We start from the raw sequence: 71642 nt of genomic DNA on the forward strand, positions 1-71642 counted from the left end.
CCAGCGTGTGGTGTTCTGTCATGGCAGCCCCAGCAAACACATACAGGTGCCGACAGTCCAATTTAGGTCTTCTACTTCCTTAGAAGGATTTTCTTAAGACAATCAAATACTATTTCTTGCATAACAAATTGGCAAAGATTTTTGAAAAATAAACTTACTAGTAGTAAGGATGTGGAGAAACGGACTTTCTCAATCACCACAGGTGGGAGTCTAAATTGGTACAACTTTCTGGAGGGAATTTGGTAATACATATCAGAGATCTTAACAATGTACTTACCATCATGTTTTCACAATGGCACAATTTTGCAAATGACCTGTGGCAGGTTGAATTTTCTAAAGATGGCAGCACCACTACACCCCCTGGCCGTGCTCTTCTTACAATGCGATGTTGGCGCTCCTCCGGAGAGGTAGGATCTATGCCCTCCCCTCGAACCTGGGCAGACCTTTGCAGTTGCCACAACCAACAGAATGCAGTGGAAGCCAAGGTGTGTGACTTCCAGGCCAGCTTCCATCTTGGCCTCGTAGGTAACTCACACTGTGAAATCCAGCCTCCTGTCGTGAGGACACCTAGGCAGCTCTGCGGAGAGATCGCGCGGAGGGAGACTGAGGCCCCCAGCCCCCAGCCAGCACCACGTGCCAGCTCTGCGAGGGAGTAGACTTGGAGACCACCCTCCAGGCCCCGACGGCTGCAGCCCCACAGAGACCCCAAGTGGGAGCTGCCCAGCTGACTCCTTAAACTTCTGACCAACAGAAACCATAAGAAAAAATAAAATTTTATTGTTGTTTGGTCACTACATTTCGGAGGTGATTTGTTATACAGCTGCATATAATTAATATACAACCTATATGCCCATCAATAGAGAACACTTAAATATATTACAGTATCTGCATATAATGAATCACTGTGCAGCTGTTTAAAACATGAAGTTAGTTTGTTTTATTAGAATGTATCCATGCTTTCGTTGGTTGATTCTTATATGTGCCCTGACCAGGGATCAAACATGCTCATCGGAGACCACGCTCCAGCCAACTGGGCTGCCAGGCCAGGACGAAGAAGTTTTTTATGCACTGACATAGAAAGTTCTCCAACACAATTTGTTAAGTGAAAAATGAAAAGTGCAGAATGATATATAGAAGATACTAACTACCATTTATGAAAAAAAAGTATGTGTTTACATATAGACATATATATGTACATATGCATAGTTACACAGAACATACACACTATATACATACATTATATATATGCAAAATATCTCTGAGAAGAACATAAAATGCTGGTAACAGTGATTGCCTCGGGGGAGGAGATCAGAAGTGGAGAGATGAAACTTGGGAATATATTATCTACTTAGAAATGAAGTTTAAACTTTAGTGCTTCCTCTTCACTCAGATATTGAACTTGTAGGAATGCATAATTAGTGAATAAGCATGGCAAAGATTTAGCTATGAGAAGTTACGAAATGGCATGATATAATCTTACCTTTACAGTAAATTTTACCATATAAATGGAGATGGAGATGGAGATTAAGACATGGAGAAATACTGAGAGATACAGAAACCAAAATGTTAGTTAACAGTGATTATCTCTGCAAGGCCGGATTATCATTAATTGAATTTTCTTCTGTGTTTCCAACAATAGACATGCTACTTTTGTCAAAACACAAATGTTAAAAGTTTGTCTCTTACAAAAGATTCATGGATGAGCCTATAAATAGCAGCTCCCTGTAGAGGATTTGAAACTTTGTTGTTAAAGACAGCAGTTTTTCAAAGACCTTTATTGTGGGGTAGAGAGAGCTGCCTGCCCAGCATTTTGGTCACAACGCTGACGCCCTCCCGGCCTGCAGGCCAGTGGGGCCCGTCCAGAGGCTGCAAACCCAGCTGCCCTGATCACAGCTGAGAGGCAGGGCAGGTCCCGAGTTTCTAGAGGAAGGTGGCCAGCTCTAGGAGTGGTCTTGGGCCTGTCTCCAACCTGCATCTCCAAGGTAGGCACACTGTTTTCCCTTCCACTGTAGCTGAAAAATCACCAAGTGTTGCGCGGCTGGTGTGGCTCCGTGACTGAGCGTCGACCCATGCACCAGGCCGCCGGTTGGATTCCCGGTCAGGGCACATGTCGGGGTTTCAGGCGGGAGCCCCAGTGGGGAGCATGCAGGAGGCAGCCAATCGATGTTCTCTCTCGTTGATGTTTCTATCTCTCTCTCCCTCTCCCTTCCTCTCTCCCTAAAAAAAAAAAAGGAAATCAATAAAGACAAAAATAATTTTTTAAAAATCACCAAGTGTTATAGGTTGAATTGTGTCTTCCCAAAATTCCTATGTTGACATCCCCAGTACCTCAGAATGTGACTATATGTGGAGACAGGGCCTTTAAAGAGGTCATTAAGGTAAAACGAGGTAACTGAAGTGGCCCTAGCCCAGGAGGCCCTTATAAGAAGAGGAGAGTAACACAGACAGGCACCGGGAGGAGGGAGGCTCCGAAGAAGCCAATCCTGCTGTCACCTTGCTCTCAGACCTGAGGCTCCGGGGCGGCGAGAGATCCATTTCCGTGTGTGAGCGGCTCAGACAGTGGCTCGTCACTGCAGCCCCAGCAGACCAAGGCACCAGGTTTCCCAGACGCACTCTTACGTACAATTGAGCAGATGCCCGTGCCCACAGCCAAGACTGCTCCTGGGATATGGAGCTGATGATGATGTGGGGTCCTTGGGTGCCCTTACCTGCTAGGTGCCACCAACGCAGGCTGTGAGCACCAGCCCCTGGCCCCTCCCCAGAGGTGGAGAAGTAACCCCATTACCCATCCAGGACTCCGCAGGGGGTGGTCTTCAGCTCTCTGTCACTACTGCAGCCTGGCCTCGAGGCCCCTGCCGGTCTCTCCAGTCCCCTCGCCAGGGACCATCAGGGACTCTCACACTCTTCTCAGAGGGGGCTTTGCCTGCCTCCCAGACCACCCCCATCTCTACCCCAAAGATTCAGGCTGCTAAACGTTACCCCCACTCCGCCTTCAGACTCGAATATGGTTGCCGGGCTGGAGGGCATCCACCGTGTGTGTCCAGGACTGCCCTTTGTGGGGCCTAAAGGCCCGGACATTCTTACACTCAGACCACATCCTTCACATACGTTCAGATGAACACATACCACATCACATCATTTACATAAATGACAGGAGTTGAGTTGCAATTGTCCAGTCAATGTTTTATAGACACTGAATCGTTTCACCTTGACAATAGTACACTTTTCTAATTTTGGAGGTAATGGTGGACCCCACCGTGGCTCAGGTGTTTCCATGGGTGTTTGAAAACCTGGCTGGCCTGGCCGGCGTGGCTCAGTGGATTGAGCATCATCCCATGGACTGAGGTCCCAGTTCAATTCCTGGGCACATGCTCGGTTGTGGGCTCGATCCCCAGTAGGGGGCGTGCAGGAGGCAGCCGACAGATGTTTCTTACATGGCTGTTTCTCTCTCTCCCTCCTTTCCTCTCTCTCTAAAAATTAAATTCAAACATATTTTTTTTTTTAAGTCACAATTCTTATTTTTACAAAAAGAAGAAGAAAGAAAGAACAGCTGGCTGACCCCAGGTCCACAGTCATGGACCCAGCTGTGGGTCACTCCCAGGGCCCCTTCCAAGGAGGCTCAGTGCACACCCGGTGCGCCTGCCCCAGGAGCCCCCCAGCACCCAGTGCCAGTTGCAGCGCCCCAGGTCGCTCAGGTGCCAGAGGGGGGCACGGGCGGCACTTTTCCCAGCAGAGCTGCCTCCTCCTCCTCTAAATTTGCCCCTTGGCCAGTCCACACCTTCCCTTGCCTCTGTCATGGAATCCAAACCTCCTCCCCATTTCAGAGATGGGAAAACGGAGGCCCAGAGAACAGAAGGAGACCTCAAACTCTGTCTCCACCTAGGACAGAGTTCTGCGTTCAGATTCCACAAAAATGCTCAGGAGGACCCTGGAAGCAGAGTTCCCACCCTCCCCTGACCATTGACATCCCAGGCTTATTGCACCCAGACCAGTGGTCTTCTCCCCGTTACTGTCTCTGTACCCTTGCTGGGACCGTGGGGAAGGCTGGAGCTTTGCCCCGGGTGCCAAGTGTCCAGGGTGGCCAGACACAAAACAGGATGTCCAGTTAAATTTGAATGGCACATAAACAACCATATTTTTAGTATAAGGATATCCTAAATGTTGTTTATCTGCCATTCAAATCTGACTGCATGTCCAGTGTGTTTACTCACTAATCCTGGTCACACTGAGTGTCCCCTGTGCCCGGTCAGGCCCCTTTACCCGCAGCTGTGAGTCACACAGTTGTGGGCCTCTCAGCAAATTGTTTTGAACGGAACAGCATCATGGTTTAGGGAAACCCCCCTGCTGTCCCCATAACGCATGTGTTGGCAAAGCAGAAACCCTAAAACAATGCCTGAGAGAGGAAAATAGAAGCGAGGGGAGTTCCTAACATCTTGGGGTGGCTTTCGCTTGCTTGCGCTTCGCTTCCCAGAGAGGCACAGCTGCTTTGAGGTCGGGATATCGGAGGCCAGACCTTCCCAGTCACTCCTCGATAAGAGGGACAGATAGGCTGCCTTCCCTGCCTTCTGAGAACAAGCCTACCGGGAAGAAGGGGCTGGCGGGCTGTGTGAGCTGGGCAGGTGCCTGACCTGGGGACGATGCAGCTCCGCGTCCTGGCGCCCTGTGGGGCTCCCGGAGGAGGCTAATGTGCAAGGCTCGGCTGGGTGCCTGGTCAGGCCAATGCCACCGGCAGTGGTGGCCAGTTCAGTGTGAGGGCTTGTGCTTTGCCACAGGCCAGGGGGACTTTTTGAAGGCTTGTTCTCAGTTCTCTGGGCTCCCGACACCTGGCCTCAAGAAGCCTCGGGCTTCCAAAACGGGCGTCCACTGGCCAGGAATCTGCACTGAGCCAGTGTCACCTGCCAGGTCCTCGTTGGGGTCAGACTGTCAGCCCCAGCCGAGTCCAGAGGAGCCGGACTCGGAAGAGGGTCGCTCGGGCCGAGGGAGCGCGTTCCCCCGGTGTCCACGCGCCTGAGCTCCTGGGGCTGTGGGGAAGCCCCTGCAGTCACAGCTTTCCCCGGGCACCTGCCTCTGCCCAGGGCCCTGGGCCTGGACACTCCAGCTTCTTAGAAAGAAACTGAAAGCCCTTAGGAGAAACCCCACCACTTCCCCTTCCTCAGTAAGAGGAACCTGGAGTCACCCTGACAGTAAAGTCTTGGTGGGGCTTCTCGGAAGCGGCCACCGCGGCCCTTCTCAGGAAAACCGCAGGCCGGAGGCCAGGCCAGGGCCGGCGGGTGGGGACCAGCCCTGCAGCCCGGGCCTCCTGCTCGGCGCAGACCCGGCTGGAAGCGCTCCCTTCAGCGCCCTCGCCACCTGCTCCTCGGGAGGTCCGCCCTTCTCCCCCAGCGCCCCTAACCAGGATCCCCGTGTCAGTGGTCTAGACCCTACTCTATTCACCGCCCACCCACACTCCCATCTGGCTCCCACCCCTCGGAGAGGCACTGAGCCCCCAGAGGGGCCTGGGGCACCTGGTGGGCACAAGGAGCTATGTTTGGGAATAGGTCCCATCCACGGAGCTGTCTCAGATGACCTAGTGAGTTGAAAAGAGGGCATTTTCTGGGCACCCAGGGATGCTTGACTTAACGGTGACTGTTATGTGCTTTATGCCTTTCTAGACAGGACACAGGCTTCTTTCTCTCTGGACGGGTGCCTCTCCCCATCCCAGACACGTCCACGGGCAGCTGCTGCAGCAAGAGGAGCGGCTCACAGGGACAAGTCACATGCACGATTAACCCCAGAGCCCTCGCTGGTTTGCTCAGTGGTTAGAGCATCAACCTGCAGACCAGAGGGTCACCGGTTCAATTCCCAGTCAAGGGCATGTACCTGGGTTACAGGTTCGATTCCAGCCCATGGTCGGGGTCATGTGGGAGGCAACCAGTTGGTGTGTCTCTCTCACATTGACGTTTCTCTCTCTATCCCTCCCCCCCTCCCACTCTCTCTAAAAAAGTCAATGGAGCCCTGGCTGGTTTGGCTCAGCAGTTAGAGCGTCGGCCTGTAGACTGGAGAGTCTCGGGTTCAGTTCCTGCTGAGGGCACGCACCTCAGTTGCAGTTTGTCCCTGGCCCTGGTTGGGGTCGTGTGAGTGGCAGCCACTCGATGTGTGTGTCTCTCTCTCTTCCTCCCTCTCTCCCTCCTGCTCTGTCTGAAGATAAATGCAAAAATGTCCTCGGGTGAGGATTTAAAAAAAAAAGTCAATGGATTAAAAAAAAAAAAAGGCAATGGAAAAATATCCTCAGGTGAAGATTAATAACAACAAAACAAGATTAACCCTAGAAGGGGCTAAGACATTCAGGTCCTAAGCTTTACTACAGATGTGTCAGTATGGTGTGGCACGAGAATCTGGCCGAAAACCTTCCATGGCTCCCTACTGCCTTCGGGGGCTCCGAGGTCTGTGTGTAAGACCCGCTGCAGTGGGCCCCAGCCCCCTCTCCAGCTCCTCCTCTGGACTTCGCTCTGATGAGCCTCCTGCTCTCATAAGACCCGGTGGGGTGTGGATCTGCTGAGAGTCTTCCCTGCTCCCAAACCCAGTCCAGATGGGCCAGGGGCTGCCTCCATGACCTCACCAGGTACATCCCACATCACCTTGTGATTCCTAGTCTCTTGACCATCACCCGGCCTGTAGGCACCCAAGGGTCAGCAACTGTGAGCTTGGCATATCTTAATGAACATTTGATGGGGGAGTAAATGAGTGAATTTAGTTCTATCTTTCCAGCCGCGTGTCTGAGAGCCCCACGTGCCCACAGGCCCAGACATCCACGTGTGCCCATGTGCTGTGGGAGGAGGCATGTGCAAGGCTGTCATGTTCCTGAGACTGTCTGTGGGTCCCTGCATTTACCCACCAGCATTACTGACCATTTTGGACAGCAGGTGGCGCTGCACCCCTCCTGTGTTTGTCGTCAAGATGGACTGCGGTCACTACCCCAGGGGCCTCAGCAGGCGCGCAGAGCCCGCCTTCTTCCCACAGGGGAACCGGGCTGGCTGGGTCTCATGGGGAATGGGTCAGCACCCAAGGCTCTGAACCTGCAGTACCTAAATCCCAGTTCAATCTATGCCCACGCCTCTCTGTGTGCCAGCACCCAACTGATTGAGCACCCAAGGCTCTGACCCTGCAGTACCTAAATCCCAGTTCAATCTATGCCCACGCCTCTCTGTGTGCCAGCACCCAACCGCACCCACAGGAAAGCCTGAAGTCCAGGCAGCTGCAGAGCACAGAGGTTACAATAAAAGCATGTACTCAGAGTCTCTGGCTGGCTGTGTGACCTTGGGCAGGTCTCTTAACCTCTCTGGGCTTGTTTCTATATCTGTTAAATGGGAATCATGGCCATCTGTAAAAAGAAATAACCCATATAAAACATGGGTCTCAGTGGGCTGTACCATAAGGCAGTGGTTCTCAAACTATAGCCCTGGAGGGCTCATTAGAAAGCAGATTGCGCCCTGGTCGGTTTGGCTCAGCAGTTAGAGCATCGGCCTGTGGTCCAGAGAGACCTGGGTTTGGTTCCCGTTAAGGGCATGTACGTCGGTTGCAGTTTGTCCCGGCCCTGGTTGGGTTGTGCGGGTGGCAGCCACTTGATGTGTCCCTTTCACATCGATGTTTCTCTCTCTCTCTGTTCCTCTCTCTCCCTCCCACTCTATCTGAACAAATGGAAAAATGTCCTCGGGTGAGGATTAAAAAAAACAAACAAACAAACCGCAGATTGCTGGGCCTCACCTCCAGGGTTTCAGATTCAGTAGCTCTGGGGTGAGGGCCTGGGAATTTGCATTTGTAGTGAGTTCCTAGGTGGTGCTGAAGCTGCCAATCTGGGGATGGTGCTTTGTGAACTACTGATTGTAAGACACTCAGCCTATGGGGAGACACACAGGTTATACACACAGCACAAAGGCAGGAGGCTTCCCGCCCATATACTGCGAGCAGAGGTCATGGAGGGCAAACTCAGGGCTGCAGGGGCGCAAGGACGGGGACACCCTCGGAGGCCTGGGGAGAGAGAGGGGCCTCTGCTCTCTCCCGCCACAACTCTCAGCCCCGCCCCCTGGGCAGCCCTGCGGGAGGAGGTAAGCCCAGCGCTGGCTGGCGGGGCACCAGGCCTGCCTCCCTCCACGTGGCCCCTGCCTTTCCTTGGAAGGGATGGGTCACTGGTTTTCCTCTCTGGCTTGGCCTCTGCTGCGTTTCCTCAGCTTCTGGGAACTCACATTTCCTTTTTAATACTGCTTTTTAATCAAATTATCATAAGGGCGATGCATGTTCATCTGAGAGGGTAAACACAAGGCAACAAAGTATAAAGAAGAAAGTGAAAATAGCAATCCGAGAGTCAGTCACTCAGAGGTAATCGCTGCCTGTTTCTCCCCTCTGTGTGCCTCCTGAGCACCACTGCATCCACTGGACATTGTAGCATAAGGGTTGTCCTTCCACACCGAACCTCTTCGGACACAGGAATCTCAGGGCAGCAGGACTATCTAAGGGAAGGTCTTGATGTCGAAGCGCCGTCTGAACTTCAGGTGACTTCCCCGGGGAACTTCCTGGAAAGGGACTCACTGGGTCAAAGGGTATGAAAAGTAAACATTTAGGGAAAATATTAACAAAATAAGTGTAAGATCCATACACTGAGAACTTCAAAACAATGTTTTTAAAAGATCTGAATAAATGAAGACACATACCATGTCCATAGGTTGGAAAACTCAATATTCTTATGGCAATTCAATTGAAATTGATCTGTAGATTCAAATGCACTCCCTATCAAAATTCAAGCACGATTGTTTTTGTAAAAATTAGCAAGTTAATATGTATGGTGTCAGATGGGTGTTAGACATCAGAGTGATCGCTTCATATTCACTATGTTGTACACCTGAAACTAATATAATACTGTATGTCAACCACAATTGAAAAATTTTTTAAAAAGGAAGAAATTAACAAATTAATAAAAAAAAAGTACTGTATATGAAAATGCAAAAGACCTAGAATAGCCAACATAATTTGAAAACAAAAAAAAAAAAATGGAAGGATTCACATTACCTTATTTCAAAATTTACTATAAATAATAGTAATGAAAGTGTGATATTGGTATAAGGATAGACAAATTGATCAATGGAACAGAATAAAGACTACAGAAACACACATTTACACACATGGACAAACTGCTTTCCAAAGAGGTGGTTCGTGTTGAAGTTCCCCCCGGGGTGAAAGGGTCATGGCAGCTGCTGGGCCCAGCTCACATTCGAGAGGAGGAGGTCAAGCGGCCGCGGGAGCGAAGCAGGGCCCAGCACTCTGCCGGGGAAGCCATGCTCACGCCATGCTCCAGGTGCAGGATGTGAAACAGGCCAGCTGTGACCTGGGCAGAGCTGCCCTCTTGTTCTTGGAGCCAGGGTCGTCTTGACCCTTCACTTTTCTTCATACCTCATGTCCAGTCTGTCTGCAGATGCTATTGGGCTCCCTTCAAAGCACATCTCCGATGCGACCACTCCGCCACCAGCCTGGCCCATCTCTGCCTGGGTGACCCAGCAACCCCTCATTATCCCCTGCTTCCCCCCAGTCCTCACCCCACGAGAGTCTGTTCTCCACAGTAGCCAGAGAAATCCTTTTAAAACAAAAACAAAAATAAAACATAGGTCAAATCAGGTTAGTCCTCAGCTCAAAACCCTCCTGTGGCTGCCACCTCAACTGGAGTAAAAGCCAAGACCTCACTGTGACCTGTAGGCCGTTAGGATATGTGCCTCCCCATTACCTCCCTGACCTCACTTTCCACCACTCCCTCCCTTACCTCCTCAGCTCCCTGATACACCTCAAATACCCAAGCACACTTCTGCTTCAGGGCCTTTGCACTCGCTGTCCACTCTGCCTGGCATATTTCCTCAGATATCCACAGTCTCGTCTCCTCAAACGTCATCTCAAAAGCAGCCACAAGCAAATGTTACCTATTTTGGAAAGGCACTTCTGACCACTCTGTCTAAAATAGCACCCTGGCCACTCCCAACTCCCTTGCCCTGCATCATGTCCCTGCAGGAGCACTGCTCACCTCTGACTGCTGTCTACTTCCCACCGGGAGAAGCCTCCGCGAGGGCCGTGCTCCGCCTCCCCCCAGCACCCGACTCACTGCCTGGCGCACAGTAGGTGCTCAGTGAACGTGTCGAATGGATAATTGAACTAAAGGTGTCACCATCTGGGGAGGTGTGTGGTTTCTCTTCTAGACTGTACCTGTCACCAGCTCGTGGACAGCACCTAGCACGTAGCACGTACCCGTCTAGTGTAAGAATAAATGACGTAGGGGTGGGGGACTCGAGGTAGGGCATGAGAGACCCCTGAAACCACTGACCAGGAGACTGGAATGCCAGATGAGCCCCTTGGCCATGCTCAGTCACCGAGGCCTGGGCGAGTCACTCCAGCTCTTTAAACCTTGGTTTTGTCATCCACCAAATGAGTGTGATGATGCCTGTGTGCTGTGGTGAGGATTAAGTGACAAATATGAGTCAGCAGAGCACAAAGACAGCCCTGCTCAAGCTGCAGCTTCGCTCTGAGGCTCTGCCCGAAACCCACTTCACCCCACTCCACTCGCTCCTCTGAGTACCCCTAGACTGTGCGCCCTTTGGTTGGAGGCCAGGCCTCATCATCTCTGTATCCATCCACCGAGCACTGTGCCTGGCAGCTGGCAGTGCCTCGGACATCTGATGACTGATCAACAAATACATTTGTTAACAGCTGTAGCCGGTTACCATGACACAAATAAATAAGGGTGGGGGATTCAGAGCCGGGCAGAGGGCTGGGGTGAGGCAACCCAGCTAGGGCTCTGTGGCTTCTGGGGCAGAAGGACCTGCTCGGGCCCCGAGTGCACTGACCTGAGAGTCAGGGAAGGAGGTACGAGGCATCGGCCTGGCTCACTCTGGGATGGGACCTGGCCAGCTTCCTCCCAATATCTGCCACATCGGCCACATCTTCTGGGCTGCAGGGCGGAGGCCTGGCTACCCACCTGCATTCCTCGCTGTGTCTACCCATGACCTCACCCCAGCCCGGCAGCTGCCCACGGGCAGGACGCTCTGCCCCGCTCTGCAGATGAGGAAACGGAGGCTTCCGGAAATTGATTCCCTGTCCTAATGGCATTCTGGACAGTGTGGCAGGTGGAATGTGGTCATGGAGGCCTTCACACTGTGCAGTCAGGCTTTAAAAGCCCCACTGGCCCTGGCAGGTTTGGCTCAGCAGTTAGCACGTCGGCCTGCGGATCAAAGAGCCGCGGGTTCGATTCTGATCAAGGGCAAGTACCTGGGTTGCAGTTTGGTCCCTGGCCCTGGTTGGGATCATGCAGGAGACAACCAATCGATGTGTCTCTCTTGCATCAATGTTTCTCTCTCTCTCTCTCTCCCTCCCTCCCACTCTATCTGAAGATAAATGGAGAAATATCCTCGGGTGAGGATTAAAACAACAACAAACCCCATTGATCCTATCCTCACACTTAATAAATTCGGTTGACTGGCTGGCTGACTGTCCCTAGGCTGCCCAGAGGTGTCCTGGCGTTTGCAGGCTCAGCCGCCTTCCTGTGCAGGCTCAGTGACCCAGGCAGGGCGAGCTGACAAACAGGCCCTGCCCGGGAGGGGCGTGGGACTAAGCGAGCGAAACTCCTTTTAGGAAGGAACTCCTCTCAGGGCCCAGGCTGAGAAACCAGCATCTTGCCAAGACCTGGGGGTGGGGAGCCCAGGTGAGCCAACTCAGTCCTCAGGAATGGGTGGGGTCTCGAGGGGAGGCGGGCACTTCCTCCCGCCCCAGCCCAGGGTCCTGTTCAATCCTTATTGAGGAGTTTCCTGGGGACAGGCAGTGACCTGTCAGCCGCCTGTGTGGGAAGCCGCTTGGCGTGGCCCTCACCATCTTATTAGCGGTGATTCACCCAGGACTCACCTGGCTGTCAGGGACCTGTCCCACTGCCCGCCAGAACCAGCTCCTCCGGCACCTGTGGAGGGGCAGAGGCCTCTTTCTTTCAGCTCTCCATCCTCCCTGGCACTCAGGGCAGAGCCTGCCTGGCACACAGTCAGAACTCAGAGTTCACTCTTTCAACCACCAAGTATTTATTGAGCACCTACTGTATGCTGGGCACTGTGCTAGATGCTGCGGATACAGGCTGAGCCAGGCAGACCCAAATCCCTGCCCTCCTGGAACACACATTCTCATGGGGAAAGACAGACAGTAAACAAATAAGTGAATCATACAACCTCTTGAAGATGGTGAGTTTGATGGAGAAAAAGAGAGCAAGAAAGAGTGTGAGATAGGGTTGCAATTTTAAATAGGGTGTTTGGGTGATATTTGAGCAAAATCTGATGAAGATGAAGAAGGGAGCTCTGCCGAGAAGGGAGGGAAAAGGTGCCCCAGAAACAGCAAGTGCAAAGGACCTGGGGTAGGAATGCAGGGAACGGGTATTTAAGGACCAGAGGAGACCAGCAGAGCTGGCAAAGGGAGAGCAGTGTCTAGACTGTGCAGGGTCTTAAAGGCCTTTGTAAGCACTTTGGCTTTTACTCAGTTAACTTTTGTCAAAATGCTCCCAAATCCCCCTGTTGAACCCAAGACCGGTTTCCCCGGCTTCTGCCTGGCTCAGAGCTCAGAGAGCTAAATAAAGGGTCAGAAGTGTTTTCACTGGGGAGGGTTTGGAAGGATGAGTTTGCTGAGCAGGGGGCTGTGGAGGGTGTGTGCAGAGGAAGGTGCCTGTTTGGGAGACGAGCACCCACCATACAGGGCGTTTGGACAGAGGAAGGGGAGAACAGGCTGAAAAAGGGCCGGTGGGACCAGCAAGAGGGAGCCTTGCCCAGCTGTCCCCCACTCCCGAAGCCCGTCCTTCCAGACTTATCTGAGACATATCCCTTCCGACAATGTGCTCCAACCTCTCTCAACTCCGGGCCTCTGTGCACGCGGGTCCCTCTGCCTGGGAATCCCTGCTGCCCTCTGCTCGGTGACCTCCCCTCATCCTCCGTGAGGTGGTCGCTGTCTGCAGAGCAGGTGTTCCGCCAAGCCCGTCCTGGAGACCGTGGCTGTGGGCCCCGTGGGCGGCGCTCACCTCCGCATCCTCAGACACCGGCACAGGCAGGGGCTGCCCCAGGGGAGAGGGGAACAAGGCTCGCTGGGATTTGGACAGAGTCACAACATCAGATTCGCATTTTGGGAAGATGACTGTCACTGGGTGTATGTTGGGTGGGGAGATTGGAGGAGGGTAACAGCTAAGAGGCTACTGCAGTAGCCCAAGTGGGAACAAGAGAGAAGTGAGGGGGACAGAAGCAGGGTGCCAGCTGCTGGGAGCGAGAGGAGGAGCCAGAGTGAAACATCAGCACAACAGCGACACTGGGCCTGGGTGATAAGGAACAGGGAGTGACGGGTGAGGTCCCACTTTCCCTCTTTATTTTGAGTCCTTATCTGTCTTCCGCCCCTGGATAGATATCACTTACTTATAACAGATAGCGCAGTGGTTACGAGCTCAGACTTTGCAACCCAACTCTGGGCTCCAATCCCATTTCCACCATATACTTGCTCTGTGACATCGAGACACGTTTACACAGTCTCTGTTCCTCAGTTTACCCATCTGTAAGGCAAAGGCGACAAATGAAAATTCGTTACTGCATTTTATTGATTCTAAGGTTCCCATTTTGACAGTTCTGCAGTCTGAGGAGTCTTAAAATCAATGACACGTCACGCACTCTTTAGTGGTTCATAAAGGGCGGTGCGTCTGAAGACCAGTGGGGGCTTAGACCTGAGACACGAAGCTCGCGGGGAAACCTGGCACATCCTGGGGCTGAGCAAATGTTAGCTACTGTTGTTACGGTCATTATTTCCTCTCTGGGGTACACAGGTAACAAATGCCCCATCAGAATAAAGAGATGAATATACTGTGGAGCTAAAAGAGAAAAAGAGCTAATTCAAAAATAGATATAAAGGTGAAAAATGTTTAGTAATTTCTCCATCTGAAAACACCCAGAGCCTAACGTTTCCTCTAGAAGATCCCTTCGGATTCTGCCAACATTCCCAGAAAAATTTTAGAAATTCCCCCTTTCTGGTAGGGGCTAGAACTCCTGGCTCCCTGACCAGCAGGGGGAACCAGGGCATGTCCCTGGTGACTCGGGGTGTTCCCTGTGTCCTTGCGAATTTCCCTGAGTCACCATTACTCACTGCCCACAATCAGGGCTCTGCCACCTTCTGACCAGGAGACCGATGCCCTGGGACCAAGGGCCGTCCTCAAACAGAAGTGTGATTATCGCATATTCAGCACCGGCTGGGCTGGGAAGGGCTCCTCTCAGGCGAGGAGGGCGACCCTCGCCGGCGTCTTACTTTTGGCATCCTTCCTGGGTTGCGTTCCTGCCTACTGATTTGGCAAATCCTGGGCGACTCGCCTGTTTTCTCTCCTCACTTAAATACATGTCTGGAAAAAGCCGCCACCCCCACAGACCCTGCTGTGTGTGGAAATGGTGACAGGCTTGAGGAGGAGGAGAAACTGGTGGCTGGTTCGCGGACCTCCCTCGGATGAGGGAAGAAGAGTTGGCCGGGCAGGCGCTCCCAGGTGCAGCTGCCGGGACAGTGACACTCCCAGCAGCCGTCCTGCGTCCCTTTGGGCTCAGCCAGGGAGCCCACTCCAGCTCTGACTGTGTTGACAAGAGATCATCTTGCCACCCTCGCCCTGTCGGGCTCCCACAGGACTCTGGTGACAGGGGAGGGCTCCCTCCTGGGGCTGGGAGGCTGGGAGCCTGAGCACACAGGATCCGACGGCGCACAGGCAGCGGGCACACGCTGGACCCACGGTGGGTGGAAGTACCCGCACCCCAACGCGCCCGCTCCTGTGAGCTCTCGGCCAGAGAGGAGGCAGGGCAAGGGTGCCCAGGACACTCTTCCAGGGAAAACGAGGGGCCGGGGGTCAGCAGAGGGTCTCTCGGGAGGCCTTTGGGCAGGACAACTGTCTCCTGGCCCCAGACATCAGGCCAGTGGTCTTCCAGAGACACAGCCCACCCTGCGGCCCTCGGCGGATGGCACCTTCACCCCAGAAGGCTAAACCTCCAGATCTGTCCACTCACCAGCTGCCTGGAGCCTCTTCTCGGGACGGGGTAGACACCAGGATGGGTTCAAAGCCCCAGGACACCCTGTCCCACCCTTCGCATCTGCCCTGGGAGGGTGAAACTGACGGAATGCAGGCTCCTCTCAAACCCAAGAGCCACGGGAGTCCAGGAAAACAGGTGGCATCCAGGGGCGCTGTCCACCAGCTCCGCCGTGCTTGGATCCGAACCACCTTTATTTGTGTGAAGGCACTTTGCAAATGCAGCTCCAAGCCTCTAACTCCCCAACCTTCCCCCCTCACTATGGAAACGAGCTGTTTCCTTGTCCATCAAAGATGACTTCCTGAAGGCAGGGTTGGTCTAATTCAGCCCTAATCTCCTGCCCCCAGCACAGTGCAGGCCCACAGAGGCATGTCGTGAACTCTTGTTACATGAAAGCACTATGGGATCCCTCGCCAATGCCTATCCATCTGGGGAGACCGGCATTAGCATTCCCATTTATCAGCCCCATTTTAAAGACGAGCAGACTGAGGCCCAGGGAGCTGAACAGCCTCGTCTGTGGTCCCACAGTTAATGAGCAGTAGATCTCAGTTTTTAACCAAGGTCTGTCGAACCCAAGAGCCTACGCTCTTGGCCACTGTGTCACAGTGAGTGCTCACTCACAAGTGGTGCTCAGTGAACAGCAGCCGTTTGGTAAGCAATACTGATTCACAACAACTCATTGAGATGGCAGTTTTGTTCTCATTTTACAGATGGGGAAACTGAGGCTCAGAGAGCTGCCATTACTTGCCCAGGACCACACAGTGGTGAAGCCTGGTCGGGTTGGAACCTGAATCTTCTGACTCTCGAGCCACGAGCTAACCGTGGTACCCACTGTCTCTTTGTGGGAAACACTGCCAGGCTTGCTCGGCTGCACCCCGGCAGTCTACTGGTGTTCTCTTTCTGCGAGCCTTCTATCTGGAAGTTTCTCTTGCTCATCTTTCTCCTGGGCAGCACCTGAGTTTCCCATCTGGCTTCCCAAGTACAGGGACCTCCTGTAGCACCAGAGTAGGTCACCTCTTTGCTTGGCCCTCGGTCATGCCTCGAGGCCCTTCCCCCAAAGTTTATTCAACAGAGCCCACAACCTTTGCTTTAAACTTCTCAACAATTTCTTCACCAAAGGTCACCTTGGGAGACATGTCAGGAGCAAGATAACACCGGTGAGAGGCCACCCAGAAGGGTGACGGGATCTGGCCACCCTGGCGAATGCCTTGTTTCCTGGGTGGCACCTTTTCAGCCAAAGCAAACATAGTGGCAGACTTGGCCTGTCTCTGCAGCTCATGTGTGCCCTTCTCCAGCCACAGGCCATGGTGGACAGCTCTCAGCTGGTCGGAAGCACTGGCGTCCTGCCCAACTGTGCTGGGCTCTCCCAGATCAGAGAAAACACACTCCTTTGACCAAGCGCTCGGTCAATGCCGTGATCAGACTCATTAGAAGCATTGCTGGAACAGTGAGAAGAAATTTCAATCGTTTTCCAAAAAGAGACCCTGTTTACCTCACCACCATTAGGATGGCTACTCAAAAAAAAAAAAGAGGATAAGTGCTGAAATTGGAACTATTGTGCACCATTGGTGGGATTATAAAATGATGCAACTGGAAATCAGTATGGAAATTCCTCAAAAAATAAAAAATAGAACTACCACCCTGGTTGGTGTGGCTCAGTTGGTTGAGCATCGTCCACTGCACTGAAAGGTCATTGGTTCGATCCTTGGTCAGGACACATGCCCGGGTTGCGGTGTTTGATCCCCACTTGGGGTGTACACAGGAGGCAACCAATTGATGTTTCTCTCTCACATTGATGTTTCTCTCTCTCTCCCTTCCTCTCTCTCTAAAACCAATAAAAACATACTTGTAAAAAAACTAGAAATCTACTTTCAGATATATATGCAAAAGAATTAAAAGCAAGGCCTCAAAGAGGCATTTGCACTCTCGCATTCATTGCAGTGTTGTCTACAATTCCCCAAGCGGTGGAAGCAGTTTAAATGTCCACTGAAGATGAATAAATGAAATGTGGTCTACACACGCAATGGAATATTACTCAGCCTTAAAAAAGGAGAGAAGTTCTGACACATGCTGCAACATGGGCAAACCTTGAGGACATCACGCGTGAAATAAGCCAAACGCAAAGGACAAGTTCTGCACGATTCCACTGACAGGAGGTAACTAAAGTGGTCAAGTTTGTTGAAACAGAAAGTAGAATCGCAGTTACTAAGAACCTGGGGGAGGGGGAAATGAGGAATTATTATTTAATGGGTATAGACTTTCAGTTTTGCAAGATAAAAAAGTTCTAGAGATCACTCACACAACTATGTGCTATACTGAGCACTGCTAAACTCTATATACTGCAAAATGGCTAAGATGGTAACTTTTGCTTTTTGCCATAATTAAAAATAGATGTTCAAAAGAGGGGCCATGTTGATTTCCTCACTTTAGAGGCGTTTATGACTTTGTCCAAGGTGGCCACCTCGCATGCATGTTTTCTTTCTCACTACAGTGTCACGTGGGGGGCATCACCGCTTCTTTCTCCCAGCCCAGGAGGGAGGCTCAGTGAGAGAAAGTGACTTCCCCACAGTGAGAGAGGAAAGGAGAGGGAGAGAGAGAAACATCGATGAGAGAACATTGATTGGCCGCCTCCTGCACGCCCCCAACTGGGGATTGGGCCCACAACCTGGGCATGTGCCCTGACTGGGAATCGATGCTCATGGGTTGATGCTCAACCACTGAGCCACACTGGCCGGGCAAGAAAATGAACTTTTTTTTTTAATCCTCACCCGAGGACATTTTTCCATTTTTTTATTCAGATAGAGTGGGAGGGAGAGAGAGGAAGAGAGAGAGAGAGAAACATCAACGTGAAAGGGACACATCGAGTGGCTGCCACCCACACAACCAACCAGGGCCGGGGACAAACTGCAACCGAAGTACGTGCCCTTAGCGGGAACCGAAAGTGGGTCTCTCTGGACCACAGGCCGACGCTCTAACCGCTGAGCCAAACCAGCCAGGGCCAAGAAAATGAACTTTTCATGTGAGTGCTCCATTTCCCCAGTTGAGCTAAGTTCCTAGGTGATCAGCCACAGGCATCTCCTAGTTCTTGACTTGCTAGGGGAATTGAGCACGTGTAGTGAGTGGGTAACAAACACTCAAGGACTAGATGGTTTGCTTTTTTTAAATCCTCACCTGAGGACATTTTTGCATTTATCTTCAGATAGAGTGGGAGGAAGAAAGAGAGAGAAACATCGATGTGAGAGAGACACATCGACTGGTTGCCACCCACATAACCCCAACTGGGGCTGGGGACAAACTGCAACCGAGGTACGTGCCCTTAGCAGGAACCGAACCTGGGTCTCTCTGGACCGCAGGCCGACGTTCTAACCGCTGAGCAAAACCGGCCAGGGCTAGATGCTGATTTTTTTTTTGGTACGTGCCCCTTAGCGGGAACCGAACTTGGGACTCTCTGGTCTGCAGGCCGATGCTCCAACCGCTGAGCCAAACCGGCCAGGGCTAGATGGTTTTTTTAAAAGAACTTTTCAAAACGCCAGAATGGGTTTTCACAGAAAATACCATTTAAGCACTTGCAGCTCACAAAACGTGTCCGCCCACACGAACCTGTTTGCTCCTGACGGAGGCCCTGGATGAGAGACATCGTCACCATCTCCGTGTTACAGCGGAAGGGAGCGCAGCTCGGAGGAGGGCCGCGTCCAGGGTCCCGCAGCTGGGGTGACACTTACAGGAAGCGGGATTTGACAGGTGTCTCAGGACCCCAAAGTCTGTGACGCTTTGGCAGGTGGCCTCATAAAGTCAGGGCCGTCATAAAGTCTCGTCAGGGTTCTGTGACCTCCTGCTTTGCTCGCCTGCTGACTGACAGGGTGAGCCTTGATCTGTCTCCAAGGTCCAGGAACTCCTGCCGGGCCGTGCGGAGGCTGCAGGCACCTCTTCTGAGCCAGCCTGGCCATCGCAGCCTTGAGTGCACGCCTGGCGGTCCCAGCCCAGGAAAGGGCTGCTCAGAAGGGGTCAGGCTGGAGTCCAGGTGAGCAGGGAGGCCTGGCAGCTGGCAGCAGGCAGGGAGGCACAGATGGGGTCAAACTTGGGGAGACAGCTGAGACCGTGACTTCGAAATGAGCCAGCCGGGCGGGTCAGAGATTTGCCCAGAGGGGCCGGAGTGGGCAGTGGAGGACCTGGGCTGCTTGCTCTCTGCACTGTTTCCAGCCCCTGCCAGGCGTGGGCAGCTCTGAGCCCAAGGACTGTGGCCCCAGAGTGAGGGTGGTCGGTGACCTGCAGGTGGGGACAGCAGGATGACCACCCAGTGGACAACCACATGTTTAGTCCTTTCATTATAACATTTCCCCCCCTGATTACAAAGGTATCTTGTGTTCACAATAAAAAAATTGAAGACTACCAAAAACCCACATACCAGCGACACTCTCTTTAACTTTAACAAGACAAAGTTAAAAGGCAAATGCCCTCATGTGCCCCCTTCCACCTCTCCCCCTCCCCCGCACTCCCAGAGGTCCCCAATAGTGACAGTTTGATAGCGTCTGTTAAGGTCCTTTTCTCTCCTCTTCCCTTCCGATCTTTCCCTGAAGGGAAACAAAGGTCCGTCAGTGCTGTAACTGACACCATAAACGTCCATTTCACTCTAACTGCTTTGAAACATGTGGATGACAAGGTGATCTTTCTGGGAAGTGTCCTGGCTCTGTCCACTCTGGACTCTTCCACTTCACCCTCCTCCGGCCACCTTTACAACCTCCCCAGAGGAAGCCAGGGAAGGTCGCTGCTCCCTCCACACCTCCCCATTAGGTCGCTGGGACTCACATTCCACCGGCAGAACGGCAGAACGTCAGACCTTTCATGAAAAATTCCGTTTTCCCGGAAAATACAACTCTCCCTCATGGGACCTGTGAATCCTTCAAGTGTGTGGAAGAGAAATGAGTTACATGTTTCTTTCTGAGGGCAGGGTTTGGTTGTTTGTTTGTTTTTTAATGATATTTATGGGGTTTTATTCCTGATTATAAAAATAACACATTCTTTATAGAAAATGTAGGGGGGAAAAAGTCTAAATAAGAAAACAGAATTTGCTCATAAAATATCACCCAGAGATAACCTCTACTAACATTTTTTACACAAAGACCTTCTAGTCTTTTTCCTATGTAAATGATATATTTGTAGATGAGTGTACACAAACATATTCACATACACACATAAATAATGCCAAATGGGCTCTGGCTAGTTTGGCTCAGTGGTTGGAGTGTCGGCCTGCGGACCAGAGAGTCCCGGGTTCGGTACCTGCTAGGGGCACATACCAAAAAATAATAATAATAATAATAATAATGCCAAATTGCACTTTCCTTTACTGTTATATCACATCATTAGATATTCTTTGATCACATAACTCTTAATGCATACGTGCACACGTCATATAAATATACCAAGTATAGGTAACTAGTCCCCCACTGCTGGACATGTAAGCTGGTTCTAACTTTTCTCTATTCTGTCCAATGCTACAATGATCACCCTTTGGAGAAAAGCTGGGTGCAGGTTTGTTTGTTGTTGTTGTTTTTTAAAGATTTTTAAAATATTAATTTTTAGAGAGAGAGAGGAAGGAAGAGAGAGAGAGAGAGGAACATCAATGTGAGAGCAGAACATCGATCGGCTGCCTCCTGCACACTGTACCAGGAATTGAGCCTGCAATCTGGGCATGTGCCCTGACTGGGAATCCAACTGGCAACCTTCTGGTGCACGGGACCACACCCAACCAACTGAGCCACGCAGGCCAGGGTGTGCAGGTTTTAGTCACGGGATTGGGGAGCACACACAGAGACGCCAGAGCCTGGAGGCAGAGGTCATTGAGAAGAGAGTGTCATCCACCAGAGAAACCTGCAGAACACGGAGACTGGGGACAGCACAACCTTCCCAGATTGCACAACATGGCCTGCGGCTGGCCCCTACTGAGCGGCACATGAGACGTGACAGGCAGGTGTTGTTTGCTGGCCAGATGAACTGCTTTAATGATGTCTTCCCTCTGTAAAAATAGCTCTCATTCTGCAATGGACAGTGTGCACTGCTCTCTCTGAGGGCAAGCCGCACCCACAGCCCCCACGGGGCGACCTTGTGCTGCTGGGCACAGGAGCCCACACCCTGGCCGCAGCTGCCCAGGCCCAGCTTTGGCCTGCCGCTTCCAGGCTGACCCTGCAGCAGGGGCATTGAGGAGGGATAGCCCAGCATTGAAGCTCCGCCCTGTGGGGACCTTACGTATTGAACATCTCCCATCAAGCCAGTTCTCTCTCAGGGGAATGCTTGCAAACCAGAGGACCATGAGGTGCAGAAGTGAAGACTACATAAGGAGAAGGTAGCAAGCAGGAGCCAGGAGGCAGCAGAAGGCGTGAGGCAGAGAGTCCACAGCTGGGTTTGGTGTGAGCGTCCAGGGCTCCAGCAGGAGGACCCAGTTGTCCCGTGGGGCTGCTCTGTCTGATGAGACCCCTGGAGTCTTCCTCCCTTCCCTGAACAGCCTTACAATAATGCCTCATCAGCCCTGGCCCGTTTGGCTCAGCGGTTAGAGCGTCGGCCTGTGGTCCAGAGAGACCCACTTTCGGTTCCCGCTAAGGGCACGTACTTCGGTTGCAGTTTGTCCCCGGCCCTGGTTGGGCGTGCGGGTGGCGGCCACTCGATGTGTCCCTTTCGCGTCGATGTTTCTCTCTCTCTCTCTCCGTCTCTCTCCCTTATGCTCTATCTGAACAAAAATGGAAAAATGTCCTAGGGTGAGGATAAAAAAAATAAAAAATAAAAAATAACGCCTCGTCACTGGAAGTAACCAGAATGGGTCGGTATCCCCAAAACCTGCCAGAGTCTCACTGCACACATGTGGACTGCACTTTACAGTTTCCATGGTGCTTTCCCGGGCCTTCTCTCACCACTGCCCGAGAAGGAGGGAGGTTTATCCCCATTTTACAGATGAGGACACTGATGTTTAGCGAGGATATGAGTTTGCTGGCAGATCAGAGAGTAGAAACCAGAGCCAGATTTGCTGACCCCACATGCAGGCTGTGCTCACCACACCCAGGGGCCTCTCTTCCTCCCTGCGGATGTCCTCGCTGTGCTGCGGCACTGCTGTCACTAGCCCTCTCTGTTGGAAGGTGAGGTAGGCTTCACGTGTTGCAACTTGTTTATTCAACTCGATGTTGTAATGCATGAGGCCTGAGCGCACAGATTTTCTTGTCCGCAGCGCCCAGCGTGTGTGAGCACACACGGTAGATGCTCAGTAAGTGCTGTGGGTTCCAAAGGCCGGTTTTCGAAACCCAGAGGCCCATGTCCCCCCTCAGGGTACAGATTAGGACCCCAGGCAGCCTCAAAAAACTGCCCTAGGAGTCCGATCACATTCTAGTTTGTAAATCAGGGTGCCTATCCAGCTCCTTTAACTCTCAGAAATGCAGCCATGAACCAGGAAATAAGCAAAAACACGTAGAGGAGCAACCCAACTGAATCTCATAAATTCCATGTGCAAAAGCTAAAGCCTGTTTGTCCTAAAGAAGCGGGTCCTAAGAAGCTGCCTCATTCTGCACCTATAAACTTTACCTTCCATGGAATTCTGACGAGGTGGGTCACTCGGTTTCTCGGCCCACAGTGTATAGGAACAGCTACGAGAAACTGAAAGCTGATGGTTTGAGAATTAATACTTTAGAATACAATACGTCCTCAACATCAAGAGGTTCTGCAACTTTAAGTGAAACGACATGTAACGAGACCAATTTCACTATAGACTAATTGATATAAACAAGAGTTAAGTTCCTATGGCATCTTGTCATTATAACAAAACGACTTTGGATGAAATGACACTATTCAAGGCCCTGCTATGGTTACAAACATCAGTAATCATAACAGTGGCCTGAGTTATCAAGAAAAGGTTAAATTGTGTACAGCAGGAAGATGTACAATCCGTTTTAGAGAGAGCTTCTGGAGAAAATGGGTTTGGGTGTTCAGAGGAAAGAGCTCCAGTGACCCCGAAAATGCACCTGAACTGAACAGGAACCCGGTCCTCACCTCTGTTGTGCTATCGCCGTCCTGCCTGCGATGACTGGTGCTCACACTGCACTCACCGGTTCCACATCTCACCAGGTTCAAATCCTGGCTCTCTCTTCTGAGCTGTGTGACCTTGGGCAAGTTACTTAACCTCTCTGTACATGGCACTTAATCTGTCCAATGAGGATAATTGCACCCACCTCCGGATCAGATACACAGAGTGCTCTTGTACATGAGGGTGGTGACAGCAGGGATTGGGTCTGACTCATCTCTGTTCCACTTGTCCCCTAGCCCCTAACTCCTGAAAGTGGAGTCCAACAGCAACTGAGAGCTTATCAGGAATGCAGACTATCCCCCAGGAGTGTTAACTCCAAACCATCATCTTACGATTTTGTGCGCACATTGGAGCGTGAGAAGCCCTCCGTTCTGCCCAGTGAGCGAAATGCGGCGTTATGGTGCACACATGTCCCGGGTGTCAGGACACAGAGGACAAGGTGGGGAGGTAGCTGCTGAGGAAGGAGAGGAACCTGGTACAGGGGAACATGGGGAGCAGGGCACTCAGAAGAACTGGGTTTGGCCACTTTCCCAGCTATATGACCTTGGGCCTCCTTTGTGAACTGGGGTGGGAGCGCTAATGCCCACCTTCCAGGGTTGTGACTAGGATGAGCCATAGGACCTAAAGCAGGTGACATGTTATCACTGAGGTCAGACGCGTGGGTTTTCAGAGCCCTCTGTCCTCCGGGACAGTGGCGTGCCGCCCGTGCCGGCATGACAGCGCCCCCAGCACCTTCATTAAACAGCAGTTTCTGTGGTGAATGTACGAGCAGCATGAGACCTAAGAGAGACTTTAAATAACCTTACATCAGAGCAGACAAGATTTGTGGCCAAATCAGTTTATATCAAGCTTGTTTTTAAAAGTCTGGTTTTTAGTGTTTGGAGCTCAGGATTACAGACAAGGGAATGTGAACCCGGACGAGAGAGGAGCGGCAGCCCTGGCGGGCGGTGGGAGAGCCTGCCGGCCGGAGAGGGCTGCGGGAGGCCGAGAGGCAGTTTGCCTGCAGGGGCGAGCGCACAGGTGGAAGGGGAGGACAGAAAGCAAGTCACCAGAGGCCTTGAAGACAGGAGGGACCCTGACACAGACAGCAGGACGTCGCCAAGGTTAGGGCCTGAGCGGGAGTATGACCTAATCACAGACAGAGTGACAGATTGGTCAAGCTTGCAAACAAACAGGAAGAGGGCATCCTGGAGTCACCCCTTGGCCCCATTTGAATTTCCCGGCCTGGAAGGAAGAGTGGACTCATCCCCCACTCCCACACACCACACTCCACCCCCACCAAAAACACACAAGGAAAAGTTTTTAATATTCTATTGGACTGGCCACAGAGTCTTATCAATTACACAGGCACATGGAAAATTATCATAATATAAACAAAAAATAAACATAATTATAGTTTTATATGTGTAGCGGGTGCCATGAAGATGTTTGTAGCTCTTACAGGAGCCCCGTGAGGTATGAATTATTGTTCCATTTTACAGAGGAGGACACTGAGGTCACCTAGGAAAGTCCAGGGTCACATGGCTGAATCATCTGATGATGGTGTCCGAGTACCTTCCATTAAATCACACGCGTGGCAAGTGCTCACTCAGAGACAACTGAGGCCAAGGTGTGAAAGGGACACATGGCAGTCTGAGACCGGAAAGAGCATGTCCTGAAGCCTCAGAGATCCTGGTTCAGACGTTGGCTCTGCCCTCAACCTTTATGAATCCTTATTATGTTTTGGATGTATTTCTTTCTTTCTTTCTTTTTTTAATTTTTTTTTTTATTAATTAGTTTTTGTTACAGATGTTTCTCCTTTTTCCCCCCACTGATTCCCCCCTCCCCCTCCCTCCTCCCTGCCCTTTCCCCAGTTTGTTGTCCATGCCCTCTGTGCATGCATACATGCATATAAGTTCTGTGGTTTATCTCTCCCTCACCACACCCCTCTTTAGGGGACTGTCAGTCTGTACCCCACTTCCGCGTCTCTGGGACTCCCCCATTCCTCAGACTGTTATGTTCATTATATTCCACAAATAAGTGAGATCATATGAAACTTGTCTTTCTCTGTTTGGCTTGTTTCACTTAGGATGATACTTACAAGGTCCCTCCATGTAGTCTCAAAGGATAAGAGGTCTTTCTTTCTTACAGCTGCGTAGTACTCCATTGTGTATATGTACCACAGTTTTGTTATCCATTCGTCTACTGATAGACACTTGGGCTGTTTCCAGATCTTAGCGATTGTAAGTAGTGCTGCTACAAACATGGGGGTACATATATTATTTCTGATTGGTGTTTTAGGCTTCTTAGGGTATATTCCTAGAAGTGGGATCACTGGGTCAAATGGAAGTTCAATTTTTAATTTTTTGAGGTAACACCACATTGTTTTCCATAGTAGCTGCACCAGTCTGCATTCCCACCAGCAGTGCACTAGAGTCCCCTTTTCTCCACACCCTCGCCAACACTTGTTGTTTGATGATTTGTTGATGGCGGCCATTCTGACAGGTGTGAGGTGATACCTCATTGTTGTTTTAATTTGCATCTCTCTGATGATTAGTGATGATGAGCATTTCTTCATATGTTTCTTAGCCATTTGTATGTCGTGTTTAGAGAGGTGTCTATTTACTTTCTCTGCCCATTTTTTAATTGGATTCTTTGTCTTCCTTTTGTGGAGTTGTATGAGTACTCTCTATATATTGGAAATTAACCCCTTATCTGATATATCATTGGCAATTATGCTCTCCCATACAGTGGGTAGCTTTCCGTTTTGATGATTGTATCTTTCACTGTGCAGAAGCTTTTGAGTTTGATGTAGTCCCATGTGTTCATTTTCTCCTTTGTTTCTATTGCCTTAGGTGATGTGTCAGTAAAAATTCTGCTGCGTATGATGTCTAAAATTTTGTTGCCTACAGTCTCTTCTAGGATTTTTATGGATTCATGAGTTACATTTAAGTCTGGATGTATTTCTTGTACACCCCAGAGAGTTAGGATTTGTTGTCTAGCCATTCTGACAATCTTTATCCTTTAACAAGAGCATTTAGTCCATTATATTTAATATAATTATAAATATATTTGGGATGACATCTATTCTGTGCTTTTTATTAGTTCCATCTGTTCTTTTTTTTTGGTACGTGCCCCTAGCGGGAACCGAACCCAGGACTCTCTGGTCCGCAGGCCAATGCTCCAACCGCTGAGCCAAACCGGCCAGGGCGGTTCCATCTGTTCTATGTCCTCTTTCTCTCCTCTTTATTCTCCTTCTTTTGGATTTATTATTATTGTTATTTTTTTCCTTTATTGCTTTTAGAGAGAGAGAAAGGGATAGGGAGAGATAGAAATATTGATGAGAGAGAACATCGATTGGCCATGTCCTGCATGCCCCCCAATGGGAATCGGCCCAAACTTGGGCATGTGCCCTGACAGGGAATTGAACCGGCAACTTCTTGGTGCATGGGTCGAGGCTCAAGCACTGAGCCACACTGGCCGGGCTGTATTATTATTATTATTATTATTATTATTATTATTGGCTTTGTTATTTTTTGCCACTGTATTTTCCCCTCTATTAGTTTTGAGGTTAATCGTCTTTCTCTGTTTAGACCTGCCCTCAATATTTGGAGAGTTAAGTGAATATATATATAATGGAAGTGTTTTATACAATAGCTTGAGATGATCTTATAAAAACAAGAGCTTTGGGGTTAGACAGCCTGGGCGGGAACCCCGGCTCCAGCACTTTCTAGCTGTGTGCTCCTTCCTGGCTACTTTCCCCTGAGTCTCAATTTCCCAGTCTGTAACGTGTGGGTGATGGAACCCATCACACAGCTCATTGTGACATTTCAGGGAGCTAAGGGATGCCAAGTGCTGGCACAGAGGAGGGGCTCGATGAGTGTGTGTCCCCTCGGCTCTCTGCCTTTGCCTCTCTGCTCCCCAGAACTGGCCCTGGATGGAGGCTGCTCAAGAGCTCAGCGGCACAGCTGGGCTTGGCCGGAGTAAACCTTCCCAGAAGGAATCCCTCTGGAATGAGATGTTCCCAAGAAGCAGCAAGTCTGTGGCATCCTGGTGGACAGTACAGCCTCAGTCTGTGGGAGGCTGTTGGGAAATGATGCTAAAATGGGAAGGGGAGGGGCTTGTACTGATCAGTGTCCCAGGGAAGCCCAGGGCAGGGGGAGGGTTCTCCACAGTGTGTGTGTCTGACCAGAGAGCGACAGCCCCCACTCCTGGGAGGCAGGTGTGTCCTCTTGGAGAGCAGAGCGGTGACTCACAAGACTGCCACAGCTCGTTATACTATCCCCTGAGACGCCTAACTCCCTCGGCCCTGATTCTATATTAGCACAAGCGGCGCCCCATAATTCCATAATTAATTAGGTTTCCTAGGCACCTCAACACTGGGAGCGGGTGTCCCAACCTGTGGACACTAATATTGCCATCTACATGGCAGGTCCTCCTGCCCCCACTGGGAATTGTAAGATAAGTTCCCTTTCTCTTTCTCATTTACTTACTTATTTACAAATCAGAATTAGGTGAATTTTGAGATGTGAAGGGTAGCCAAATGTCCTCTATTTGAATAATTCTAAATTGTCTTAGATGGACCCAGTAACCCAAACCAACTTCCATCTCATTTTCTTAACCCATTTGGGGAAACTGAGGCCCAGAGTGGGGAAAAGAGCACCCAGACCTCAGAATGAGACCAGGTGGCTGGTGGGAACTCAGGGCGCTTGCCTCTCTCTTGCTTCAGCTCAGAGTCTCGGTTTCCTCACCTGAGACCAGAGGTCATAGGACCTGCTCTGAAGACTGGCAAAGCACTGAATGCAAGGCCAGGCAGGCGCTGGGACAGTGGGAGCCCAGCACATGGCAGGGCTAAGAAGGATGGGGTCCCTCCAGCTGGTCCCTCCCGCTTCTTTTCTCTCCCAGACCAATACCTTTCTCTGCTTCCTTCCATTACACCTGGAAGTGCATGGGTCTTTTTTTTTAAATCCTCACCTGAGGATATTTTTACATTTATCTTCAGATAAAGTAGGAGGGAGGGAGAGAGAGAAACATTGATGTGAGATGGACACATGGACTGGTCGCCTCCCACATGACCCGGACCAGGGCCAGGGACCGAACTGAAACCCAGGTACGTGCCCTTGACCAGAATCAAACCCTCGACTCTTTGGTCTGTGGGCTGACACTCTAACCACTGAGCCAATCCAGTGTAAAAGTCTTGATAACATGATTAGAAATTAATTTTACTGATGGCAACTGCAGGCTTTAATAATAACATAAGACTGCATTTATTAAATACCTGCTGTGTGCTGGGCATTGTTCTTCATACACGACCTCTTTTATTTTATTTTTTTTAAGTATCTTAATTTTTATTTTTGTTAATTCTCACCCAAGGATATTTTTCTATTGGTTTTTAGACAGAGTGGAAGGGAGGGAGGGAGAGAGAGAGAGCGAGAAACATCGATGTAAGAGAGACACATTGACTGGTTGTCTCCCAAATGACCACAACTGGGGCCAGGGATCAAACCTGCAACCCAGACTCATACAGTGGGAATCAAACCTGAAACCCTTTGGTCCACAGGCTAGCGCTGTAACCGCTGAGCCAAACCAGCCAGGGCCATATGTGACCTCTTTTAATTCTAAAACTGCCCAGTAGCGTAGCCATATGCAGCTATTGAGCGTTAGAAAGTAGCTAGTGCCATTGAGGACCTAATTTTTAACTTAATTTAATACAAAAAATTTAAAATTTATACTTAATTCAGTTATTAGAAAACTTTTAAATATATTTAGAACAACTATTGTTTCAACTGTAAATTTTGGGAAGTCTAACTTCAGGATTTTTCAATGATTAAAAAAAAAAATTCCAATGAAAATTTAGTGTTCAAATTGAGATGTGCTGTAAAATCCACACTGATTTTAAAGACGTAGTATTAAAAAATGTAAATGGCCCTGGCCAGTTTGGCTCAGCGTCAGAGCGTCGGCTCATGGGCCAAAGAGTCAAGGGTTCAATTCCGGTCAAGGGCACGTACCTATGTTGCCTTTCGGTCCTGGTCCTGGTCCTGGTCCTGGTCAGGGTCCTGTGGAAGGCAACCAGTCGATGTCTGTCTCTCTCTCTCTCCGTCCCTCCTCCCTCCCTCTCTATCTGAAATGGAAAAATATCCTCAGGTAAGGATTAAAAAAAAAAAAAAAGTGAACGTTCTGGCCCAGTGGCTCAGTTGGTCGGAGCGCTGTCCATTTACCAAAAGATTTGCTTCCTGGTCAGGACACATACCTAGGTCATGGGTCCATCCCCAGTCCGGGTGTGTACAGGAGGCAACGGATTGATGTTTCCCTCTCATATCGATGTTTCTCTCTCTCTCTCCCTTACTCTCTCTCTAAAATCAGTAGAAACATATCCCCCAGTGAGGATCAGAAAATTTCTTTTAATTAAAAAATGAAGTGCTCTGGCCAGTTTGGCTCAGCAGTTAGAGCATGGGCCTGCGGTCCAGAGAGAACCGGGTTCGGTTCCTGCTAAGGGTGCGTGATTGGTTGCAGTTTGTCTCCAGCCCTTGATGGGTTGTGCAGGTGGCAACCACTCGATGTGTCTCTTTCATGTTGATATTTCTCTCTCTCTCTTCCTCTCTCTCCCTCCCACTTTATCTACACAAAAAATGGAAAAAGTGTCCTCGGGTGAGGATAAAAAATAAATAAAGTAAAAATCTCATTCATAGAGTGTTTTACATTGATTAATGCTGATATGACAATATTTTGGACATATTGAGTTAAAATATATTATTAAAATAAATTTTACTTGTTTATTTTTACCTTTTTAATGTAGCTAGTAGAAAAATTTAAATTACATATGTTTTGGGAAAATCTAAATAAAGTTCATAGTTGATGGTATTGTGCCAATGTTAAATCTCTTAGTTTTTGCAAATGTACATAGGTTATGCAAGATGTTAATCTTAGGAGAAGCTGGATGAAGGGATTATTGGAACTCTCCATACAACCACTGCAACTTTTCTATAAATCTAAAATAATTCCAAAATAAAAAATGTAAAACCTCCCACATTAATTTATAACTACATGATATTTTTTTTATTTCTTTTTCTTTACTGATTTAAGAGAGAGAGGAAGGGAGAGGGAGAGAGAGATAGAAACATGGATGAGAGAGAACATTGACTGGCCGCCTCCTGCACACCCCCCACTGGGGATTTGGCCCACAACCTGGGCATGTGCCCTGACTGGGAATTGAACCAGTGACCTCTTGGTGCATGGGTCCACGCTCATCCACTGAGCCACACTGGCTGGGCTATAACTACATGATATTCCTATTGGGGAAATATATAATATCATTACTGTATATTTCTATCAGAGAGCTTAAAACAGTTCTCTAAGGGATATTACCCTCATAGATGAGGACACTGGAGCTCAAAGGGGTAAGCAGTGGGATTTTGGATGGTCTGTTGGGTTCAAAGCCCTTGAGTTTTCTGCTGTTCTTCTTGGCTTCTACTTTTACCACTGGCCCCCACTAGATATTTCTGAGACTTCTTCCCAGGGCACTAGTGTGGGTGTGTGGACCCGTGGGTAAACTACTCCGTTCCTGGGCGGGGCTGTGGGTGGGGAGGAGACAGGGAGGTGGAGAGCAGAGGCAGGCAATCCGGGGTGCTTGTGATAGCCTGGAAGTCCATGTGGGAGCCAGGCAAGGTCTAAGGCCGCAGGACAAAGGGGAGAGACCGGGGCTGAGCTAATAGGCTGAACTTTTTATTGACTGGCTGTTCTTTTATTTCTGCCTGACTTTGGAAAGGATCTCGGGAGGGTCTGCTGATGCCTCCAGGAAAGATGGGCAGGGCTGCTAAAGCCTTAGGGAGCCGGCCCCAAAGGGCCCAAATAATGGCTCCACAGGAGAGCAAGGGACCTGGGGGCACAGTAAGGAAAAGGCCTCTGGAACGCTGTTTCCATCCCACCTTGTTGCCCCTCGCTTGTTTCTTCTTTCAAACATGAGTATCCCCCGTCCTGACGTAGAAGATGTAGAAGACAGGCCCTCCTGACCTGCAGCTCCAAGGTGCGGCCACCTCAAGCCGACCACTCTCAGGGCCTGTCGGCTTCTCTGCAGCCGCCCCCGGGGCTGCTCTCTGCTCCCCAGCCAGGCAGGCCCCCCCAGGGCAGGAGCACCGTGCCCCCCCATCCAAGCAGGCCCCCAGCCCAGCACCGTGCCCCCCCATCCAGGCAGGCCCCCAGACCAGCACCGTGCCCCCCCCATCCAGGCAGGCCCCCAGCCCGGCACCGTGCCCCCCCCCCCCCCCAGCCAGGCAGGCCGCCAGCCCAGCCCCAGGCCTCCCCGAGGGCAGGAGCACTGTGCCCGGAGTCGAGAACCCTGTCTCTCTCGCAGGCCGAACCTCCTCATCCTGGGAGGCCTCTGGGGCCTCTGGCTCCCCTGCCAGCGAGAAGCTTCTCTGCTGGGCTCCCGGGGGCCAGAGCCAGCCTTGCCGGCAGAGAGCTCTGTCTGCGGCCGGCCGCCCACCACCTTCCACTTCCAGATGCCTCGGAGGCAGCGCGGCCGCCCTGTCCTGACGTGCCCCTTCCCCTCCGCTGCCCTGCGCGCTCCGCCTCGCGGCGGCCAGATGTGCCGGCTTTGGTGCTGGCGGCCCCTAACGAGGACCAGATGTGCGGCGGGCCTGGGCCGGCGGCTACCAAAGGAGAGGGAGGCCCTGGGAGGGTGCAGCTGGGCGCCCGGTGCCGCGGGGAATGCGCTGGGAAGGATTCCCACTGGAAGGAGAGCTCGGGCGGCTCTGCCTAAATAAGGGCCTGGTCCCGGCGAGGAGAGCCCAGCTCCCTAGGTGCAGCCCTGCCGAGGGCGCGCCTTCTGCAGCCCGCAGTCCTGTTCTCGGGAAGGTTTTATTTTACTCATTATAAAAGTTCTACACAGTAATGAAAGGCAGTTTAGAAAACCCAAATAAGCTAAAAAATGAAAACAAAGAAAGGTGAAATAAAAATCACCTCTTCCCACCACCCCAACCACCATGGAAGTTTTGAGATGCATCCTTCTTGAACTTCTCGTATACAAATACATACATAGGTCGGTGTGTTCGTTTAAACTGAGCTACAGAGCCCTGGCTGGTTTGGCTCACGTCAGAGGGTACCCCCAGACCAAAGGGTCACAGGTTTGATTCCCAGTCAAGGGCATGTACCTAGGTTGCAGCTTCAATCCCTGGCCCCAGTCCGGGTCGTGTGGGAGGCAAGAGGCAACCAATTGATGTGTCTCTCTCACACAGATGTTTCTCTCTCTCTCTTCCTCCCTCTCTTTCTCCCACTCTATCTGAAGATAAATGCAAAAATGTCCTGGGCGAGGATTAAAAAAAAAAAAAAAAAAATCACCCAGTGATTCCTCTTCTAGGAATATACCCTAAGAAGCCTGAAACACCAATCAGAAACAATATATGTACCCCCATGTTTGTAGCAGCACTCTTTACAGTAGCTAAGATCTGGAAACAACTCAAATGTCCATCAGTAGACGAATGGATAGAAAAGCGGTGGTACATCTATACAGTGGAGTATTATGCAGCTGTAAGAAAGAAAGATCTCTTATCCTTTGAGACGACATGGAGGGACCTGGAAAGTATTATCCTAAGCGAAACAAGCCAAACAGAGTAAGACAAGTATCATATGATCTCATTTATTTGCGGAATATAATGAACATAACAGTCTGAGGAATGGGGTAGTCTCAGAGACGTGGAAGTGGGATACAGACTGACAATCCCCAGAAGAGGGGGTGGTGGGGAGAGATAAACCACAGAACTTATATGCATGTATGCATGAACAATGGACATGGACAACAAAGCTGGAGACAGGGCAGGGAGGGTCGGGGAGGGGGAATCAGTGGGTCAGTGGGGGGGGGGGAGAAACATCTGTAACAAAAATAAATGAATTAATTAATAAAAAATTTTTAAAAATCAATGGAAAAGTATCCTTGGTGAGGATTAACACACACAAAAAAAGGGGATCAACTAATGGATACATAAATAAATAGAGCAACAAATTAATTTTTTTCTGTCCCTTCCTCTGTCTCTCTAAAATCAATAAAATTAAAAAATATATTTTAAATCATGCTGCAGAAACTCTCAGAACCTGAGGTTTGCACTCAGCTCTTTCCCCGTGCGTCTGCTGTGGCAGTGTTCCCCAGAATGACCCCACAGAACCCAGGGGCATTCTGCTGTCAACAGGGAAGTCCTTCCCCACCTGTTTGGGACGCCCTGGCGTACACCAGTTTAAATGGGCTTCCTTCCTGGAGGACTTCTCAGAGCCTTTAATTTAGTGATGTGAGTTCTGAATCATCAAGAGGAAACTGGTGTTTCCTAAACATATTTCACTGTGAAATTCCTGGAAGGATCCTCCTGAGGCTTAGGTCTGTGGAACATCATGTAGGAAAGGCTGTTCTATGACATTCTTCATATGGCGGCATAGAAACCACATGGATGAACCATAGTTTACTTCATCACCCCTCAATGGTGGACATTGTGGCTGCTTTCAACGTACTACTACTACAAACAACTCTGGGATGGCCATCCTTCTACTTCCCCTCTGCTGTGCTGAAACATTCCAAGCAGTAGACCAATGCCCAAATGAAACACCATTTTTAACTCTCAAGTTCTGGGGGCCCTATGGCTCTTGCCCACACTGCTTATCCAACCTCTTTATGGGTAGTGAAAGGGTTTACCCCACCCCCACAAAAGGGGGCACTGAAGAGCAGGAGAGGTGGGGTCTGCAAGCCTTTAACTTATGCATTTCTTGAGCACTGGTACTCATTGGACCTTGGGAATTGCAGTGAAAAATAACTTTTCTTGGACTACTATAAATAACACTGTAATGAATATCTGTGAACAACTATTATTTTCCAAAGAACTGTTGCAAGCAGAGGGTAAAACCATATTTGAGGTCCAGAGAACACCTTACTGGGTCACCCAAGAGGCCATATAGCCCTATAGCACCTAAGGGTGCCTAACAGGCAGAATGAGTCTGTATTATCACTACCATGTTGCTGCTTAAGGTGCCAGGTGAAGGCTCCCTGTTTGGGAATACAATAAGCCCGTCGCTTCTTTTTTTTTTTGATAGAGTGGGAGGGAGAGAGAGGAAGAGAGAGAGAGAGAAACATTGACGTGAAAGGGACACATCGAGTGGCCACCACCCGCATGACGCAACCAGAGCCGGGGACAGACTGCAACGGAAGTACATGCTTTTAGCGGGAACCGAACCCGGATCTCTCTGGGCCGCAGGCCGAAGCTCTAACCGCTGAGCCAAATCGTCCAGGGTGCCGGCCATTAACATCTTCCACCATGTTATCTCCTTTGGTCCTCACAGCACCCTGTGAGGTAGGAAGTTATAGACTTAATAGGTCCGTTCCACATTAGAGTGTCATCCCGATACACCAAGGTTGCAGGTCTGATCCCCAGTCAGGGCACATACAAGAATCAACCAATGAATGCAGAAATATGCGGAACAACAAATCAATGTTTCTCTCTTTCTCTCTAAAATCAATCAATTAAAAATTTTTTTAAATAGGTCCATTCCACAGATGAGGAACTGAGGCTCAGGGCAGAAGACTTGTCCAAGGTCGCACCACTAAGTGGTAGAGAGGAACTAGACCCCAGCGACACCAGTCCAACGCCTCTGATCAACACATTCCTTCCTTTACCCGAGCTTTGTGGACATGGGACCTAGGGCCAGGGGTTTGATGGGAGGCGGGGGAAAGAGCCCAAAGGTCTGGAGCCTGAGGCTGCACCGGGCCACCCCTGGTGTGCAGAGTGTTCCTGGTGGTGGGAGGAGGAACGGCAGGTGAAAGGGCTCACCGGTCAGAGAGGAGCAACATGGCCCCTAGGGGCCCCACAGGTGGGGAGCAGGTCGTAGTCACTGTGTATCCAGTGCCAGGCTTCACACAGGCTCCTGAACTGAAGACAGACGCCCCTCTCCTGGCCCCTGGGAGAGCGCTCCTGCGCTCAGCCTCACGGAGGGGGTCTCCGTGTAGTCTTCTTGGGCCCCCTCCGGCTCATCCTAGTCCTAACTTCTCCTGCCCCTCCCCCTCCCGTCTAAACTGTGTGTTTGCCCCTCCTGTCCTCCTCCCCGACAGTCACTGAGAGTCCACGATCACAATCCGTGTCACTCAGGGCCACAGCCAGGGGCTCTAACCAGGCACCACCTTGCTCCTCGAGAGTGCCTGGTGACTGGGCTCTGAGCCTTATCTGTGCAGCAGACTTCTCTCGAAAATCTAAGCAAAAACAGGGATCCCAGCCCTGGCCTGTTTGGCTCAGCGGTTAGAGCGTCGGCCTGCGGTCCGGAGAGACCCGGGTTCGGTTCCTGCTAAGGGCATGTACCTCGGTTGCAGTTTGTCCCCGGCCCTGGTTGGTCGCGCGGGTGGCAGCCACTCGATGTGTTCCTTTCACGTCGATGTTTCTCTCTCTCTGTTCCTCTCCCTCCCTCCCACTCTACCTGAACAAAAAATGGAAAAATGTCCTCGGGTGAGGATAAAAAAAAAAAAAAATTAAAAGCAGGGATCCCAGAAAAGTGCCCAAGTGCTCACGTATACAGCAAAGCTGTCCTTGGGTGTCAGGGTTCGCGCGGCCTCTCCGTAGTCCGGGTGCACCGCTCCCCGCCGACCCGCCTCGGGGCCAACTCCGGGGAGGCAGCTGCCTTCCGCGACCTTGTCCACATTGGAACCTCATGCTACCCACGCCCCGTGGGCCTGCCTCCCACAGAGCCGGCGCTTGTGCCGAACTAACAGGTCCAACTATTCCTGCTTCTCAATTTCAAAATCCCCAAACCTCTGAAAACTGCATGATAAAATCATCTTTATCACAAGGCATTTGACTGCGAAGCCTGACCTGGTGTGAACTCATCTGGCAGCAAAACTGACCTCAACCGAAGAGATGCTATTTGCAGCCTCTGTTGACTCCACAGCACGTGACTATTCATAGGCTTCGCTCAGAAATGTTTGTTTCCCAGGTGCTGCCTGGCCCGCCAGGGTGGCTCACAGCACACGGTGCCAGTGGAGTCACCAGGGCACCTTTCTAACTACGAAATACTCTGAATCCTGAAACCTGTCTGGCCCAGTGGTTTAGGTCAAGGATTGTGGACCTGTGTTTCTAAAATTTCTCCTACAAAAGCTCATGGGCTTACAAGTGAAAGGAGCCAGACACACAGCATGTCTACGGCTTGGTCCCGTTTATATGAAGTTTAAGAACTGACACCGGTAGAAATTAGGGGAGGGAGACTAACAGGAAGAGCAGGAGGAAGCTCCTAGGTGCTGGAATGTTCTGGATCCCCGTGGGGTGGAGGCTACACAGGTGGCCACCCACCCACATAAAATCCACCACGCGGTACGTGAAAGGTTAGCGCACTTTCCTGTAAGTCTGCGATGCCTCAAAATAAAAGTAAAAATAAAATGTATAAATTATCTCAAATTAGGCAAAAGGAAGCTGCTCCTCTTGACACCCTACGTCATCCTGTGATGTCTTTGAACTTCCCAACAAAGCTTAAGTGAAAATCATCTTAATATACGTTTGGCTTGTCTTTAATCCCAAGAAACGAGTTTAACATAAAAGTCAAACTGAGTGAACATTTTTTAAGCTCTGATTTGCCTTCAGAAAGAACCCATCCCTAGAGCGTAGCATTGCTTTCAAAGTACTGAGGAACACACTCGGGACGGCTCCCTTCGGCGACAACCTTCCCACTCGCGTCACCCACCGGGAAGGATGTCCCTGGCCCTGTCGCCTCTGGCCTCTGGCACCACTTCTCCACACAGACCAGCCGAGGTGAGCTCAGGCCCTGGTCTGGCTTCCTACCGCGGTGATGCAAGTCAGAACTTGCACCAGCCAGCAATCTCCTTTAATTGCATCTGATTAGCTGGAATTTGGAATTTGCATCTCAGAACAAAAGGGCACAGGGACTCCGTGATTCGACAGGTCAGATAACCATGTATTGCTGAGAGGAGCGGAGAGTTTCCTGTAACTCTCATTGCTCAACCTCCGCCTGCCCACAGCCATGGCCTTTGACAGTCACTCCCTCAGCACCCACCTCCGCGTGCCCCCCCTCTTCCCACTGGCCCTGGAGCTCGGCCCGCTGGGGCCTCGAATCTCTGCTCCGCTGCTCACCCACACGCTCACCCTCTCCGGCTAGAAGGCACTGTCCTCAGCTGCCTCCGATCCTTTTAGGAACAAGTGAGGTATAAACATATCCGACCTACTTGGGCCTTTTCCTCATCTTTCTAGAGCAAGACGAGTGTGTGTACCGACGGGAATGTTCTGTATCTGTGTTGTCCGATGTGGTAGTCACGAGCTACATGTGGCTGCTGAACACATGACTGTGGCTAAATGTGACTTAGGAACTAACATTTTTTTAAATTAATTAATTTATTTTTTGTTACAGATGTTTCTCTTTTCCCCCCCAGACCCTTTCCTGCCTATCCCAACCCCCCGCCAAAGCACTGTTGTCTGTGTCCATTGGTTACGAATATATGCATATAAGTTCTTTGGTTTATCTCATCCCTCCCCCTTGGCCCCTCCTCTGAAGTTTGTCAGGAGGAACTATATTTTTAATTTAAAAAAAAAGTTAACTTAAATTTGCATATTGTGTGTGGCTAGCGCCTGCCATATCAGACAGTGAAGCTCTAGTGAGAGGAAGGGGTTAGGGGCTAAGACTCCTGCAACCTAGCCCAGGGGCCTGGAATCTCAGGAGCCTGTCTGCTCTTTGGAGACACTCAGCCCTAGTCTCTCCAGTTCCAGGCCTGTCTTCTTCCCGAATAACCACCAGGAGCATTTGTTGAGCCCTACAGTGTGTAAGACAGTTTGCAAATGTGACCCAGATACACTGTATTGGGTCACCTCAAGGCCTATGACAGCATTCAAAAGAAGGTCAGGATTCCAACACAGTTTAGAAAATAACACAGGTCTTTTCTAAAAACCTCTGCAGACGCACAAAAAGGAAAATATGTCAACATAACAGAGGGACGTCGTATCTGCCCAAGTCCTGCTTCTCAGCCCAGCTGCTCTGTCTCGCTCCCACATCCCTCACACCCAGGAGTGCTGCCCCCCCCCCCCCCCATCCCTTCATATTTAAAGAAATTTGGGCCACTCTGGGCTTTGCCTGCCTACCGCACCTGAAACGGCGTCCCAACAGCCAGCGGCAGAGAGGACAGAGGTGGCAAATCCCTAGCATGTACCTTTTTTTCTTTTATCCCGTTACGCAAGGTCACTCTCATCCCCAGTTTACAGATGTGGAAACTGAGGCACAGAACACTCAAGGGCACACTGACAGTTAATGGAGAAATCATGATAGAAGCCGAGTTGTGAGAATCCTCGAACAATGATGGGTCTCCACCTTCCCCCTGGAGACTTGCGCATCCAGTGTGACCGCAAACCCAGGACTAATGGCCGACAAGCAAACCCAGCGAGGTGACTGTACCCTCAGGCAATTGCTTGTTTTAACCAGGAGACAAAGGCTTGACCCCAGGAGTGACTCAGTGAGGATCTCAAAGCCCAGTTCCTCAGCCTGGCCGGCAAGGCTCCCCGGGGCGCTGAGCCCCTCTCCCGTGGGACAAGGCCCACCTGCTCTCCATCATCCTCATCAGCTGTCCGCCGGCCCAGGGCCAGGCCTTCCCGCCGCTGCACAGCCGGCCGCTTCGCTTTTTAATTGTGGTAAAATACACAAAACACAAAACATACCATTCTGTCTATTTGAGGCATCCAGTTCTGTGGTGATAGGTATGGCCACATGTGCGGCCTTCATCACCATGCACCTGACTATTCTACATACAAAATGCAAATTGAATCATAGAATATGTGTCCTTCTGTGTCTGGCTTCTGTCACTGAGCACACTGTTTTTAAGATTCATGCCCTGGCCAGTTTGCTCAGTGGTTAGAGCATTGGCCTGCAGACCTAAGGGTCGCAGGTTCAATCCCCGGCCCCATTTGGGTCATGTAGGAGGTAGCCAATGGACACATTCATGTTTCACATGGATGTTTCTTTCTCTCTCCCCCTCCCTCCCTTCCACTATATCTAAAAATCAATGGGAAAATATTCTCAGGTGAGGATTAACAACAACAACAACATGCTCATACATGTTGTGGCATGTGTGAGAACTTCATTTTTTTTAAGCTGAATAATATTCCATTGTATGGATATACCACATTTCCTTTATCCATTCATCCATCACTAGATGCTTGGGCTGCTCTCACCTTTTGGCTATTATGAAGAATGTTGCTACGAACATGGATGTACAAATAATATCTGTTTGACTCCCTGCTTTCGATTCTTTTGGGTATGTACCCAGAGGTGGAATTATGGGATCATATGATAATTCTGTGTCTAATTTTTTAAGAATTATTCTATTTTTCATAGTTGCTCCTTTATTTACTCACATCCCATGCTCCTCTGACAGCTTCTACAGTAGCCAACGTATTAGCCATCACACTTAAAAAGGTAGGCCTGAACTCATTGCTTCCCACCCAGGGAGTAGAGAGCCATCCGGAGGAAACTTAATGGCAGTTTGCCGTGGAGCTGATTTTGACCTGGCCCGTTTCAATGTTCATATTAGAAATTCCAGTACAGGTGTAGAGGTCTGCTAATCAAATATAGAGATGTTACGAGAGGTCTGGCGTACACAAAGATTTCAAAATATTGTGCCAGGCAGGAGTGATGGAGCTATAAACGTAGCTTTTTTTCATTGAATACCTCGATAGACCAAGCACTGTGCCCAGTTCATTTCCTTTAGGTATCATTTAATTGTCACACCTCTCTGAGATAAGGAAATTGGGACTCAGTAGAGCTAAGTAACTTATCCACCCTGAGCTCCTCGGCACACCACACCGTGCCATCTCCTACTCTGTTACACCAAGAAAATGAACACTGAAGGGGTCATGACTTTGACACAATTCACATTAAAGTTGGAGGAGACCTGGCTTGCCAGAGTTCATGACATCAAGATCTTGGAATTTTTGCTAAACTTAAAAGACAGAGATATAGCCCGGCAAGTGTGGCTCAGTGGTTGAACGTCAACCCATGCACCAAGAAGTCGCCGGTTCGATTCCTGGTCAGGACACATGCCCAGGTTGTGGGCCTGATCCCCAGTGGGGGTCATGCAGGAGGTGGCCAGTCGATGTTCTCTCTCATCAATGTTTCTATCTCTCTCTCCCTTCCTCTCTCTAAAATTAATAAAGAAAAAATTTTTTTAAATACAGCAATATAGCTTCCTCAAAAAGCTCGCATAACTTCAGGTTCCATCAATAGGAGCACTGTGACCAAACTGAAAAAGTTAGCTGTCCTACTGTGCACACCAATCAGTGACATGGAGAGGACATGGCCAGTTGTAGCTATCAGAGTGTGTGTGTGTGTGTGTGTGTGTGTGTGTGTGAGTTTATTTGAGCCAAACTGATGACATTGCCGGGAAGCAAGATCACAGACGCTCCCTAGACATCAGGAGTTTTTGAACAACCTTTTTGGGGTATCACTGACATACAGTAAACTGTACATGTTGAAAGCCTACAGTTTGATAAGTTTGACATACATATAAACCTGTGAAACCATCACCAGAATCGAGTGACCATAGCCATCACCCCACAAAGTTCCCTGGTGCCCTCTGTCATCTTTCTTCTCCCTCCTCCTTACTTCTGTATCCCCAAGCCACCAGCAAGGTATTTCCTGATGCTATCAGTGGTGTGCATTTTTAAGAATTTTATGTAAATGAAATCATCCAGCATAGACTCTTGTTCTTTCTCCGCTGGCTTCTTTTACTCAGTGTAACTATTTGGAAATTCATCAATGTTGGTAAGTACATCAGTAGGTTTTGTTTTGGTTTTTGTTTGTTTTTGCTGAGTAGTGTTCTACGTATCAACATGCCACAGTTTATCCATCCACTGTTGATGGACATTTGGGTTGTTTTCAGATCTTATCACCAATAAAGCTGCTATGAACATTCCCTTGACATGGACGTATGCTTTCGTTTACGTTGGGTAAATATCTTGGAGTTGAATGGCTAGGTCACATAAAAGATGTATGTCTAACTTTGTGAGAAACTGCTAACTCTCTTCCAAAGTGCCTGTACCACTCGCATTCCCACCAGTGAGAGTGTCCAGCTGTTTTACCTCCTCACCCGTGTTTGGTGTGGTCAGTCTTTTTCATTCTAGCCATTCTAATGAGTGTAGGGGCCAGATGTCACTTTTTAAAGGGCCATAGTACAGCCCAGCTGGTGTGGTTCAGTGGGTTGAGCGTCATCCTATGGACTGAGAGGTCCCGGTTCAATCCCTGGTCCAGGCACATGTCTAGGTTTCAGGCTCCATCCCCAGAGGGGGACATGCAGGAGGCAGCCAATCGATGTTTCTTCCTCTCTCACATCGATGTTTCCATCTCCCTCTCCCTTCCTCTCTCTCTAAAATCAATAAAGAAAAAAAATTTTTTTTAAACATATTTAAAAATAAATAAAGGGTCATATTACATATTACAAACCAAAAAGTCTTTGGAAGAAAACACTAGAAGGATCTAGAACCAGGACCCACAAGGATGGTTTGGAAAAAAGATGGTTATTTTAAATATCCGGAAGGGAGATTACATTTCTGTGTTGTTTTAGAAGATTCACTGGAGCCAAAGGGACAAGCCACTGGGAAGCAGACATTGCTTCATGTGGCCCCTCGAGGGCACAGTGGGCTTTGGAGGAACTGGGAGCTGTCATTAAAGTGTTCAGGCAGCAGAATTTGGAGGACTCCCCTCTCGGGGGTGGTTGACTCGATCCCACGCACATCAGTGGAGCTCCTGCTATGCACCGTGATGGGACAATAGCTAGAGGATACAGATGTTAGCACACCTTCGCCTACACGACACCGTGTGATTAGAGCTCTAGTAAAAGTATGTGCAAGGGTGATAGGAGAGGGAGGGAGGTGGAGCTTCCCAGAGGAGGCAACACAGACCTGGGTCTGGAGCGCAGCAGGGTGCTGAGAAAGAATTCCTAAGCAGGACAGACGGTTGGACTAAATGACCTTCCGGTTTCTAAGATTCTAAGGTTAAGATGCATTGAAAAAAATAAGCAAACCCTGCAGGTCTATCAGTATGGGCCTGGCAATATGCATTAAGGTTCATTCTTAGAGTGGAATAATATTCAGCTGGAATACAATGAATAGTTTCATATATTGATATAAAATGGTCTCCAAGATATAGTAAGTGAAAAAGGCAAGGTCTAGACACTGTGTATGATGAGCTACCATCTGAAATTTTAAAAAGAGGTCTGTAAGAACACACACACACACACACACACACACACACACAACACTTTTGTTTGCACAATGTCCCATATCTTAAGCCTAGTAACTTAGGTTGCCGTTGAGGGTGACGTGGCTGGGAGACAGGTGTGGGGAAGAAACTGTCTGACACACCCTTCTGTACCCTTAGAATTTTAACTATGTAAGTGAACTGCCTATTAAAAATGAAATTAGCCCTGGCTGGTGTGGTTCAGCGGTAGAGCGTCCGCCCAAGGACCAATGAGTCGCAAGTTCGATTCCGGTCAAGGGCACGTACCTCAGTTGCGGTTCCTCCTGGCCCTGGTCGGGTCGTGTGGGAGGCAACCGGTCGATGTGTCCCTCTCACGTCTCTCTCCCTCCTTCCCTCCCTGAGGCCTGCAGCATCCAGACCACTGTTTCCCAAACATCCACGTGCACCACTGGAGTCAACTTAGTATCTTGTAAAACTTCAGACTCTGACTCAGTAGCCCAGGGTGGTCTTGAGATCCTGTGTATCTAACCAGTTCCCAGGGACGGCCAGTGCTGCTGGTCTGGGACCACACTCCGAGGGCCAGAGCTCTGTGCGCTCCACGCGAGGCTCGTGGTTAAGCATCAACAGGTCTTGCGAAGCTGCCCCGCTCCAGAGAAGAGGAGGGACATGATGGTGGAGATGCCGACGGAGCGAGGCCCATCTCCGGTCTGGTCTGGGCCTCTCCGCCCTGCCCCTGCTTTCCATTCCCACCTACCACGGTTTGGGGGGAGCACAGACTGACAGCCCCCACCCCACCCCCGTGGCCTCCACTGCAGGGGTGTGGAGAGGACACGCGCCCGGACACAGCACTGAGCACTGTTGGAGGCCAGGCTGCTCAGACTCCGCAGCCGGAGAAATGCCTTTCTTACCTCCGCTGGCTAATGGTGGCTGTGCGCCATCCCGTTCCAAGCCCTCCCCGAAAATTCAGAAGCCAAACCAAACCTCCCACAGAAAATGAAACCAGACAGCACCTGGCACAACCTTTCCCTGGGTGAAAAGCTGATGTCTTGTTCCAGGTGTGACTGGACCACCTGCTCTGGAAGAAAGCTCCAGAGGGGGTCTCCTCACTCACCAGGGTAAGAACTGACCTGCCAACCTGGAAGTCAAGTTGCTAAACATCCCACCGCATCCCTTGCCCCAGGGGACAGGGTAGTTTTCCAGGCCACACACGTGGGTCTCCCTGATGAGGCATTTTTCTGTGTGTCAGAAGCCTGCTCTTGGCCGTGGGCAGAGAGAAATGAGCGTGGTGTGAGTTCTGGAGAGAAACCAACAGGCACATCCCCTCAGAGCTGACACCACCCCTGGCAGGAGCAGTCTGACCGCTGGAAGAATGCCAGCAAAGGCACCCTCTCCCTGTCCGTCACCCCACCCACCCGTGACCATGCCTGAAATTGTACCATATACATTCATTCTTGTGGAATGAGAAACTACATCTCTTAAAATGCTCCCACCCACAGGAGAGGTACTACACTAAGCTGCTATCAGTCATCTACACCTTAGTGTGAATTAGTCGATCACTTCTGGAATGGGCCTAGTCCTACGCCCCTTTTTTGTTGCTGTTTTGTTTTGGTATGTGCCCCTAGTGGGAACCGAACCTGGGACTCTGGTCCGCAGGCCGACGCTCCAACTGCTGAGCCAAACTAGCCAGGGCCCTACGCCTCTTTTTACAAGTGAGGATAACTGAAGCCTGGAGCAGAGGCGTTCAACTCAACGTCAGGAATCAAGGTGGCAGCCAAGTCAAATGCAGAAAGAGGCATAGGGAGGGAATGTACATACACGAGTGAGTGTGGGGATGGGGAAAGCCCCGATATAATCAAGAGGAACAGGGTGCATCTTCAAGTTTGCACTGTACAGACTAACTCAGAGCTGTACCAACTCCCCCCCGAGAAGGTGGGAGACAGCCAGAAGCTTCTCCCCACTCTGCCCCACCCTTCAGCAGAAAATGTCTTTGCAGTCTGTGTTTTTTTTAAAGTTCATTCAAATGCAACATTCTACTCCAGAATATATTCTGGTTTATTTTCACATTAAAACAATAGTGAGATTTAGTCAGATACCATTTTCCACTTACCAGATAGGCTGAGTGTTTCTGGGGCGGGAATCTGCTTGGCTGGGACAGGGTGAGGAGGCTTCCCACTGTGTGCGCCTTTGTACTTTTTTAAATTTAGTGTCCTCTGCAAATATTGCCTCATCAAAAAAATTAATACAATTTCAACTTAAAATGTGGGTGGGTCTTGGTATGGGAAAACAGGCCCTCTGGTTCTTGGAGAGAATGCAAACAGAAACAGCTTCATGTTAGACAACTGTAATATTTCTCCAGCTGTTAAATATGCACACCTTCAACCTAACGCTGTCTAGTCCACAGCGGGGGATAGCACGCAAGCATGCTCACACCTGTATTATGTGTGCTGGCGCTGAGAGTAGGCCTGAGCATCTAACGACCAGCTTTCTTATTTATTTTTTTAATATGTTTCTATTGATTTTAGAAAAAGAGAGAGAGAGAAACAGTAATATGAGAGAGAAACCTTGGTTGCCTCCCATATGTACCCTGACCAGAGATGGAGCCCACAACCTGGGTATGTGCCTTGATTGGGAATTGAACCAGAGACCTTCTGGTGCATGAGGCAATGATCAACCTCTGAGCCACACCGGCCAGGGCTAACCACTGTCTTTAAAGGCGCTGCAGACTCTGAACACAGACCAGGACCTAGATTCCCTACACTCCAGTCCGGTGATCATCTCACACCGCCTCTTGACAATGGTAAGACGGTGACAGCTGACGCCTACGGAGCACTGGGCGTGTGCCTGGTTCTGTGACGTAGACTAAGCTCCTTCAGTTCTCACGGCCACCGCACGAACGAGCTAGGATTCTAGATTATTTTTTGAATTGTACACCTGAAACCCATACAATCCCACCAACCAATGCCACCACCACCCCCAAAGGACAAAGGAGAATCGAGGCCAGATCCGGCCACTTTGACAATTTAGACATTGTCCTGAGGACAGTAGTGAGTCACTGAAGGATTTTCAGAAAGAGAAGGATTAGACTAGCTCCTATTCCCATCAGCCATGTGTGATAGGCAAGGACACTAGAGCACATTAGTGCTAACCTTGCCCAAGGTCCCACTCACAACCCTAGCAAGTGGTTGAGAGATTTGAACCAGGGGGCACACAACAGCACGTGGACACGTCCTAGCTGCCATTTCTTTTTTTCTTTTTTTTTTTATTCCTCACTTGAGGACATTTTTCCATTTTTTGTTCAGATAGAGTGGCAGGGAGAGAGAGAAAGAGAGAGAGAGAGAGAGAAACATCAACATGAAAAGGACACATCGAGTGGTTGCCACCCGCACGACCAACCAGGGCCGGGGACAAACTGCAACTGAGGTACATGCCCTTAGCGGGAACCGAACCCGGGTCTCTCTGGACCGCAGGTCGACGCTCAGACCGTTGAGCCAAACAGGCCAGGACCTAGCTGCCATTTCTTAAATAACTTCTATGTGCCACGCCATGTGCTGGTCACTGTGGTGTTTTAAGGAGGTCATCTCTATAGTGCTGTGTTGAATGCAGGAGGTGGTGGGGGTGGGAGGTGTCACCGAGGGAACCGAAGAAGAAAACAGAAGCCACGTCCCTACCCTTAAGAAGCTGACAATATGTGTAAGAAAATGACAACAACAATCCTTACATTTGTGCAACACTTCAGTTTTCAAAACCCTTTTATTATCTCATTTAATCTTCTTGACAATCCTGCCAAATAATTTTCATGATCTCTGTCCAGGATGAGGAAATCACAGTTCTCTAAGTCACACGAGGCTGCCTCCAAGATCAGCCAGCCAGCCAGGGGAGGGGCTGGAACCTGACCTCAGGTCTCATGACTCCCTGTCTGCTAAAGGGGAATGACAGGCGGCTTGACAGCCCGGCTCAGTGGTTTCCAACCTGCTCCAACATGAGGACTCCTTTTTCCCTTCGGAAATTGTTGCAGTCCTGCAGATTAGAGGAGCTATTTTGGGCGTTAGTCAACTGGGGAAATTCATAGTGGAAAAACAACCAGCCTTCAGCACAGTTACAAAGGAGACGCACAGTTTTACTCCAGACATTACCTATACAGTTGGCAGGCAATAATGGGAGTACAAATAGACATAGACTTTTCTTTATTATTGATTTTAGAGAAGGGAAGGGGGACAGGGGGAGAGAGAGAGAGAGATGTGAGAAACATCAATCAGCTTCCTCCTGCACACACGCCGACTGGGAATCGAACCCGAAACCTGGGTATGGTCCTGACCGGGAATCGATCCCACCACCTTCTGGTGTATGGGACGACGCCCCAACCAACTGAGCCACACCAGTCAGGGCCACAGAGACTTCTTGCAATAATCCCGCAGCTCATGGGCAGGTCACGGCGAGCTCAGACCATACTGCCAGGGCAGTTCAGAGGGCACATCTCCAAAGGCCATCTTCTCAACAAGGGCACAGGGCAAAGTGCACCAAAATTCGATGGGATTGGCAGCAAGTAGAGTGGAGGAATCGTGGGGAGCAAAGGAGTTTGGCCAAGGGAGACAGGTATTCCGGGAGGCCCATGGCATGTGGGTGTATATGCACTTCTTCGGAGGAGAAAGGCTGATTTTAGATGCCCAAGAGCTATTTGAGCAGTTGGGGTTAGAAGCAGACCAGAAGTAGAGAGAGTGGTCCAGAGGGAAGAAGATGCAAGTTTAAACCTCTAATGATGCCTTTGGGGTCAGATCTGTTTTGTAATTGTTTACATTGGAGAAAATCAGCACAGGGCCTGTACCACATATTCGGGAACGCCCCCAGCAGACTGTGCTCAGCATCCTGGATTCAAACACATTAGTATTTCTGCAATGAAGCATATGGGTCATCATAATAGGTGGGGCTATAGAAACACTGCAAATGACCTTGCATTAGTTCAAGACAGGGTTTGTTGCCAAAGTTTTTCATTTTCAGAGGTTTTAGACTTTTGGAGTTGTAGATAAGAGATTGGGACTTGCCCGGCCGGTGTGGCTCAGTGGTTGAGCATTGACCCACAAGCCAAGAGGTCATTGGTTCGATTCCTGGTTAGGGCACATGCCCAGGTTGTAGGCCCGATCTCCAGTGGGGGGCATGCAGGAGGCAGCCAATTGATGTTCTCTCTCATCGATGTTTCTATCTTTCTCTCTCTCCCTCTTCATTCCCCTCTTTCTAAAAATCAATAAAGAAAAATAATTTTTTTAAAAAGAAAAAGAGATTGGGAGGTAAACTAGGTGCCAGTTTGCTATGTGCTGGGCACATATTCTAAACTGATCTCCATGCATCATCTCATTTAATCCTGCATCAGCACTATGAGGTTATTATCTTTCACTAATAGTCAAGAAAAGTGAGGCTCAGAGATGTTGAGCAACTTGTCCAAAGTCACACAGCTGGTCAGTGGCAGGGCTGGGATCGAATCCCAAGTGCCCATGACTCCAAAGCTGGGAGCCCGTCTTTTGCCCCTATTCTGCTAACTTCAGTTTTGTCCAGATCCACACTCTTCAGCACTGAAATTACTCTTGGAGAAACAAAGAGAGCAACTGAAGTCCAAGGCTGGGGCAGTGGGTGCTCTCCTGTTATGGAGTGGCCACTCCTGCACCATACCGTTCCCCTGTGTGCCCGCATCGAGCTGAGCAGAACACGGACCCGCTCCGTGCCCGGGCCTGTGGAGAGGCCTCCACGCCTGGTGATCGCTCACTCACCTTCCAGAACCCGCTCAAGGCAGTATGGGCAGTGGTCACTCTCCTTGCGGCCGGAGCCCAGGAGCCTGGGTGCACGTCCCAGCTCCGCGGCCACCCCGTAAGACAGCAGTCCTCCCGGGCTTTGGTTTCCTCACTGGCAGAGTGGGAGCAATCATTGTACACTTGCCTTGTTGCTGTTGAAAGGATTACGTGAATGAGCTTGCTAAGAACTAAGAACAGAAGCATCTTCAAATAAGCACTTGATACTATTCCCATGAAAAAGCCCTTTCTCCCTCAATCAGTCCTCTTCTCTCTCCCCTGCACACGTGGCTATCTGAGCTTTTCTCCCACTTATTTGTCTGTATATCTGTTTGTTGCTGTTAAACTGTAACACCTGGCATTGAATGCTGAATGAATAAATGAAGGGTGGAAGGAAGAAATAGGGGCTCTGCCTTCAAAACCTTAAAAATTTTACTATGGAGCCCTGGCTGGTTTGGCTCAGCGGTTAGTGTTGGACTACAGTTCAGAGAGACCCGGGTTCGGTTCCCGCTAAGGGCACGTACCTCGGTTGCAGTTTGTCCCCGGCCCTGGTTGGGTCATGTGGGTGGCAGCCACTCAATGTGTACCTTTCATGTTGATGTTTCTCTCTCTCCCTCCCACTCTATCTGAACAAAAAATAAAAAAATGTCCTCGGGTGAAGATAAAAAAAAAATTTTACTATGGAGAAAGTCATCAAGGTAAAAAGAAACATATGACCATCGTCTTCCATAGGCATGTCATAAAACCCTACTTCCCGCAAAGCTGCGGGAAACGGGGGTTGCAAAATGCATGTCAGTTGCCATCCCAGCCTCCGAGGCGTTGGAAAGCTCTGCTGGGTGATGGGACCGGTCCATGTGAAATACAGCTGCAGAACAAGGTTGTGGCACTTGCCAGCCAAGGGGACAGTCAGTGACGCTGGAAGTCCAGAGCTGGGAGAGCAGAGCAATATGGATGAGTCACAGTTGTGCGTGTCATCCTTGCTCAAGGTAAAATAGGATTGTTGGGTAATGATAGAACAATGTCACAAGGCAGGATGAGCCGATGCATGCTTTCCGAGTGGTGGGCACAGCCCTGGGTATGGGGTTCAGGGGAGGGAGAGGAAGGAAGGAAGGCTTTTGGCTGGTGGTCAGGGCAGGCTTGGTGAGACAGTGGGATCTGAGTCCAGGGTCAGGGTCCTCCCGGGGCTCATACTGGCTGAGAACCCTGTGTTCAGAGTTGGCTTCTATCTTCTCTGTTCTGATCTCCCCCTGGACTGTAGCTCTTCTAGGTCTGGGTTTCTGATAACTTTATTATTATACAAATAATTTGCTTTCACTGTAAAGAACGAGGAGGAGGTAGAGGGGAGAAGGAGAAACTACAGAGAACCAGAGAGAAAAAAGAACCTATAATCCCATCTCCCCCCCAAAAAAAACACTCAATATTTTGGTGCCTGCCACCCACCCACCCTCTATCCACCCTTTTACTCACCCACTCATCCATCCTTTATGCACCCACCCATTCTTCAACCTACCATCCCTCCATCTGTATCAGAGTTCCTAGTTGCAAACAACAGAATCCACTCGAAAAGAAAAGAAACTTATTTTTAAAATATTAAGATGCTCACAGGATCCTGAAGGGAAGATAGGCAAAGAGACTCGATATTCAGGGATGACACCCAGACCACCCAGAGCTATTTTGCCAGACAAGCCATCATGGCAGCTGTCAATCAGTAACGTGTCTCACGCCACCCCCTTCCACAATGGTGGAAACTGGACCCCCAAATATCCCTTTCATTGTCCTAAAGGCCAGATGCCATTTCCAGTCCCCTTCCCCAGAATGACTGTTTCCTTAGTTGCTCTCTCAAAAATCTCATGTGGGTGCATCTGATTGGTGGAACCTAGGTCACATGCCTACACCTTAGTTGCAAGGGAATCTGGGAAAGAAACCAAACTTCTGATCTTTACTTTGGACAAGTGGGATTGAGGGTGTAGGGAAAACCCACTAAACCAAAAATACTGGTGACTATAAGTCCTGGCAAATGTCCCCTATACTACGCATGGTATTTCTTCATACCAATTACATCATTTCCTGAATCTCAGTGCCTGGCACGCAGTAGGCACTCCATACATAAGGAAAGAAAGGGAGAAAAGGAAGGAGGAGGAGATTACATACTTACATGCTGCCTTACTAAGCCAGGCTGAATGAACACTTTCCATTTGCGTCCCAAAGACTCCTCAAGGCCTCTGTGGATTATGAAGGAAGGAGACTCTTCTGCCCAGCGCAGAAGCGCAGGGCTGGCTGCCCACCCAGCAGAGACGCCTGCCCACACGACACCTCCTCCCATGGCCTGCAGCCTCTGGACCACACGAGAGGCTGAGTCAGTACTCACTCACTTTCTCTGGAGCTCACCTGTTGGCTTAATGTCACCCTGGCGGTCACTGACTCTCCTCCCCTCCCCAACCCCAGAGTCTTGTGAGGTTTTAGAAGTTTCTGAAGGCCAATGTTAAACAGTTGCTGCCAAGGCGATACTAGAGGGCTCCCGGGCTAATAAAGGTCGCTGGGAGGCCTGTTCAAGCGGATCTGTTCAAATCTGCCTGGGCCACGGGCAAGGTGTGCCATCACAAAATTATAAACTGCCTTTGAGAAGTTTATGCTGTAGTTTAATTGGCAAGAGGCAAGATACGGACTCTTAAATGATAAGGAGCTCTCTTGTTGCCCAGTGAGGTAGAAAAATGTCCCTGCTCCCAAGGTTTGGGGCCGGCCAGGTTGGCACAGGCTGGGTGAGATGAGGGACCCCGCTGAGAAGACGGGGGTGTTGAGGGGTGAAGTGGGGTATTGGCCTGGGAGCCACGGCAAACCTGCCCTCTTCCCTAACCCCTCCAAAGCAGGTCAGATTCCCATAGCTTAAATTCCTGTGGCATCAGCACCCCCCTTATCATAGCTGAATTTCATTTGGATTGATATCTGATCAATGTCTGCCTCCTCCACTCCACAGAGAGCTTGCCCCACTGTGCCCCAGGAAAGCGCTGGGTGGAGACTGCTGAGGCCCGGGTCAGGGTGAGGCTGCGGGAGGGTGCGGCTGAGACCCAGCACAAAGAGCCCCCCGCCCCCAACACACCCCTTTCCCCCAGGGAGCAGCCGCTGATGTGTTTCTGGAGTGTTCCAATCCAATTAGTGGCTCCCCTGCTCCAAGGAGGGGCCCAAGCCAACACTCCCTCTCCTGAGGTGGAGGTGGAGAGGGGTGGGGAGCGGGTGCTGAGGCCCGAACACCCTGACCCAGCGTCTCCTGGCGGCCGGCTGGCTCGCCGCCGCCTCAGACTGGCTGCTATGACAGCGCGTTTCTAGGCGACTGTTCTGGGGAATGGTCTGTTTTGGCAACCAGAGGGCCCCAGGGTAAGAGGGGCCGCAGGCCGCCCCCATTTGCATAGCAACCTCCTCCCTGCGCGAGCTGGGGCGGGCGGGTGGCCTGGCCCGCGCTCCTGCCCCCACCCCAGGCCCGCACTGCGCTGTCACCGCCTCAGTGCCACAGCCCTGCCTCCGAGGAGGTGAGGCTGCGCTGAGCTCGGGCATTTCCGGAAGGCTGGTGCCCCAGGGAGGTGGGGAAATGATGCTTGGGGACGAAACACAGAAATGGGGGAGGGAGGATGAAATATAATCTTTTCCAAACCAGAGTCAAAGTCACATGGCTTGGTAGCATTAAAATGCATTCTGGTTGTCTCACAAAATGTTGATTTAGGTGAACCCTCAGCTAAGCGCTAGGAGGGACTCAGAAAATGTTTTTTGGATCATTAAATTGCAAACGTTTGTGTGAATTTGGAAATGGGTAGGCCTGGAAAAAATACTTTCTAGCCTAGAAAAATTAGGCAGGGATATTCTTAGGAAATATTTTCACATAATGGCAGGAAGGACTGGGTGACATAGTATTATCTGAATTTCAGAAGAAACTGAAAGAGAAAATAAGTAGATGGATAACTCCTGGAGGCCCCTCTGTCCTGCACACACCCACCCCACCCCAACCACACCTGCCAGCTTCAGTCCATGATGCCAGCTGAGATACCAGGCTCAGAACCGCGGAACGACATTAACTGCCCAAGGACACATGCCCTGGGCTGGAACCTGAGAAGGGGGTTGGGCAGGGGCAGGTCACCCCAGCTGAGCGATCACATTCCCTGGCAGCTGTCCAAGGGGCAGCTCTGGCTGCACCTGTTTGTGGGGCGATTTGCTGTTATCAGTATTGACACAGCAGCAGGGCCAGGGAATAGCATAGTAATAAATAAATGAGAGAGAGGAAGGGGGAAGGCCGGAGCCACCGAGGCGAGGCAAAAATGCTGAGGTCTTTTTTTGCTTGTTGTATGTCAGCGCATTCAATCCAGTTTCCCCAGCCCTGAAATCTCTGAGGATCACCGAGCAGGCTTGGCATGGGAGCTCTGGGTCTTAAAGAGATAGAATTGCAGAGTCGGAAGCACCTTAAGATCCTTTTGTGCCAGGCATCCCTACCCAGTGATCTCAAGGTTACTTGGTATCCTCACCTGCCACTTTCGGTTTGTCAGGAATCTCAGCAGGAAGGGAGTTCCTTCATCTCTCTGCCAAGTTTCAGCATCAGGGAGACAGTATAATTAAAGTGTGCGTTTTAGAGTTAGTCAAACCTAGGATCAAAACCTGGCTGTCTGGCTGCGTGATTTTGGATATGTTAATGAACGATTCTGAACACCCCCCCCTCGCCCCCCAAATGGAGAAAATAGTAAGTACTATTCATTTTTGCAAGGATGCAAGAGATAATATAAGCAAAGGCCTAGGATAATTCCTCTGTATATGTTCACTTGGTTGCTATTATTACCTATCAACATCCCCTTGGGTCTCTTTTGAGGCTCTGGAGAAAAAGCAAAAACAAACAAACAAACAAAAACCTGGAGAAACTCATCTGTTCCAGAAACGAGAGAGGGGAAGCAAGAACCTGACACACTCTTTTTCCCCTAAACAGGGCCGAATGGGCCTCTTGGTTTCTCAGCTCTGTTTCTAGTTTGGGGGCCTGGAACTCACCTCTGTTCTAGTACAGTGTGGTGCAATAAATGGGATGCAAACAAACCTGGTCACCAGAAGCCACCTGATCAAGCCCAGAGATAAACTGCCCTTGTGAAAACTACTTGCAATGAGTCACTGCCATGTTTCAGGCAGTGTAGCAGCTAAGAAGGAGGATTGAGCTGTCAGATCGTTGGACTCTAACCCCAGCCTGGATATCTACTCGTTATGTGCCTGTGACAGGTTATTTAACCTCGGAGAGCCTAGCTCTCCTTATCTGTAAAATGGCCGTAATAATGCCCCATAAGCTTGTTGTGAGGCTCTAATGCATGAAAAGCGTGCAGTGAATGCCTGACACAGAGAAAGTGTTTAATCAAGTTAGTACTTGTGGTCACTGCTGTTAGATGAATGAGGCCAGGGACTGTGCCATATTTGTCCCTGTATCTCCAGACCCTCAAACAAAGCCTGCCATTTGGTAGAGTACAGTAGTGTGTGATGAATGAATGAATGAATGAATGAATGAATGGCAAGGCCCCTGCCCTCAAAAAGTTAGATCTCCGGCCCTGGCCAGTTTGGCTCAGTGGTTGAGCGTCAGCCTGCGGACCAGAGAGTCCCGGGTTTGGTTCCTGCTAGGGGCACGTACCACACACACACACACAAAGTTAGATCTACCCAGGAAATGTAAGACATAAACTGCCTATGTACTCACATGTAGGAGTCAGCAGAGGGTTAAAAGCCATTCTGCCAGTCCCCAAGCCCCAGAGGCAGACAGTCCCTTTGATCCCTCAGTTTCATCTATCCAGGATGCTTTCAAGAGAGGAAAACAGGAAGTATCCCTGATAGCCCAGCTTGCTCTGCTTTTTTTTTTTAATTATGGGGGGTGGGGGAAGAATGGTCCTTTGGGTCACATTTTGCCAGGAAATCAGCTTCCCTCCTTTCAAATGCCGGGGCTGCCAAAGGGACAGATAGCTTCTTACTCAATGCTGGGAGGAAGATTTGTTCCAGAAATGGCAAGGCTGACAGGTTGGGGTTCCTTAGTGGACAGCAATACAGTTATTAGACTGCAGGTGTTTGTAGAGCATCTGGCCCTTTGCACTCACTCACTCACTGGCTTGCCTGCTGCTGACGCCATGCCCAGCCTTGGGCTGGGCCCTGGGGTTAGTGACTCAGTATCTAGTGTCCAGGAGATGAACAGTCCAAGACAAAGGACAGTGAGTTCAGAGAAGATGGGTTGAACACAAAAAAATGAGAATACTCTAAAGGAGAGAAACAGCAACAGTCAAGGGAAAGCATTTGTAGGAAAGAAAAATAAAAGAGAACAAAAGAAAAGTCCTGGAGAAGCATTAAATACAGGAGGAAGAAAAGAGAGCTTCTGAGAATGTGCAGCCAGCCTAGCAAAGGCCTCCTATAGATCGCTGGGCCCAGAGTGCATGCAGAAGGGCCACAACCTCTGGGGACACACAGGACAGCAGGTGTGGACAGAAGTAGGAAGGAGAATAACAGCTTAAAGCTGCAGATCTGACTCTGACCTGGCCAGCCTCGAAAAGAGAGCGTCCTCCGCTAACCCCCAGGGTGCTCACCTCACATTTCTGTTTAATTTATTGTTTAATAAGGTCAGTTGCACATTTGCCCATGATGGGCAAGAGAGAACTTTCTAGGAAAGTGGAAATAGTCTATATTGTGATAGATGTATAGTTTACATGGGCAAATTCATGTGTCAATATTCCACAGTTAAGATTTCTGCATTTCAATGCTGGTAAATTTCACCTACAAAGAACTTAAACGAGCCACAGATGGGAGGGGTGCAGGTAGGGATGGAAGAGATGAGCCCAAGCTGCGGAGAGATGTGTGTGAGTTCATGGCATCCTTTGGTTGAGTTTGAATTTGTTTGACACTTTTCATCATAAAAAAGAAAAGCTTTTAGAAACTGCCCATACGTGTCACTGTTGTCCTCAAGCAAGTCCCTTTCGGGTTATCAGGAAGGTGGCTGAGACATTATCTAATCCAGGCTTCCTGTTGTAGATGAGGAAACAGAGGTGCGCCTTGACTTGTGGAAGGTGTTCTAGATAGCGGCAGACCTGACGCAGGATCTCAGGCAGGAGCAGCGCCCTTTTGACCTTTCAACTCCCACCCACTGTGGGGAATCTGCTGGAATTTGCCCCTTCCCCAGGGTTGCCTTTCCAACCCCCAGGCCCCGGTTTTGATGGCAGGGAGGCTGTGTAGGCCGGAGGGGTCTCTAGGCTGCAGACCTCTTTGCTCTTCACTGTGTTCACTCTGAAAGGTGTGGGGACCCAAAATAACCTTTTCTTCCACCTGCTAAGAGTCCTAGCTGGGCTATTAATCAAATTAACAGGAGTCAGATTAACAGGAGAAAATATCCAAAATGTATTACAGATATGAGATCCAAAAACACATTGGGCAGTTGAGGCTTATGTGCCATTTTGGGCAAAGGAGAAGGGGGGCAGGAGGCTGGGATTTCCACCGAAAGCAGGTAATCCACAGGGAGATGGGAAAGAGCAAACGTGCTAACCAATTCTTGCTCACCTGAGAAACAGTGGGCAGAGGGGAGTCTCTCAGACTTCCCTGGACCCCCGTCTGCCACACTTACTTCTGTGCGAGGGTGAATATGCTAAGGCACCCTCCCTGAAGCAGCTTTTCTACCTAGATTCCTCAGGCAGGTAAGGAGGAAGGTCAAAGGTTCTTTCCAAGTCTTATGTTTCTTTTTTTTTTTTTTAACAAATATTTTTATTTTTTTCTTTATTGATTGATTTTAAAGAGAGAGAAAGGGAGCGGGAGAGATATAGAAACATTAATGAGAGAGAACATCGATTGGCCGCCTCCTGCATGCCCCTCACTGGGGATCGGGCCCAGAACCTGGGCATGTGCCCTGACCAGGAATCAAACCGGAGACCTCTTGCTGCATGGGTTGACGCTCAACCACTGAGCCACACTGGCTAGCCGGGACAAGTCTTTTGTTTCTTTCTTTCTTTTCTTTTTTTTTTTATCCTCACCTGAGGACATTTCTCCATTTTTTTGTTCCGATAGAGTGGGAGGGAGAGAGAGAGGAAGAGAGAGAGAGAGAAACATTGACACAAAAGGGACACATCGAGTGGCTGTCACCCGCACAACCCAACCAGGGCTGGGAACAAACTGCAACCGAGGTACGTGCCCTTAGCGGGAACCGAACCCAGGTCTCTCTGGACCGCAGGCCGACGCTCTAACTGCTGAGCCAAACCGGCCAGGGCAGGGCTTGTTTCTTAATAATTAGCTTAAATCAATGATCCCAAAGGGCATACTTTGGGGTGGCAAAACTTTGGTCCCCTTTCAGAAGTAATCCTGAGTTTGCAGAGATTCCGTTAGGTCCCCTGGCCGCCACTACCAAAGGCAGAAAAGAAAACCCACACAATTCAAGATTTCCAGTAACCAAGAGTTACAGGGACTTGGGTACTATTAGTCTGTTTATTTATTTGTTTGTTTGTTTTGAATTGATTTCAGAGAGAGGAAGGGAGAGAAAGAGAGAGAAACATCAATCGGTTGCCTCCTGCACGTGCCCCAACCAAGGATCGAACCTGAAACCTGGGTATGTGCCCTGACTGGGAATCGAACCTGCCACCCTTTGGTGCACAGGATGACACTACAACCTACTGAGCTACACCGGCCAGGGCTCGTTTGCTCGTTTTACAAATCGGGGAAAGAAAAGCACAGAGACCCTTAAACAACCTGCCCGAGGTCAGACAGCTGGTAAGGGACGGCCACACCTTCATCCTAGGGCTGAGGAGACTCCCTGTCACCTTGGCATCCGGCTCACCTGGATTCGACTTGCAGCGCAGCTGCGTGTAAGCCACGTGACCTCTTGCGGCCAAGGTCTCTTCAGCTGGACGATAAAACCTGCTCCACCTGCCTCACCGGGAGGGTGCGGAGCCCAAGGAATCATTGCAATTGCAAGTGCTTCACAACAGCTGCAAAGGGCGACAGAAATAAGGAGACCATGATTATTTCTTCGGAGACGTTTCCTGGCTATGCCAGGGTACCCTCAGCACCCTGAGTGGAGAATCAGAACTTGGGCCTGTGCGGCTCTTCAAGTATTGTTTTGGGGGGAAGGGGAAGGAGAGGCGTCACGGACTGGACTCGCGTAGGAGTCCCCAAAGGAACGTCTTGGTGCACTGGCTTCCTGTTCTAGCCCAGGCCCGAGGTTCAGCAGGGCCCCTCTCTCCTGTTTGTCGTAAAACAAACAGGCTCCCAGCTACTTGGGCAGGATTTAACTAGCTATCAGCCGGAGAGATAAGTGGATCATGCTCAACAAGCGAGCTCACCTGGGAGTAATTTGTACCCAAGAGCCGTTTATAATTTATATTTTGAATCCACAGGCAGGGAGCTGTCTTTGCAGTGACTAGGGATGCGATCTCCCCATACTGTGCAGCCCCTTCTGTCCAGGGCTGAGATAACAGGAACCGGAGACTGAGCACTGGGCGTGAAATCACAGTCAAAATGTGTGAACAGCTCATTATTATAAGACTAAAACTTTGAGGGCAGGACCTCTTTGTGTTTTTCTGTTCTATCCTCCTCCCCCACCCCCTTACCTTGCATATCTGTAACACTGAGCACAAAAGCCCAGAGAATGTTTGTGAAATGAATGGAATTAGGGGAAAGAATGCCGAGGTTTTGCAAGTTTCCTAGAGGTCAAGGTGAAGCCTGGTGTGTGGCTTTTCCGAGGGACCAGCATGCTGTGCCCCTAAGTTAGGCTTCTCCCTCCTGGAACCTCACGCTGCATTCAACTCTGTCCAAACTGAGAGGGACCCTATTTCCAAACCCCAGAACCCCAAATTGGGCAACAAGGTTTGACAGAATATTTGAAACCAGAAATCAGTATCCCAATGGAATTTGGGCTCTTCTGTTTGCATTTGGATTTCTAATATCTCCCTCTGCATTTGGGCAGATTTTTCTCAACTCAATTTGTAAGTTGACAGCTTTCCTTACAGTGATTAAGTTGACTCCTAAATACATCTAGGGAGACTCTTGAACTCATCAGGAAGTAGACTTCAAATGAACTCACCTGGTGGCTTATCGGTCCTATTCTGAAGCTTGTCCGTTTCTCCATTTCCTTCTTCTAATGTTCTTCCCAGAGTCCACTAGGCTAACTGTTCACTACCCAGAGCACAGGTTGGGTAAGTGGCAGAGTATGGCCAGGATTCTGCCTAAGGGGACAACCTGAAGATGCTGGGCTAGGCAGAGGGAGCCCTGGGTTCTAATTCCAATTCTGCAGCTAATCCAAGATGTGTTCTTGGGCGGGGGGATCACAGCTCTCTGGGTCTCATCTGTAAAATGGAGGGGACTGGTGGAAAGCCCAGACTCAAAGTCCTATTGACCTCATGCAATTCAAGCGCCCGTCAAGTCAGGGGATGTGAGAATTTGCTTTCCCTCCTGCAGTTGGGGATAAACTGTGTGTGCTACTATCTAAGGCAAACACATTCATGGTCACTGCACCTCCCCTCCCCCCAGCAATGCTCCCTCCACTCTCCTGCATCATCGGCTTTTCCCTTTTTGCTGAATCATTCACATCAGCATATAAATGTACACAAATATGCTATAATTTCACCCATCTTTTTAAAATGTCTCTCTTGACCCAACTTCTCCTCCAGCTTCTCTCTCAAACCCTTTTCGGTGGTCACTTCACAGCTCCACCCAGAATGCTCTTTGTTAAGGTCACCAGTTCTCTCCAGGGTGGCCAAACCAAATGGTCACCACTGGGACTTCATCCTACTTGACTGCCCAGCAGAGATCAGCTGATCACTCCTTCTTCCTTGACACGTGTGTTTTTTTAATTCCGGGCTTTCAGGACAGTACATTCTCTCTGTCATTCTTCAGGGTCTCCTTTGGTAGGTTCTCAACTCCTTCACCTACAAATGTGGGAGGGGCCCAGGGTCAGTCCTTGGATGTGTTCCGGATCTTTCATTAATCTTTTAGTGATCTCATTCAGTCTCGTGGAGTTCAGTGCCACCTGTCTTAGCCTAGTTCCCACTGGAAGCAGAATTTTAACCAAAGGTTTGTAGGCAGATAGTTTATATGAAAATGCAATTCTAGAGAGCAGAAATGAGGGGCAGGGTAAGAAAAACAGAGAAGAAAGGAAAACCAGTTCAAGAATGCACTGATGAGCCCTGGCCGGTTTGGCTCAGCGGTTGGAGCGTCGGCCTGTGGTCCAGAGAGACCCGGGTTCAGTTCCCACTAAGGGCATGTACCTTGGTTGCAGTTTGCCCCCGGCCCTGGTTGGTCATGCGGGTGGCGGCCACTCGATGTGTCCCTTTCACGTCGATGTTTCTCTCTCTCTCTCCCTCCCACTCTATCTGAACAAAATATGGTAAAATGTCCTCGGGTGAGGATTAAAAAAAAAGAATGCATTAATGAGATGACCACCACAATGGGAGACAGATGCTCCACAGAACCTTCTAGGGAGATTCAAAACTCTATCGAGAGAAGAAAAAAGATCACAATCATCCATCAGCTTCCACTCGCCATCAGTTAAGGGTGGCCCACGAGTATCAACCCCTCCATGATTCTAGATTGTACCTAAGGCAGTGCTGAGTTCCGACCCTTGCCCTACGGCCGCTGTGGGCAGGAAGCAAGAAGTACACAGAGCAGGCAGGGGTGAGCCACTGTCAGCTGTGCCCGCTGTGAATCTAGCCAACACCAGCTGCATTACATCAGGCAAGAAGTGGGGCCACGGGGGCTGAAAGTGCTCAGGAGTCTTTCTGACACTTCTATCTCCAGACTGGACCTTCCCCTTTAACTCTGAGCTCAAATACCCACCTGATTACTCCCTATTTCCACTTGGTTTTTCTCCTCAAAACCTGCTCTTGTCATCGTCTTCCCATCTTGGTGAATAGCAACTCTATCTTTCCAGATGTTCCTTCTTTCCAAGCCAAAAGCCTTGAGTCTGCTCCACGTATAATCCCTCGGAATATCATGCTGGCTTTGCCTTCAAAATATATCTAAAACCTGACCACCTCGAACCTCCTCTACTCCTGTCCAAACCACACCACCAGGGCTCATCTGGACTGTTGCAATTACCTCCTAATTGGTCTTCCTGCTACTTGCTGATCCTATTACAGTCTTTTCTCCACGAGCAGCTAGTGAGCCTTTCCCAACGCAAGTCAGATCATGTCACTCCGTGGCATTTCCTTCCCTTCCCTGCTTTGTTTCTCCACAGTACGTATCACCATCTGACCTCATATATACTTTACGTATTTACTTTGTCTATTGTCTCTTAAAATATATATATATATATTTTATTGATTTTAGATAGAGGAAGGGAGAGAAAGAGAGAGAGAGAGAGAGAGAGAGAGAGAGAGAGAGAGAGAGAGAGATGTGATTGCTTCCTGCATGCACCCCAACCAAGGATTGAACCCAAAATCTGGGTATGTGCCCTGACCAGGAATCGAACTCACCACCTTTCCGTGTATGGGACTCTGCTCCAATCAACTGAACCACACTGGCCAGGGCTGTTGTCTCTTTCTCTTAGAATGAGGGCAAGGATTTGCATCTACTTTATCCCCACTGCCTGGGAGAGTGCGTGGTGCCTGGGGAAACACAATGACTATTTGTTGACTCTGGTTTGAGCCCCTGCACTTTACAGGTGAGGAGACTGTAGCTCAGAGATGTGACTGTTCTAATTATACTGTGAGGCCTTCTTGAGACTCCTCTGCCAGTGTTCCGATGACTGGTCTCCATTCTCAGCAACATTAATTGTTAGTTATTATTATGGACGTTGGCCCTCCAGCCAGCCTGAATGGTAGTTTGCAATCAGGCTCAAATACATTTCATGAGAAATCAGCAGAGAACAATTCCTAGCCGTGGAAGCTTGAGTACGCCATGGCCGCGTGATGGAGAGGGAGCAGGCACCAAGGGAGGGGCCTCCAGGAGAGGGGCACTCTCTGGGGTGTCCTGACAGAGGTGCCGCACCGGGGTCCCCGAAGGCGGAAGTGAGCATCTCAGGTGTGGGAGCATCAGGAGTGAGGAGACAGTCACGAGTCCCTGTTGTGTGCCGCGTCTGCCCCTACGTCAGTGGAGCGGAATGGCTAGAGTGGGATGACCTTGGGTTTGACCTGCGGGGCTGAATTCTGTTCGCCGTGTTCTGGAAGTTACTTAACGTCTCCGAACCCTGATTTCCTCACCTACGAAATGAGGAAGATGATATCTACCATAATGAGTTGTGAGGATTACGTGAAGTAACGTGACAAAGTGCTTAGTAGAGTGACACAGACCAGCAGTAAGTGGTACCAGGGTTATTCCTATGATTATTTGACCCGGTCATAGGAATAGGCAGCCATAAGTGCCTGGCCCATCAGGAGAAAGTTGTGAATGGCCGGAGGGCTGTACTGAGGATGGTAACTGTGGGGCCAGATGATGGAGGACTCTGACTGCCAAGCTGGTTTTGGCTCTGTGAAGTTACTAAGGGCTCTTGCCCAGGGAACACACAGAACACCCAGCGCCTGTGACAGAAGAGAACCCAAAGGCCAAAGGACCAATGGGAAAGACCACCCTGACATTACCCAGCCCCTCCTCAGGTCCTGCACCTGTCCCCATCCATGCTGTTTCCTTGTCCCATTGTGGTGACATGTTTCAGGTCTCTGTATCCCCTGGAAGGTCCTTGAAGGCACGGACCAGGGGACAGTCATCTCGTCAGAGCTTAGCAGAAGGCCTGGCACAGAGCAGGGCTCCATGAGTGTTTGTTCAAGTCCTAATAACCTGCAATGACCCAGAGTGACTGCTATGGCAATGATCCAAGTGTGTGACGATGAAAGCTTGGGTAGGGATAGTGACAGTGAGTGGGGTCAAATCACAGAAAACCTGGAGGGAGAGGCAGACATTGTTGCAATGATTCTTTTTATGCAGAAAACAAGACTTGCAACTCAGGCTAAGAGGAAAAATCTGAGTCCCAAGTTCGCTCTGAGATCTCGGTCCTTGGGTAATTTTTAATCGTCCTGTGGACAAAGTGGTGCGCGTGTCAGAAATGGGGGCAGACAGTGCACGAGGGAACACGTGAACGCGTGCTGAGCACTGGAAAGCTGTGAACCGAGCTCCGCCGTCCAGCGGGTGGTTGAGCCGGGACGTGTCATTTGCCCTCTCTGAGGCTCCGTTTAACCTAGAAAATGGAGATGATAGTGTCCGCTCCACTTTCCAGTGGAAAGGTTGTCGAAAGGATCTGTGGGGGCTAAAAAATATTAATACTTTTCCTCCTACCTTCTAAGTCCTTCTGCCAGGCTAACTATCAAATCAACAGAGAAAATCAAAGTTTAATACTGGTGCATGGGAAATTCACAGAGGCATCAAAATTCCAAAGACAGTGAGGCGACATCGGGTATATAAGACTGTTGGACAAAGGAGAAAGGGGGGGGGGGCATTAGATTTCAGAAGTGAGATGGACTTACAGGTAATTGAGGAAGAGTGGAATACACGTGGCAGGAAACCCTTGCTACTCAAACAGTGGGGAACGAGGAGGTATCTAGCTAACAGGCCGCGGCCTAAAGCCCTCCTATTTGCCACACTTAGTTCAAATTAGGCTAAGGCAGCACCGTAAGGTCTCCTTTTTGGAGCAGGTTCCTCTGAATCTTTTGGGAAGGAAAGGGGGAAGGTCAAAGGTTCTGAGTCTTTTGTTTCTTAATAAACAGTTTAAAATCAACATCCCCCAAAGCAGCTTCAGGGTGGCAGAATTTTGGTCCCTTCAGATCAAATAGATTGGGGATAGTCAAATATTTGGAAACTGTCAAGTGTTTAAAAAAATGAAAGCGGTGTTAATAATATGGTTGTGATTATTTTCCCCGCCTTATTCTCTATTTAAAATTATGAAGGGGCTGGTTTTGAATGCTTAAGCTAGTTCACTTCACAAACACATATTGGGTTTTTTCTTCTTCTGTTAAAAGGAGAAGTTATGATCTTGGTGACTAGGTAGCCTGGCCGATGTGGCTCAGTGGTTGAGCGTCGACCTATGCACCAGGAAGTCGCCGGTTCGATTCCTATTCAGGGCACATGCCCAGGTTGTGGGCCCGATCCCCAGTGGGGGCATGCAGGAGGAGGCCAATCAATGTTCTCTCTCATCAATGTTGCTATCTTTCTTTCTCTTTCTCTCTCTCTCTAAAATCAATACAGAAAGTCCTGGCTGGTTTGGCTCAGCGGATAGAGTGTTGGCCTGCAGATCAGAGAGACCCAGGTTTGGTTCCCGCTAAGGGCATATACTTTGGTTGCAGTTTGTCCCTGCCCCAGTTGGGGTCATGTGGATGGCAACCAATTGATGTGTCTCTCTCACATTGATGTTTCTCTCTCTCTCTCTTCCCCTCTCTCCCTCCCGCTGCATCTGAAGATAAATGCAAAAATGTCCTTGGGTGAGGATAAAAAAAATAAATAAAATCAATAAAGAAAAAAATAACCCTGGCCGGTTTGGCTCAGTGGTTAGAGCGTTGGCCCAGGGGCCAGAGAGTCCCGGGTTCGGTTCCTGCTAAGAGCATGTACCTCGTTTGCAGTTTGTCCCCGGCCCCGGTTGGGATCGTGTGGGTGGCAGTCACTCGATGTGTCTCTCTCACGTCGATGTTTCTCTCTCTCTCTTCCTTCCTCTCTCCTTCCCGCTCTATCTGAAGATACATGCAAAAAATGTCCTCGAGTGAGGATTAAAAAATAAATAAATAATTAAATTAAATAAAATCAATATAGAAAAAAAAATTTTTAAGTGAAGGGTGAGTAGGGCACACACACACGAGGAGGCAAAATTGTAGTTATACTACAGAGATGTTAAAATATATATACATTGGAAGAAAAGAAAAAAAGATTGATAGGAAATCCACCCAAAAGGCAATTATTATTGTCTGCAGGTTGGGGGGAATGGGCTGGGGATATTTGGTGAGATGCAGAGGTGTTGACTTTCAGTTATTGATAACGTGGCTACGCTGCTTTCCTAATAAAACCCGATCAATGAAGCAAGCTGAGGAAGTACGGGGGGAGGAGGTGGAGCTGCCCTAAGGCGCCTGCTGGTGTCCTTCCCAGGGCTTCATTGTCCAGAAGGGGAAATGACTTATTCGAAGTCATAAAGCAGGCTAGTGGCAAGTGGGGAGGAAATCTGGACACATGCACACACACATGCATACACACGCACGTGCACACACGCACACATACATACACACGTGCGCACACATACACACACACACTAACCTCTGCATTCATTCCCTGCTTTCCTGCCTCCCTTTCCCCTTCCACTCACCCTTCCCCTTTTCTCTTGGGCTGCATATCCTAGAGCTGCCCATCTGAAGCCTCGAAACAGCCTCACACCCTTCATCTCACCGTCTGAGTGAGGCGCCCTGCAGGACGGCTCATTCCACGGGAGCCCTCGCACTCCCCTTTGAGTTCGCTGGGTGGTCGCTTCCGCCCAAGCAGAGGCTGCGGCCCTTCCTTCCACTTAGCGTTCCCCCAGGAGTGAGGCCTTCCCGGGAGCCCGGCCTTCGCCTCCAAAACAACATCAAGATAGGACTCGGCCCTCCCAACCCCCTTTCAGGGCCACACCATAAAATAAAGCCGCATGGGCCTTGCACCCCTGGACAGAATCCTTTGTCTGGGTTGGAAACAGCCTGAAAAGATGAAAGGGCCTTCTGCTCTGACCTCTTCACCCCTGGTTATCGGTGCCCACTCCCCTCAGCCTCTGTGAGCAGACAGCAGCGTTTCCCATGGTCACGGGGTTAGCAAGTCCTAGCAGCCAGGGAGGGAGGAATGCGAGGAATGTACCTGCCTAAGGGGCGATTCTTCTCCTCAAGGACAGGCTGAAATGGATAATGAGGTCAAAAACAAACGCCATCCCTCTCTCAAAGGACTCTAAAGAGAGGCTATTAGATATAGTTCATTAGTTGGGGTGGGGGGTAGCAGAGAGCTACTTTTTAGACCGCTACTTGGAGAGAGACCAAGGCATTTTGCCAAGTTTAGATTTTTCTCTAAGTCAGTAGGGGGCTAAGTTTAGACTCAGATTTAAGCTTTTACATATGTGAGTGACATCTCATTCAGGTACAGGCAACAAGTGATGTCCTGCACTCAGAGCTTTGCAAGAGAATGTAAGATAACAATACAAGTGGAGTTCACAGTAAAAAACCTAAAACAGGAAATCACAGTCGGAAAATCACATACATGTAAAATCTGCTTATCATGTGTTGGTGTTCTTATAAAATGGACCCTTTTCATTATCATCATCACCCTAATTCAGGGATGCCATCCCCACCCCTCACCCCCAGACTTTATCATAACTTGCAAACTGGAATCTCTGCTTCTAAACCTTTTCTCTTCCAGTTCCTCCTACATTGAACACAGGTTCATCATCTTCTTTTTTTTAATCTGTTTTTATTGATTCTTTTACAGAGAGAGGAAGGGAGAGAAATAGAAACATTGATGTGAGAGATACATCGACTGGTTGCCTCCCGCACAACCCCGACCAGGGTCAGGGATGCACTGAAACCTAGGTATGTGCCCTTGGCTGGAATCAAACCTGGGACTCATTGATCCAAGGGCCAAAGTTCTACCACTGAGCCAAACCGGCCAGGGTTATTTATTTATTTTTTAAAATATTTTTTCTTTATTGATTTTAGAGAGAGGAAAGGAGAGAGAGAGAGAGAGAGAGAGAAACAGCGATGAGAGAAAACATCGACTGGCTGCCTTCTGCATGCCCCCCACTGGGGATTTGACCCACAACCTGGCCGTGTGCCCTGACCAGGAATCGAACTGGCAACCTCTGGTGCATGGGTCAATGCTCAACAACTGAGCCACACTGGCCGGGCCACACACATATATTTAAAGACCACTTTCTAGTGATAACCCCAGCTTGGCTAAGTTGGTCTCAAGGCAAATGCCCTTGGCAGTAGCAATGGCACAATAAACTCTTCTGAGTATGTTTCATTTCTTCTTGGGGTTTAATTTTCTCATTTAAAGAAAAAAGGAACTTAAAAAAAGGAACTTCAGGCTTGGTTCAATTTATGTAGAATTACTTGCTGACCTCCCAGAACGCCCCATCCCCCCACCCCCACACACTCATACGCAGTTGAGAAAAAGCACACCCTTAAAAAATAATCTACAAAGAAAAGGGAACCCAAACGGGGATCGTAGAGCGGTGACTGAGATCGTAGGTGCTTCCTAACCTGGGCCAGTGTCTTCATGTCTCTCTACGCCTCAGTTTCCTCGCCTGTAAAGTGGTGTTGATACACCCACCTCTTCAGATTGTTACATTAAAGAACATGTGAGTAAAGCACTTGGCAGACTGCCTGGCACATAGTAAGTTCTATAAATGTTGGCTTTGATGACGACGATGATCTAGACTGATACCTGCAAAAGTTGCTCTTTGGCCCTGGCTGGTTTGGCTCAGCGGTTGGAGCATTGGCCTGCGGACCAGAGAGTCCTGGGTTTGGTTCCTGCTAGGGGCACGTACCAAAAAAAAAAGTTGCTCTTTGCTGGCTCTCCGTGGAATGAGCTAGACTCCAAGTGCCCTGATCCACGGTGCTCACTCAGCCTTTGTACCTTTGCTCTAGCTCCTCTCTGGGTTTGAACTCTTTCCTCCTCTTATCTCAAGACTCTGCTCAAAAGACACCTTCCCAGTGAGACCTTCCCAAACCAGCCTCTCAGCCCCCAGCCCAGCAGAACTAATTCCTCATTCATTAAGGAACCATAGCCCTGGCCGGTTTGGCTCCGCGGTTGGAGTGTTGGCCCACAGACCAGAGAGTCCTGGGTTCGGTTCCCGCTAGGGGCACGCAGTTTGTCCCCAGCCCCAGTGGGGTCGTGCGGGTGGCAGCCACTCGATGTGTCTCTCTCACATTGATGTTTCTCTCTCTCTCTCTTCCTCCTGCTCTATCTGAGGATAAATGCATTAAGGAACCATAGCTATAGGATAGCATTTGTCATATTGTAGAATAATGATTTGCTTATATGTTAATCTCTCTGGAGTTAGAATATTAACTTCTTGAGCATTCATTTTGGAATTCCCAGCATCTATCACAGTCCCAAATCTGACTCGAAAAGCATGGCTGGTCCCTGTGGGTATCTGTGTGGCTCCACACCCAGGCCCACCCGCCTACCCCCTCAGCCTTCAGACCCTTGCCCACACTTGTTGGAGAAGAATCACCACTCCCGGTGGATTCCTGGAATCTAACAGGGTAGGAAAAAATGATAACCGATTACTTTGAATTTTTGTCCAGTAGTCATGAAAGACACAAATAACCCTAGTTCTTCCCCTGCTGAGCCCCAGTCCCGAGTATTCACTGTGAGAGAAGGGTATAGTCTGTGGTCAAAATGGGACAGATATTGGGTCCTCAGGAATAAAGCCAATGACCAGAGTCTTATTAGCACTTGCGACATCCAAGTGAACTAATGAGCCTCAGCCAGAGCTTGGGGCTGCCAGAGAGGTAAGGCAGGGGGCAATTCCAGAGAGGTCATGTAAGGAATGAGGGCCGATCTCCAGGCAGATCTGAGTCATTGTAGGAATTCCCCGCTCGCTAGCTACGGGAACATGCAGGTTTTAAACCTGAGTCTCATTCCTTCATCTGTATTCTGGGGGTGATAGCCTAAACCAGAGGATGGAGCCAGAATTAAATATGTCAGTGTAAAATACGGTGCACCCCAAAAGGGGGTTCTATAGAAAGTCACCTCACAGGGCGACGTGATCATGAATTCCTAGCTGGGCAGGTCCTGGTGGGCAGTCACACCCCAAACCTACAACTTCTTTAGTGGAAGGTTTTGAGCCAGCCCTGTCCATTGCTCCTGTGCATCTAGGTTAACACAGCTTTGAAATATCAGAAGTGGTACCCTCAAGGGACATTAACCTCCCCCTTTGCACATAGTCTCATTAACTATTCTGTTATCCAATCCCCACCTTGCTTTCTCTCACCTCTAAGTACTCGCCTTAATTTCAAAGGCATAGGAGAAACTGCAAAATTCTTATTCTCCACAGCATCTGAGATCTTGCTCCCCTGGTATATGTCGTCAGTTTGGCTCAAATAAACTCATAAAAATTCCTTACAGATTCTTATGAGGACAGTATGCAGTGCCCTGCACATAGTGATTCCTCAATAAAAGGACTGGGAGCGGCCCCAGCTGGTGTGGCCTGGTTGGTTGAGTGTCGTTTCGTGCACCCAGAGGTCACTGGCTTGATTCCCAGTCAGGGCACATGCCCAGGTTTCAGGCCCAGGTTGGGGGGCGTGCAGGAGGTAGCCGATTAATTGATGTTTCTCTCTCTCACTGTCCCTCTCCATTCCTCTCTCTCTAAAATCTGTAGTGGGAAGCTACAGATTTATAAGCAGGACTAATAGTGGTCCCGCAAATGAGCAGTAATTAGGGAATGTGTCTGTGGAGTGGGAAGGGCCAGACGGGGGGCATGGCCGCTCCAAGGTGAATGTTGGCCTGCAAAGGCAAGGGCAGGGGGAGGGGCCGGGTATCCAGGGTGACGAGATCATCCATCCCAAAGTCTGGGAGTCATCTGTTCATCTCAGGGCCCACCTTGTAGCCGGGAATCCTGCCTTGTCCAGGTCCAGCTCCACTAGATCCGCAAGGATCTCCCAGGGAGCCTAGGAGTCACTCCATCACAACTAGACCTGGAGGTAAATCTTGGATATCATTAAATCCCACTGTGTCATTTTGTCAGTGATGGAACTGAGGCCCGGAAAGAAACTAGCCCGGGGTCATCGTTCTAGTCCAGCCTCTGCCACTAATGTGCTGTGAGGCCCTGGGCAAGTCACTTCCCCTCTCTGGACCCACAGTGTCCCACTCTGTAGAACGAGGGGCTTGCAGTGGGAGAGATCTGAGTTCCCTTAGACTCTGACCTTTGCCATATTAGAAATAATGGCTCCTTCTACCCTCAAGTTTCGGCACTAAATTCCTCACTCCCCTTCCCCCGACACACACACACACACACACACTCATATCATGCAGAAAAATCATGAAAGAACATGTTTGGGTAACTTGTGAGCTCACTGCATGTTAAGCGAGTGCGCGTTTTCGCCAGGGATGGGGCCGAGCAGGCGGGTGGCGCCGGCCCGGTGTGCCAGCCGGGCGATGGCGTCACTGCGGGGCTCCTGGGGCTGGCAGCGCTGCGGGGATGAACCAGGCCAGCGGTCGCACCGTACATGGCCAGCCCGGATTACGCAGACTGCTGGAGGCTTGGAGCAAGTGCCCATCACCTGCTGCCGCCACAAGTGTGCCTGGGCTTCTGCGGCCTCCGTCTTGTGACTGAGGAATTTTTAAATGGAAGCTCTGAACTCACAAAGATGAAAATGTCTCCCTGATGTCACACAGTTGCTGCCAATTCATCAGCTTAAGCTAAAGGTCAGAGAGGGGGAAGCCACGGCTCTAGGGTCCTGCGCTGCCCCTCAGATGGGGTTCCCTTCCAGCAGGCTTCCGGCCAGCCTCCGGGGCCAGCGTGGAGCCGAGGAGGCTGAGCGCACTTCCAGAGCCCGCCGACTCCTGGAGCTGCTCTGCCTTCCCACATTAACCCTTCTCCTCCCCGCGGCTCCACCGCTCTCCTCCCTAGCCGGCCAGGGCCGCCCTTGAAACCTGGATATAACTGTCCTCGGGGCCCTTCCCTGGCATCACTTCAGGGATAAAACCGAACTGCAGAGACTTTTGCTGTTTTAATAACTAAATGCAGTGGTCAAAGAGCAAAGACTAGAAGTGCCACTGCCTGGAGGGACAGCCTGCTTTCTAGTCCTGTGACACTTGCGTGTTATTACCTCCCTGAGCTGCTTCCTGACCCGGAAGGTGAGGACAGCAAGACACTTCCCTCGTGGTGTTTCCTGAGGGGCAGCGGGAAGCACGGAGAGGCTGAGTCCTGTGCGCAGCGCGTCAGCGCGGAGCCAGCTCACAGCTGTAACTGGACAAGTTACTTAATCCTCGAACCCTTTGTTGTTGTTGCAAGTCCTCACCCGAGGATATTTTTTCCATTTATTTTTATTTTTATTTTTTTAGAGAGAGTGGAAGGGAGGGAAGGAGAGGTGGGGGAGAGAGGGAGAGAGAGAGAGAGAGAGAGAGAGAGAGAGAGAGAGAGAGATCCATTGGCGTCCTTCTGCATGCGCCTCAACCAGGGCTGGGGTTGAACCTGCAACTCAGGTATGTGCCCTTGACTGGGAATCAAACCTGAGACCTTTCGGTGTGCAGGCTGATGCTCTAACCATTAAGCACACCGGCCCGGGCAATCCTGAAATCTTAATTTCCTCATCTGCAATGGAAATAGACACATAATTGACAGGATCACTAGGAGGATTCAGGAGAATGAAAACACATCAATTAACACAGCACCTAGCACTGGGAAAAGAAATGCTGGCTGGCAGGACCGTCCTCCCTGTCAATCAAGCTGTGATCTGGAGGGAAGGCCCAGTGTATTTACTGTAAAACACCTTCGCAAAGCCGGGCGGAGTTCTGGGTCCTCTACCACTCGCAACCCAGATTTAAAGACAAGACACAAAAACATGTCTGTGGTCGACATGGACACAGAAAAGAAAATAAATACTTTACAGATTCGTGGTAGAGTTTTTTCTCTCGTTAGGGGACTGTTTTCAATTCTGGCCTAAGTTTCCAGGGAGGAGAGAGAGATAAAGGAAAGTTACGTGGGTAAGAGAGGAAGGATTAATTGCCGTGACCGCGGGGAGACAGTGGACGGAAAATGCAGTGACGTCAAGGAGGAAGAAGCTGAAATAACCGAGAGAGCAGGGGATTTCTCTAAAACTGGAAAGGACCACAGACTAGTTCCCTACGTAAGGGGTAAAAACAGACCTGGAGAGACAGTGGTCAGAGTGGCTCCTGTGCTGCCTGTGGGCTTCCTCTTGGGCCCCCTCGGTGCCCCGCGAACACGCCCTCCTGCACCAGGGACTGAATGCCACCCTCACATGCAGCCTGCTCTGGGCCTGCCCCTCCTTCCTCCCTGGTGCCCCGTCCTGCACTTCTGCGCAGGGAGGTTCCGCATGTAGCCCCACGAGGGTGAAGGCGAAGCTTTTCTTCTGGGCTCTCTCACCGCCCCTCTCACTCGAGCAGGTGCGCTCATTCCCTGGCTCAGCCCCTCCTCCCACGTCTTCCCTCTTCTCCCTTAAGACACAGGTGTACAAGGACCCTGGTTTGATCTTTAGGGGGAGCGTTAATGTTTTGATGACAAGATCTAGAGATTCCACGTAAATATATCATAATCTGTGAACATTTCTTGAGCTTTGTCTCCTTGCCCGGCACTATGCTAGGCCCTTCGACTTTCTCCTGTGGGCGGAGGCACCAGCTTCCCAGATGCTTCAGGTGGGAGCTTGGAGAATCACAGCACCTGACTCCCACCACCTCCCCGCAAATCCAGGCAACGACCAGATGCGGGGAGAGTTTTCTTGTCTCCCACGCCGGCTTCTCCCTTTCTGTTGGCACCTCACCTCCGCCCCTGCTGGTCACTTGTACCTTATTCCCAAAGCCCCTTTCTCCGACCCACCTGCACAGGCGCCTCATCTTCTTAAAGCTCCTTCACCACATTCTCCCCGCCCAGCTGCAAGCCCTTCAGTGGTCCCCACCCCC

The 71642-nt window shown here is 50.0% G+C and overlaps 1 long non-coding RNA gene across 9 annotated transcripts; it reads right to left on the reverse strand.

Annotated features, from left to right (window-relative positions):
• Window positions 1–8269: 8269 nt before the first annotated feature.
• LOC118621899 lies at window positions 8270–58572 on the reverse strand. 9 transcript variants are annotated; one of them, XR_004957834.1, is made up of 5 exons: window positions 58153–58572; window positions 56908–57058; window positions 50257–50436; window positions 48084–48256; window positions 8270–8549 (listed from the first exon to the last, which is right to left on the reverse strand). It is a non-coding gene; the product is annotated as an uncharacterized LOC118621899 (long non-coding RNA). The 9 variants fall into 9 exon arrangements; XR_004957835.1 differs by lacking the exon at window positions 8270–8549 and adding an exon at window positions 9570–9604; XR_004957833.1 differs by lacking the exon at window positions 8270–8549 and adding an exon at window positions 19600–19648.
• Window positions 58573–71642: the final 13070 nt, after the last annotated feature.

Source organism: Molossus molossus, unplaced genomic scaffold, assembly GCF_014108415.1.
Source record: "Molossus molossus isolate mMolMol1 unplaced genomic scaffold, mMolMol1.p scaffold_m16_p_8, whole genome shotgun sequence".
Taxonomy (NCBI): Eukaryota; Metazoa; Chordata; class Mammalia; order Chiroptera; family Molossidae; genus Molossus; species Molossus molossus.